Source organism: Cyprinus carpio, chromosome A5 (genome assembly GCF_018340385.1).
Source record: "Cyprinus carpio isolate SPL01 chromosome A5, ASM1834038v1, whole genome shotgun sequence".
In the NCBI taxonomy this organism is placed as follows: Eukaryota; Metazoa; Chordata; class Actinopteri; order Cypriniformes; family Cyprinidae; genus Cyprinus; species Cyprinus carpio.
Genome location: NC_056576.1, coordinates 39,189,012 through 39,261,100, shown reverse-complemented (window position 1 = coordinate 39,261,100; position 72,089 = coordinate 39,189,012). Strand labels below are relative to the sequence as shown.

The 72,089-nt window shown below is 37.9% G+C and overlaps 1 protein-coding gene and 3 pseudogenes across 4 annotated transcripts; 3 read left to right on the top strand and 1 right to left on the bottom strand.

The window, feature by feature from the left end:
* The first annotated feature begins 88 nt into the window (after positions 1-88).
* On the top strand, positions 89-2,646 carry LOC122145196 (annotated as a pseudogene).
* Positions 2,647-17,250: 14,604 nt separating this feature from the next.
* On the top strand, positions 17,251-44,999 carry LOC109079925 (nuclear pore complex protein Nup214-like). 4 transcript variants are annotated; one of them, XM_042757185.1, is made up of 17 exons: positions 17,251-17,356; positions 18,213-18,296; positions 19,236-19,508; positions 19,587-19,748; positions 21,024-21,126; positions 25,424-25,490; positions 25,675-25,753; positions 25,912-25,990; positions 27,369-27,421; positions 28,138-29,691; positions 36,356-36,426; positions 36,946-37,105; positions 37,468-37,620; positions 38,408-38,579; positions 42,187-42,338; positions 44,738-44,770; positions 44,843-44,999. In XM_042757185.1, the coding sequence occupies exons 2-17, from the start codon at positions 18,218-18,220 to the stop codon at positions 44,896-44,898; spliced, it is 3,246 nt and encodes a 1,081-aa protein (XP_042613119.1). In that variant the 5' UTR covers positions 17,251-17,356; positions 18,213-18,217; the 3' UTR covers positions 44,899-44,999. The 4 variants fall into 4 exon arrangements, with proteins under 4 accessions (XP_042613119.1, XP_042613118.1, XP_042613117.1 ...); XM_042757184.1 differs by having other exon boundaries at positions 44,738-44,981; XM_042757183.1 differs by lacking the exons at positions 44,738-44,770; positions 44,843-44,999 and having other exon boundaries at positions 25,675-25,738; positions 42,187-43,146.
* A 4,067-nt stretch (positions 45,000-49,066) lies between these two features.
* On the bottom strand, positions 49,067-55,913 carry LOC122145195 (annotated as a pseudogene).
* Positions 55,914-57,293: 1,380 nt separating this feature from the next.
* LOC122145194 lies at positions 57,294-61,942 on the top strand (annotated as a pseudogene).
* Positions 61,943-72,089: the final 10,147 nt, after the last annotated feature.

The following is a 72,089-nucleotide window of genomic DNA, read 5'->3' as shown; positions in this document are numbered from 1 at the left end:
ATTCATTAGTTCGCCAATAATAACGTTATTAGCTACACATTAACTTGTTATTGTACTTGGACGGCGCTCGAGTGAAGCTTTGCAAAAGATGGGAGACGATCCGGACTCTATTTCCAGAGAGAGAGATGAAGGTGAGACATTTACCCGCTAGTAATACTCCTTTTCTTATTATTTTTATTATTATTATTAATATTATTATAGTTATTAGAGTAAAGGCGTCCTGTGGCAGGTAAAGGTGATGTATGTTTATGGCGGTATGAATTCCTGTGGCTTGTGCCTTAGTTTAGTGTTTCTTATTCTTACGAATTGGTGTAGTTTTTAACTTTTGTAAAATAGTACTAGTCCGCATTAAATGATTAAATATGCAGGTGTATTGGAAAACTCTTGTGAGTTAAGCACACGAACTGATAACATAAACAAATTCTGGAGGTTATTAAGTGTCATATATGTCTGTTAATACATACTTCATACGAGTCTCAGCTTGACAGCATAATTAAGCAAAATATAGTTTCCCTTTCCCATACAGGACTCTTTACATACTATTTGTTCATATTTGAGACTCCGGTTTGGGGTGTTTGGGATTTTAAACAAGTCGGATCACTATAGACTTATTTTAGGTTTAATGTCACTCTGCTGTGAAACGAATGTGAAACCTGAAACTGAATACATTTTTATTTTTTTTTTTTTTTTTTTTTTGTGGTTGTATTTTAAATCACATTTAAACATTCATGAATTTAAGACTTCCCTTTTAAATTAAAGTAAAAGTTCATCCAAAAATATACAATTTGTGTTATTTTACTAAATGTTAATATACTCACCCTCAGGTCATCCCACGACGTAGGAAAGTTTGTTTTTTTTCTTTCTTTTTTTTTTTAGTAGTCGAACATTAAAGAAAGCATTTTTTAGCTAGAAATTTCTGGTCCTTGGTCATCATATAATGCAAATCAATGGCTACTGCCACTCTGAGAGTCAAAACAGCAGCATGTCAGGCAACACAAAATTAATATCCATGGCGCTTCCTGGCGATTATATTGAGGTTTGAAGTGAAACTATTGGTCTGTGCAAAAAACTCAACATTATTTAAAGCTACTTACTCTACATCCCAAAATGAAAATTTTGTCATTAATCACTTACCCCCATGTCGTTCCAAACCCTTAAGGGCTTCATTCGTTTTTTTGAACACAATTTAAGATATTTTGGATCAAAACTGGGAGGCTTGTGACTGTCCCCATTAACTGCCAAGTAAAATACACTGTCGAGGTCCAGAAAAGTAAGAAAGTTCTACATCGTCAGAATAGTCCATTCTGTCATCAGTGGTTCATTATGAATTTTAGGAAGCGATTTTTTTTTTTATGCAAAGAAAACAAAAATTAATGGCTTTATTCAACATTGTGTCTCCTCTGTGTCTCTCTCCTCCGCATCCACCGTAGCACCATTTTGGACGAGGAAAAAGAAAAAATTATATCTGCAATGAATGCAGGCCAGCTTACCACGCTCTTCTTCTGTCAGCACACGCTGCACGGATGTGCTGTTTTTGTTCAAATCAAAGCGTAGTTCAAATCCTTGTGTCAGGGCTGACACAGAAGAACATACGCAGTTTGCGTGCAGCTCATATTCTCCAAACACAGAGGACACAGAGGAGAAAAATTGTTGAATAAAGTCATTATTTATGTTTTCTTGGTGTACAAAAAGTATTCTCATCGCTCAATAAAATTCAGTTTGAACCACTGATGGCAGATGGACTATTCTGATATGTCTTTTTTTTTTTACACTTTTCTGGACCTAAATAGTGCAGTTTAACTTGGCAGACAATGGGGACAGTCACAGGCCTCCCAGTTTTCATCCAAATATCTTAAATTGTGTTCCGAAGACGAACAAAGCTTTTTACGGGTGTGGAACGACATGGGGTAAGTGATTATAACAAAATTTTAATTTGGGGATGGAGTATCCCCTTTAAGGCAGTATTACGTGCAATCCAGAGCCTTTGGCAAATGGTCTTTTCTTTTGAAAACCAGACATTTAACACCATATTCCACACATATTGTGTTCCATTCAGTATGCTCCTTTATTTTTCTTTTTTTTTAAAAGGCCTTAAATGTACCTTCATAAACCTGCAGAAAGCCTGTTATTGCACGGCAGTAATAGGCACTGACATAAGATGTGCACTACTGTGCTCCTCAGGACTTTCAGTTCCGTCAGATGAAGAAGATCCGTGTGTTCGAGTCGTCTGCGGATCTTCCTAAGGAGCGCTCCAGTCTCCTCGCCATCTCCAACAAATATGGCCTGACTTTCGCTGGCAAAGACGAGATGCTGAAAGTGTTCTGGACGAGAGATGTGATTGCAGCTGGCCGTCTGGAGGGAAACCCCAATGACACAGGTATGAACGCTCACGGCGAACTCTACTCTGTTCTGCTGTGGACTGAGCTCAGAACTCACGTGTGTTTCATGTGTGTCTCATCAGTGGAGTGCTCCTCTGTCACGGTGACCGTCGGTGTGGCGATGCATCAAATAACCACAAACCTAAGAACCGATGACACAACACCTTCTTTTTGTACGACGGACACCGCTGAGCTCACGATGGACTTCTACGATGTCTCTACGATCCGCACTTTTCCTCAACAAGGTCATTCAACTCTCCTAAACTGACTACTTCAAATCTGATTTCATTTTGTTTCCCTCTTCAAGCAGCTCCTCATGTTTAGTCTACATACGTATCTGCAGCAGAAGCGGTGGAATGATGTGGTGTACTTTAGTTCATAATAAAGTCAAGTCACATTTATTTCTGAAGCAGCTTCAAAAGAAATAAACACAAAAATAAACAGAATCAATAATGCAGACTTAAAGCTATTATACTCAAATTTTGGACCAAAAGATTTCATGTTTAACTTCACAAAGCAGTTGTGAAAACTGAATGATTTTGGACCTTTATACCTGCACATGCTGCCATTGTAAGAAATGTAAGTCTGTCCTTCTCAGGCTCACATTCATCCATGTTAATTTCAAACTTACAGGCAACTATTAGTTGAACCACACTAGCATGTAGAATGCCTTTATTTTCTCCCACCAGATGGCATTAGTTTGCTTTCCATCTACTGAAATTCAAATACATTTGCTTTTTATTTTTTATACTTAAACACTGAATTAATTTGAAATGCACATTTTTTATTCTAATTTTGTATTACTGTATATAGAAATAAATTATGCTTAATTTAAAAGGTGTGAATTTTGTTTAGTTCAGTCAAATACAGAATATTTAAAGAATAAATATAGTATGTTCATGGATCAAGAATGTGAAGAATACCAAAGTGTTAATGTGTGTGTGTGTGTGTGTGTTTGCTCAAGCAGGGCAGACAGGAGAAGCGTCCCTTCACCTCTTTCAAACCCGCGGCTGCTGTAGACACGCTGATCCAGGATCTGAAGTGGAGTCCAGTGGACGCGTTCCGTCTGGCCGTGTGTCTGTCTGATGGCAGTATGATGGTGCTGGATGTTCATGACTCTGTCAGCGTGGTCGCTCAGCTTTCCTGCCTCTGAGGGAATCACCTGCGCGTCAGTGTTCACTGTGTGCTGTCTTTATTCTCCACAGTGCTAATCTTGAATAAAAGCCATCAGTGTCCAATGTCTCACACCACTGGGTTTTCAGTGTCTTTGGCCTTATTTGAAACATGTTAATTCGTTCCCTCTCTCTCTCATTGTAGGTTTGCTGGAGTCCCAAAGGGCGCCCTGCAGGTACACTGTCTGCTGTTGGAAAAGAGGACGCCACAGTGGTTCAGTACACTCCTGTACGTCTGAACATGACAATTTATGACGGAAATATCCTCAGATCTTCACTTTACCCCAAGCATGATAACTATTTCCACACCATAACTGCTTCAATACGAACACACAATATTGTTCTGTTCATTCTAAACATGCTGCAGTTTTTGTTGTCTGCCAGTTTAAATGCTTAAGCTCTTTAAAGGAGGATGGATTAATATTATTATTTATTGTTTCTGAAAATGATTCCACTGATATTGTTCCCTCTCTGTTGTTATTGTTAGGTTGTGGTGTGGACTTGCTACTCTCATAGAGTTAGAGTGACTATTATAAACTTTATAGTTTAGTCCAGTGTGTAAATGTCATGCTGTGTGTTTGTGTCTCAGACCTTACAGGCAAAGAAAGTGCTCCCCTGTCCCAGCTTCTACAGTCAGGATCACCCTGTCAAAAGGTACAAACGGCTCAGATTTACGGTGTTCATGTATAGATGTGATGTCAGTGCTAAGTCAGCCTCACTGATGCTTTCATGTCATGCCATGTGATTTATATTTACGAGATGAGTGTTCACCACAACTTTAAACCCAGACTTTGGCTTCTGATTTGGTATTGATCATAATGAGACTGTGCTTTCATTATTATGACCCAATCAACAATATAATTGCAATCTAAAATGTGTATTTTGCTGCAGATGCATATTTTTTTAGTACGCGTGCACAACTTTGGTGAATATTGTTGCTGTTATTATTATTTAATCGATATATTAAAAACAGTGAATATTATACTGTACTGTATATATATTCTGCTATGAATATTAAGTAAAACAGAACTAACGTGCAGCCCTATCCCATCCGCTTCTCTGATGGTGTGAGAATGGAATAACACTTAGATAAACATACAACACAAAAAACATTCTCTCTCTATAAAAAATTTTGATCGCATTATAAGTGGACCTCAGAGTACAGTACAAAAAAAAACGACGGCAGTTCATGACCCTGAAATCATGCCTTCCACTCTCATAATTAAGGATGTGAGCACTGGAGTCTGTGCTTATATGTGTGTGTGTGTGTGTTGTGTGTGTGTTTGTGTGTGTTCGTTCTCCTCCGCAGGTGCTGGATGTGTTGTGGTTAAGCAAGTATAACTTTGCGGTGGCTGCAGCGGCTGATGGCTCTTTGGAGACCCCACCAGAGCTGGGTGGTCGTGTCATTGCCCGTGAGTTTATTCTAACCAATGATACATTGTAAAACTTTTCAGACACGACTACTAACAATGTGTCAACTGTGTGGCTGTGTGTTCAGAAAAAGGACGAAAAAGAGAGAGATTGAGCGCTATCTGAACTTCAAATGACCTTGTGTACGGCACTTGCACCGAGAGGCAGCATCACTACTACCTGGGCCATATCGAGGACTGGTGAGACTCGTCTGCATGTCCTGGTGCTCTGGCATGAGCTTTGTTCGTCCAGGAGTGAGGACATAAATTGTCATAAATCAAATGAAACCGATTTCTCTTGTGTAGGGATTTTGGTTTTGGCTTCATCAGCAGCTGCCATTGAAGTCAACGCATCATCGCGTGAAACAAGAGGACACAGGTCAGCACATCAGAAACAATTATGTTATGTATTGTTAACTAAAACTAAAAAAAAAGATTTGAACACTTGATAATTAAAAGGATAGTTCACCAAAAGGAAAAGTGTCATTGTTTGTTCAACCCTCAATTTGTTCTAAACCTGTAAAAGTTTCTTTCAGCTTCTGAACACAAAAGAAGATATTTTGAAGAATGTTGGGAGTCAGTCAGTTGACGGTAGCCATTGACTTCTGTAGAATTGAAGAAAGAAAGTTATAAGTTACTATGGAAGTTAATGGGGACCAGAAACTATTTGTTTGCCAGCATTCTTCAAAATATCATCATCTGTGATCAGCAGCTGAAAGAAACTTGTACAGGTTTAGAACAACATTAGGACCATTAAAGTTAAATGGATTTTATTGCAGCTAGGTATCAAGGCAACTATTTTCTTTTTCTATTTCCTTTTTTAAGTTAAAGTTATAGAATAACAGAACTAAAAAATAAGTATATAGCCATTTAATTTTTTTAAATAAAAATAACAAATGCTAAAAATTACTGTACGAACGTAAAATGAAAACGTAGTATAAAAATAAAAACTTTTTATAGCTAAACTATACTAGTCCCAACTCAAGGACCTTTCCCGATCCTGCCCCCCATCTCTCTCCCACTTCGCTTCCTGTCAGTTTTGATCTTTTCTATCGTGATAAAGTCGAAAATGGCAAAAATAAATCTTAAAAAAAATAAATAAATAAAAACAAGTGTTAGTCACAGAGGTCTGATGTACAGGTGAACTGGGAGCTGTGGCTGCTGGAAGATGCCAGTCGTGCGGAGCTTCCCGTCACAGAGAACAGCGAGGACACACTTCCTGTCGGCATGGCCATCGATTACACCAGCCAAGAGGACATACAACTGTGTAAGAGCTAATAAACTTCTAATGTCTGTTTAAACTGTGATTTGACAAAATGTTTCCTATTGCTGCTGACGCATCCATACACAAAGAACAAAGACTCTACTGCTAATGGAAACAGCTACTTTTATGGGCGTTTGCACTTGTGTTCATGCTTTACAAGAACCAACTAACAGTACAAGTATTTATGTCTTAAATTCTTTTGTTCAAAAGTTCAAATGCGGAAACATTTATTGTCAGATTCTCAAGCTTTTATTCGGCTGAATGTTGGTGAAATGCTGGAAAGTCCCAGCACAAAATTGTTGGAAATGATGTGAATGTAAATAAAGTGAACCTAGCAAAAATTGTATTCCCAAGTGCACAATAAACTCACAACGCTTGCAGAGGTGGAGTTTGTGAAAAGCATTATTTTCTGTGCACTGAGCCACTTTGAAATCTCGCTGTTTCAGTTTTGTTGTTTAATTGTTCATCCTCATTTGTTTGTATTAAAGTAGCACTAAATCAAAATTCTTAGCTTTTCATGCACTCATGAACCCTGTTTTGTAAACATGGTCACTGTTTTCTTGCATCCTCAGCTGATGAGAAGAGAGATGCCTCCAGCACCAACGGCTGATGCTGCTGTCTACAGATGGAGTCCTGTGTCCCTTTTCTCTACTGAACCTCAACCCAGGGGTCAAGCAGCTGACCGTGGCTGCTGTCCCGCTGCCTGAGGTTGGAGAGAGAGCACTCTCTGCCGCCAGTAAGACCGCAATCATTGTTTAAGGGACCCCAATATACTCACGGCATGTTTTGTTCTTCGCAAAAAAGTTTGAGATACCTTTGCAGCAATATAAAAATGAAACATGACGCAATCGCATCATTATTTTCTCTTAACTGTTTCTCTTAAACAATCATTCGCATGATATCAAACATCTCTAATTCCAAACGTTTGGTCACAATTCCTTGGATTTCTAAAAAATAAAATTGTGTTGTTCTCTTAACAATCATTCGCATGATATCAACATCTCTAATTCCAACGTTTGGTCACAATTCCTGGATTTATAAAAAAAAAACTGTGGCAAAATATTACATTCAAATAAAATTGGAAAAATTGCCTTGGCCTACCTTAATACAGCAAGCTGCTTTATACTATTGAACATGAAAAAAAAGTGTCAGTATTTACTTTCAATCAGAAATTACACTTTCTACTACTATTAAAAGCAGCTCTTCAGTGTGTTTTTTTACTTGTGTCTGAACAGACCAAATGAACCAGAGAAGACTTCAACATCATCTGTTTTCTACCCATTACGTAATTGCCACAGACCAAATAGTTTACCAAGGTGTTAACCAGTCAGACTGACTTCTCTGGAAAGTTTCAAATTTTTTTGGCCTTGTTTCATTCAAAGTTATTCAGATCAGTTCATTTAGTCCTTTGAAGTGTTTCTGGTCTTTACTGTGACAGGCAAACCTACATGTGCTTTGAAGTTAGTTTAATTAATTTTTAATTCACGAGCACTTTAAATCTATTATTGATTAACGCAGACAAACCTGATTTAGAAGTGATTTAAGATGCAGCGTTTGCTGTCCAGCACCAATCCAGTGACTTTGTTGTGCTCTAACACACTTTGTTTCAGAGTCGTCGTCGTCCTCTGTTGCTCCCGCCTCTGCAGCATCCTCCATCTTCCCATCTTTCCCAGCATCTTCTGGCATGGCTCTGCCCTCCAGCCACCTTATCCTTCACAGCCTCTGCAGCATCCTCCATCTTCCCATCTTTCCCGCATCTTCTGGCACAGCCCCGCCTCCAGCCACCTTATCCTTCACAGCCCCACCACCAGCAGCCACTGCTGCCACCTCCTTGGCTCCGCCCTCCTCTGCGTCATCCACTGGATTCTCCTTCTCTCTTCCTGCTCCGGGTTCTCCCACTACCTCCTCCTCAGGCTTCTCGCTGGGGCTCTGCCACAGGAGGTTTCCTCTCCTTCAGCGCTCCCAAACCCTCATCCGATGCTCCTGCCTTCTCCTTTGCTTCCTCATTGGCTCCGAAGGAGGTCAGCAATGCTCTGGTGGCCACTCCTCCTCAGCGTCCACCAGCGATGTCCCCCATCATCAGCGGCCCCAAAGTGCCAGCAGAGCCTGCAACGCCTGCCATCAGGATGAACCTCGCTGACAGGTAAGCGCGTGATTTCAGATATTACATAAAATAGATAATCCTGAAGGATCAGCTGAGAGTTTGCTGTGTTTTTCTTCAGGTTTCTGGGAGTGGACTCTTTGGGGTCAGTCACATCTGCTCCCCCGTTTTCTTTGACCTCCACACCCAAAACCCACTGCAGTGGGAAGGTCAGCGGTCCAACGACAGCGGCACTTAAACCCGCTGCCTCCCCTGCAGGTACAAGCGCACCTCACGCCCTTCACCCCTTTAGCTTATTCCTAGGGCCTCGTTTACAAAACGCAAATCCTAAGTTCCATTGATTTTGTCCTACATCAGAAATAAAGAACAAATTTGGCATTTATAAATGCAAAAACTGACATTAATGCGTATGCCAGCTGAAGAGCATGTGTATAAACTTTTTGCACTAATATACCAGTAATTAAGCCTCAAATATTTGTTAATATAAAGATATTTAGATGTCAAACAGACATAGTATTATATGCAAATGAGCAACTACTTTGTAATGATAATCAGGGCTCTGAGTGTTGACGTGGTCGCATTTGTGCGAGAGTTAAAATTTGACGTGGTCGCATTTGTGCGAGTGCATGATCTGCGCTGCTCCAAAGCGTCTGCTAAATTCAGTGCGCATTGCAGAGCCCTTGACGCATTGAAGCAGGAGTCAGAATTCACTGATCATGTGAACAGAGGCACTTTCAACGTGAGGGCTTCAGGTGTAGACCCTGGTTTATAATCACCGCGTCAGCAGAAGTGCAAAGGTTTGCGCTGCACGTGCCAAAAATGCTATGAATACTGAGGAAATGATGGGAGACGGAGGATTTGGTTTTCAAGTAAAGTAAAAGGCTGCTTCTTAAACCATAGCTGGTGAACATGTTGGCATTCTTGTGGGAAAAAAACATGCAATTTCTGTTACCCGACAGCCAGTTTAGTTTTACTTTTCTTTTTGTTTTTGTTTTGAAAAGCTTGTTATCTTTACTGATTGCCTTACGTTACGCTATGGAGGCTTTCTTTAATTTTTTATTTGGTTCCTCAGTGTTTTCTAAACATTCTATAATTTATTAGTGGTTATATAATATAGCATGTGGTGTATGTCATGCCTCGTCTTATTCGTTTTTGTTAATAAATGTTATGTAAGCTAGTTTATTTAAATATAGCCTACTGTTTTATTGTTGTTGTGCTTTTTAATTAAGAATAACAATGAATCCATCTTTTGATTTAGTCTTAAAAAGTGAAAGGCGTGTAGATATAACTATATAAAAAAATATATAATATTGTTATTATTATAAAATAAAACAGACAATTATCTTTTCTTGTAAAACGTGACACTAAGATCACAAATTCATTTTCGATATTTGAGACATTTATAATGTTACAAAAGATTTCTATTTCAAATAAATGCTCTACTTTTTACTTTTCCATTCATCTGTGAATCCGGAAAGATAAAATGTATCGCTAAAATATTTTGCAGCACAAAACATTGTCAACATGATGATAAGCTGAAATGTTTCTTGAGCACAAATCCCAGCAGATTAGAATGATTTCTGAAGGATCATGTGACACTGAAGACTGGATGCTGAAATTGTAGCTTTGGTCATAGCAATAAGTTGTTTCACCAATATATTCACATAGAAACAATATTTTACAATATTACTGTTTTTACTGTATTTTTAATGACATAAATGCAGCATTGGTGAGCAAAAGAGACTTCTTTCAAAAACGTTCCCAAACTTTCGACTGGTCGTGTATATTACGGGATTTTACACAATATATGCAATTAATAAATAAAGCAAATATATTATTCCAAACTTTTGAACCTTGCCTCCACATGATGATATTTCTTCTGAACCACAAAAGGGTATCTGTAAACATTCTGTAGGTGATGCCAGTTACTCATGTGAACACAAGATGAACATTTCGTAAATTGTGTGTTTTTGACATTTAGTCATCTCTACACCATCTTTAGGCCCCTACAGTCATCAGAGAGAGACATTGAGGTGTGAAATCTGTTGGTGTTTGTAGTGTTGTCTCGAGCAGCTCAGAGCATGCTTCTCCAGCTCAGCCGAAACACAGCCGCCGTCGCTCCGTCTGCACAGGTACTGCACAGAAGACCTGATGAACCAGGACCAGACATATCCAGACTCATGTGTCTTGCACAGACTGATTTGAAGTGTGTATGCTTGTGTTTTCTAGCAGGTTTGTGTCTGTGAAAGCACTGGAGAAACACCTGCAGCAGAAGAAAGACTCAGACCCCGTCATGACCTGGAAATACTGGAGGAGGTAGAGTCCGATAATCACGTTCACACAGTCATTTCTGATTGCCTGTCATATTGATGCTGACTTAGCGGCTGCTTTGTTCTCTTAGAGCGCACACTTTTGAGAAGGAGCGGACCGTGCTGAAGGCTCGCTGCAAGAATATGCTGATTTCAGGTTGGGCAGCACAGATGACATGAGAGACCTGAGGAAAGACTGTGCCGAGAACTGCACGCCTTCACACTGGAGATCAAAGAGGGCCACAGAGGTTGTGACATGCACATTTAACCAGGGATGATCACCATGTGCTCCTAGGGCTGATATTACATTTTTGAGGGTTTTTTTTTTTTCTTCTTCTTCTTTTCAGGAATTTCAAAGAGAAAATGTAAAAGTTTTGATATCAATTAATGTCCCTGTTTTTGATAATCCAGGAATTTAAAGTTGAGTTGCCCCTCATAAGGAAAACATCATAAAATATTAGTTGAGCACAAATCAAACAATGAGAATTATTCGTGTGTAAAGACAGCCTCACATCATGAAACACCTTAGTTACAAAACAGCTCCGATTCAGATCAGTAAAGCGGCTCTTCTCATTCCTTTCTAGATTGTCCGTGGCCCACCATAAGTCTAATGCGGTCCCGCCACAGTTTCATAAGGTATCGGAATATATTTTTACACTTATCGTAACGTTACATATAAAGGTTTGGATAAGCCATTTAGCAGTAGCCTAACTAAAAGCAAAAATCACATTATGGCTTATTGTGCTCTTAACAGATTGCATAACTGTGTTTTTGGTGCCTGTTTTGGCTGGTTTTAGGCCTCTGTTATGTCAGCCGACTTCCAGCGGCTTTTTCATATTCTTCATATTCTGTGCCAGAAGTTAGTTCACAGCAGTGACAGAAACGTATTGATCCCCTAAGGGGCAATGTTTCCCCTCTTAAATCTATTTTCCAGGTGTGTGTTTAACTAACTAAAGCACCATAGGAGGCAGGTAAGCGTCACTGTGTTTAATGAGGGAGCCTATGGAAATATTCACTCAACTGAATAGTTAAAAAAATGCAGATTCATTCCATTACCAAACACAGCCTCGGAATGAGAATTTTTGCTAAGGCTATGTTTGGACACAATATTTCTTGGCAAGATTTAAACAAAAACAACATTGTCTAAAACTGCATCTCTCAATATCAACTAAATGTTTATTAACTCTTTTATGAAATCTGTCACACTTGCAATTGTGCTGATAGTCAGGAAAAAACAAGCCTTGCTCATGTGGTATTGCTAAACTATGTCATGATGATAAATATAAGACAAACCCAATACAGGGCATTTTTGTCTCCATATATTAAATTTTGTGTGCTATTTTATTTTTTAAAGCTACGCATTCTCTACGGCAACATCACAAAGTTGAAAGCGTGCTCTCAAGACATATTTTTTCTTTTTGTGTAATGATTAATGTACTCAAATATCAGCTCCAGTGTTACTAAATGACCTAAACTACATGCACCTTTTTAAAATAAATAGTTATAAATGGTCATGATCAGTGGTTATTTAAACATTTTTAAACCCAAAAACATGCCAATGACAAACAAGAGTTTCGTCAGTTTCGGTTGATCATGAACCATAGATGTGATGGTAGTTTTGAGTTTGTATGAATGCATGACTGACTGACTCAAATGTTGGACTCAGTCTCTTCACGGGGACATCAGTGTACGGTACTGAAGTACCAGCCTGCTGGAGGGTTTCGCTGGAGCAGAGGAGGCACGAGCAGGCGAGCTCCAACCGAGACAAAGACTACCTCCAGCTGCTCTACAGAAGACCAATGGACCCTCGGCGAGAAGAACAGCTCCAGGTCTCGTCACCACCACGCCTCGGACAACTAGCCTAGAATCATCATTTAAACATGATAATGTGTGCTGAAAGTGTGTATTTTGCCACAGGAAATTCGCCGCTATGTACCAGTACGTGAAGTTTGCCATGGAAGACGTGGATGCCGTTTTGGACGTGGAGTGGGAGAAGCACTTAGAGAAGAAGAAAAAGCAGAGGTAAGCAGCTGTGATATTGTGTTTTATTAGCGCAACCTCTGTTCGTTGAGTTCGTCCGTACCCCTGAGTGTCAGTGTTTGCTCCTGAAGGCACCTGATCATCCCGGGAGAGAGAGTCTCTGTTTTTGCAGCATTGGCCAATAACCTGGATATCTCAACACGCAGAAGCAACGTCTTGCACAGCTGGGAGAGTGACCTGCACAATCTGAGGCTCTACAGAGGGAAGTCTGTGTGGACTTCACCATCCAGGACACCCTCTAACCCCCCCTCAGGACAGAGGTGAGGAGTGCATGTCTGCCGCAAACAAGGCATCATGGTCACCCATAGTGGATTTTGCTGATGGAAAACTATGGCCTATAACCAGTTAACAGAGTTGGGTAGATTACTTATGAATTGTAGTCTGTTACTGAATCTGATCTGCGTAACAACAAATTGTAGTTAATAAAGTAATCCATTACATTGCACATTTTAGGTAATATAATCAGACTACTTTTTTAGATTACTTTTAACCTAACTCGTTTATTACACTGATTTTAAAAAAGGGTCATTTTGTACCATATTGATATAAAATACAAAGAGTAAGAAAATGTATTCCATTCATTGTAATTAAAAACATGAAGTGCATTAAACATACATTAAGTCAAGGTTTTTTCCAAACTGGGGTTCGTGGTTAGGAACTGCAAGGGGATTTGTGAGTTTAAATGAAAAGCTAAGCATACAGTCAAATAATAAAAATGTAAAGTAAGTTATTTGAAAAATAAAATGAAAAGTAAAAATGTTTATAAATATTTACACAAAATATATATATATTTGTTTACCTACATGTCATTGTTCTGAGAACCTTGACACAGATGCAAATTGTGACACATCAATTATTAAAATCTTTATTAAAACATCCATGTGTAACGTCCAGCAAATAAATTACGATTGAAAGAGGTTCAAATGACAAGTTTACAAATCCTTACCGTGCATTTTTAATTCTTGCCAGCTGAAAGACAAAATCATTCCAAAGAGGCAGTAATACATAGTTAACATATTGCAACAGACCCGAAGAGAAGAAAAAGTCATGTAATTTTTGTTATTTTTGGAGCAAAATGTATTGACGCCAATAAATTTAACTGACCCTGATGTCACATGACTACTTACGATGTTTCTATTACCTTTCTGGACGGACAGTATACCGTACATACATTCTCACGGAGGGACGAAAGCTCTCGGACTAAATCTAAAATATCTTAAACCAGGCACCAAGATAACGAGGCCCACGGTTTGGAACGGCATGAGGGTGAGTCACACGATAATTTTGATTTTTGGCTGAATTACATTAAGTCAGGTTTTCCAAACTGGGGTTTCGTGTAGGAACTGCAAGGGATTTGTGAGTTTTAAATGAAAAGCTAAGAATACAATAAATAATAAAAATGTAAAAGTAAGTTATTGAAAATAAAAACTGAAATAAAAAATGTTTATAAATTATACAAAAAAATATATATATTTTTTTTTTGTTTACCTACATGTCCTGTCTGAGAACCTTGAACATGCAAATGTGACACATAATTAATTAAAATATTTATTTTAAAACATCCATGGGTACTATCCCAGTCAAATAAAGTTAGATGAAAAGAGGTTCAAATGACAAAGTTTACAAATCCTTACATAACATGTAAATAAGAAATAACGTGAATTTGTGCATTTTAATTCTTTGAAAGACAAAATCATTCCAAATTGTAGTAATACATGGTTAACACGATTGAATGATATTAAAAAAAAAAAAAAAAAAAATGTATGTGTCATTAGTTGTTGATGCAAAGTTGAAACACTTCTTAAACTTGAAATGCCTTTTGTAAATCCAGTGGTCAAAATGCTGTGTAGCCACCTGACTAGTGACCAAGCTGGGTAGTAACGGATTACATTAATCTGGATTACGTATCATATCCCAAAACTCAAGTACTTGTAATTAGAGTAAACATACTTTTTAAAATACTCGTAATCAGACTAAAAACAGTTACTTTTTTATGGATTACATGATTACATATTATTTACACAATGGTCTTTTTTAACTTTACAAATCATTGGATTTCTCCTAAATTTCCTTATTTTTAAAACGTTTATATTTTTTCATAATAAACCTGCCGTTTTATATACGTTCATGATTTCTTCAAGTTTTTCTGGCGGAGAGGGGAGGGGTGCCAAATCGCGCCTTTAATCACTGGATGTACTGACATCATTTCATAAAAAAAAAAAAAAAAAAAAAATAGGAAAAATGTCAGTGTTCAGTGTAAGCTCTGCTCTGCCTACCAAGGATGAATTTGCTGTCCCACTGAAATCTTTGACCTAGCAAGTTATTGCTGGGAATTTCATTGTTCTTTAATATTTTTTTTATAATGTTGATTTTTCTTAATTGTTACTACCTTAGCACTTCAGGTGTTTTGAGATGAAATATTGGACTTAGAAATTGTCTTTAAATAATATATATATATGATATATATATATATACTATATATATTATATATATATATATATATTATATATAATATATATATATATATATATATATATATATATATATATATATATATATATGATGTTTTTTCATTGATATAGTCATATACACTTTTAGCTGTTTTTTTTTTTTTAATTAAATATTTGACCTAGCAATTATTTGTTGTGAATTTCATGTTTTTTTAAATATTGGTTTTTGTAATGTAGCTGTTTTCTAAATTTACGTAATTATACGTAAATATGCTTTTAAAATCATAAGATGTGATTTTGTTTTATTCAGTGTTACTAGCAAACCTAACAGCAAGGTACATTAGTGTTTGTATTTTTGTAAGTATTAACTGTCCATACCATTGCACTTTAAAAAGAAGCTATTGTGTGGCTCTTGTTGGTGAATTAAATATATTTTTTGTGGACTATATTTTTTTCTTTGTATCTGTCAAAATAGTACGAGATTAGGCCTAATTCAATTTATGTGATATTCAAATAAGGGTTCTTAAGCACAAATGTAATCTAAATGTAATCCAAAAGTAATCAGAATGACGTTACCAGAAATGTGTAAATCTAAGAGATTATATTACTGACTACAAATTTTCCCAAGCAATCACTAAACAGTGATCCAGATCTGTGTTTTATATCAGTTAGGATACTGTCAAGTGACTTATCTCTGTGTCAATGATTCCCTGAATATATATAAGCAGTAGGCTATTATAGAAAGCATCATTTAAAAAAAACGAAAGAGGAATTAGGGGGAATCAATAATATTAATAACTCATTGCTACTGTGTGAATAATATGCTATCATGTAATCAATAAAAAAGTAACTGTATTCTGATTACAAGAATTTTATAATTGTTTTAATTTTATAATTATATTAATTTAAGTTTATTGTCAGGATGACAAAATGCTTTAAAAATAAAAAAACTTTTTGGCTGGTCTGCCTCGGTGGTCTAACACATATGGCCAATCAAATCAAAGTAGGTGGGGTTTACTGTTCACAGAAGCAGAGCGTAAGATGGAGGCAGGGGGCAGTGGAGGCAAGTGTTTAATGACAGAAATGTTAAAGGGCTAACAAGTAATATCCAGCAATGCAAATTACTCTACTTTTTCTCAAAAATGGTATCAAGATTAATGTAATCTGCAACTAAATGGAACAAGACAAGAAAACTTTTAGAATTTGCGATGTATTTAGGCATGCCAATAAGATTGAATGTATGCATATTTCAAAATACTATTTCAAAATGACTTATAAATAAATAATAGGTCAACTAAATGTCAACGACATTGTATTAACATGATGATATACATATTAGGGCTGTTGATTTGATGCATTCATTTGGTGTATTTCAGTTGCAATTAATTTGCAATGAATTAGATTTAATTAATTGGCTCATGTAATTAATTAATTAATTAAATAGATTGCATGACCGGCATAATTTTAATTTATTTTCACAGAACAGGCTATGGTTTTATATCCACTGTGTGTTGAGTCTTAATCTGAATTGTGTTTCTATTGTTTGATATAGTTAAGCAATATAAGCCAGAAAAGAAACAAAAAATTCAAACATCCAGCAGGCAGCAAAGGTCCGTTAGGGTACTGCTCAAATCACAAAAATCAATCACAACAAGAACAAGTTGGCACACTAGAGCTCCAGAAATAGAAAGAATAATTTAAATGCATGTTCTCATCATCAGTGATTGTTCTCGAGTCGAGACATATGGCTCTTCATCAGACACGTGCACCAGCACTCATTCATTGACATCTGTGAAGTTAAATGTAGATTCGGTGGGGTAATTATTTATGATTCTTGCTCTCAGGAGACTCATTTATTCACAGTGGTAATACTTTTTTGTAAAATTTACTGATGAGTATAACACTGTAAGATGTAAAACATGTCTCCAATGCACTGAATATCACACGCATCTGACAGCAGAAAAAGCCACATAGGTTTATGATTTAGTTTGAAGCATTTCGTGAATAACATGTTTAATACAACTTGGATTGTGCACTTATCCAGCACCAGCTCACTTTGTGTCCTTCGTTATATTTCACATGCGTTTGCAGCATCATCCTGGGGGGAAACTGGAAGCATCCATATTCACGTGTTCTGTGTGTTTTACAGTCTGGACAGTGCTGGAGAGTTTGAAGGATGCTCTTCTGAAGGCCAGCCTTGAAACGACAGCTAAAGCTCCTGCCAAATCACCATGTAAGATCTGCTTGTGTTCACCTCAGATCATCATCTCATGTTCAACAGTACAGTCGGAATTGTTCATGCCCATTTTCCTCAAGATGAGTCTGCTCACAGATAGGGGTGCTCCGATCAGGATTATTGAGGCCATCACCCGATCGTCAATCACAGGAAGCAGTATCTGCCGATACACATCTTTTTAAAGCCTTCTTTTCATCATATAAAATTAGTGATGATCCAATCAAGATTTTTTAAAATATATACATATATTGAAATTCATTTTTAAAAAAAAATTTAACAAAAACAAGATATTTATTTAAGGGGATTTTTAATTTGGGGGGTGGGGGGCAGCATTTTTTAGACATTTTTCAAAAAAAAAAATTTTTTATATTTATTTTTATATATTTATTAATTTATATTTATAGTGAAGATGTGATTTGAAGCCATTTGTGTATTTTGAGAAAGAGAATGCGCGCGGTGATTCACTCACGCTGTTTGTGAAATTATGCCTCACAGAAAGTTTTCAAATTACTTTAAAAGTTATTTAATGAAGAAATACGAATTGTACCTCACCTTCAGCATTATAATTATTTCACCTGCGCCGGACAGACTGAGACAGTGCTGCTGCATGTCATGCCAAACCTCTCACGGCAGGCACGTCATCAGCCTGAGATAGGTCTTTTGAGATCGGCCTTTATAAAGACAGCCGATCAAACACCCCAAAGCGATTATCCATCGATAGCGATCACTAGCTGATTAATCGGAGCACCCCTACTCACAGATGAGTTGCAGTGCGATGATTTTGTTCTAATTTGACCTTCCTGATGTCACTGTGTGTGTGTGTGTGTGTGTGTGTGTGTGTGTGTGTGTGCAGCTAAAATGACCCCGGCCAAACAGTCTCAGCTGAGGAACTTCCTGTCAAAGCGACAGACCCCACCGGTTCGCTCCACAGCTCCAGGTACATCAACTGTGTGTGCTTGTGATGTGATTGTGCATCTAGGGGTGTTACACTAATAAAAAGTAATTGATATCTCAATATTTTTAGTGATTTTGTTGATAGCTGTAAGGCAGTGTTTGCTGGGTGTTTTGGTGCTGGTTCTTGGCTGCTTTATTGTGTACAATAAACATTGTCATTAAAGGGTGACCTTTGCCATCTTAAATTGATTTACAGGGAATTTTTTTCTTTTTAAAAAAGGCTTTTTATTCTAACCTTTTTAGTTTTGGTTCCAACAAAGTGTTTGCCGAGCAGCACACAGAAGTAAACAAAGGTGTATGTTTGTAGTGTAATTTACAACAGCTTTGAACACGGCTCAACCAATCAAGGACCGGAACTCTCCGTTTTATAAAACAGTGCTTGGATATATTTACACTGAAATTACATTTGCATAAATAATGCTATGAGATTAATGTTTCCAAAATATTTTGATATTGAACAATTTGTTTTATGTAACAATGCCTTGATGTCTTAATGCGTGAGTCATTCAGGAACGAAGCAAATGAATAATTGATTTATTCAAAAAGACTGATTAATTCAAGAATGAAACACTTCTGTGTGTTACTCTGAGATGTTTACTCGGACAGTTTTGGCTTTGTTTGGTATTGTTTTTCATAGAGTAAAAAACAGACAATACTGTCTAAAATGTAACAATATTAACTTATAAAATCCCAATCGTACTGATACTCGCTCATGTGACATAAGACAAAAACTTAAAGGGGCCCATTCTAACTGCTAGTCTGCATCATGCAGCTAAAGCCTGGACTATCAAGGTGTTTCTTATTTTTAATTATTTATTTATATATTTTTCCTGCAAAAACAACCTGTGTGAGATATTGTATTGTGCACAATACATGCCAGACACCCCTGTGTTTGTCTCATATATCTCTCTCTGTTTCTCAGCCAACCTGTCACGGTCAGCCTTCCTGACTCCTCAGTTCTACGAAGATCTGGACGAGGTGAGCTCCAGTTCGTCTCTGTCTCAGCCTCTGGAGCCCGAGGACTCACTGGCAGTGGCAGAGGAAGAGGACGAGCCGGCACCCATCCCGGTGCTGACGCCCTCCGTCCCGAGACACCCCACGGTGGTCCGTACACCCTCCATACAGCCAGGCTTCAGTATGCAGTCCAGTCCATTCAGCAGAGTCCAGAATGTCCCCATACCTGTCTTTAGCCCCGGTGAGGTTCAAACCGTACCTCAACACATGATTCTGGTCTTGTTTATGGTCTTTACAACATCTCTTGCATGTGTTGCAGCACCAAAGATAAACATGGACAGTGCTGATAGCACAGCATTAGCCACAAAAACAGTTAAGCATGGAGCTCCGCCCACAGAAAAGATCACGCCCACCACAATCCCCGCCCCCCAGGCTGCAGGAAGAGCCGCCCTCAGCAGACACATGACCAGCCAGAAACCAGGTACAAACATACTGTCCTTCACAGATCTGTTATAATCCACTTTTACACAACATACACACGTTTTCATCATTTCAGACAGTGATTGATTTTAAACTCTTTGGAACTGATCTTTTATAGTCTTTATAATTATTAGTTATCAGTAAGTATCCATCAGTCTTATCTGTACACTAGGGGGCGACACTGTATAACAGACCTACAGCATATTTGGACTATTTTAAACAGACTTAATTGTTGTTGTAGATGTATGATGTAGATGTACCTTACGGTTTATAATGTAACAAAATATTTATAATGTTATAATGTAACAATATATATATATATATATATATCTATATATATATATATATATATATATATATATATATATAATAATATATATATATATATATAATATATATATATATATATATATATATATATAATATATATATTTCAAATAAATGCTGTTCTTTTGAAATTTCTATTCATCAAAAAAATCTTGAAAAATAAAATGCATCACAGTTTCCACTAAATGTTAGGCAGTACAACAGATAATAATCAGAAATGTTTTTTGAAGGATCATGTGACACTGAAGACTGGAGTAATGATGCTAAAAAAAATCAACTTTGATCACAGCAATAAAATACATTTTAACATATTCACATAGAAAACCATTATTTTAAACTAATAATGCTTTTTTTTGTTCAAATAAATGCAGCCTTGGTGAGCAGAAAAGACTTTTCTAGAACTTAAATGTTTTATATAAATAAACATGCTCATGAAAGTTTTTTGGGGGGTTTTTTTACAAGATGAATGTACAAGCCTGCAGTATGAGTGAAAGTGTGTATTGTTGGTTATGTCTCTTTACCATTTCTATTTATAATTTAATCACCTGTTAGGTTTTTTACGTTCCATGTACATTTCTAAGAAAACAAACTCATAAAAGCCACATTTATTAGTTGTATAAGAATAGAGTTTTTAAGAATTGTTCACTTTTTTGTGATATTGTGTAGTGTTTAAAACATTGTTCACTTCAAATGGAAAATAGTGAATGCTTCTTTGTAGTGTGACATGTCAACCACCCGAAAGCATTATATAATGGTGTAATAAAGTAATTATTGACTTTTCCTGGTGCTCATATTGAAGGCTGTGAAACACGTGGATGTGCAGATGACATGTGTACTAAATGAATTTGATGTCAGAAGATCCCTTCTGTTGCTGTGGGCTATACATGCTCATTATTATTGTTTGCTAGTTATATTGTTTATTACAGTCTGTCTCTGTCATTTTCTTCAGGAGCGTCTCTGACAGAGTCCACGCTCAAGACAGTTCCTCAGGTGGTGAACGTACAGGAACTGAAGGATAAAGGTCCGCCCATACCTGTGTCCACTGTCATCAGGTGAGAGAACCACAGCAGGGGGATTATGGGCCATTTTTATGATTTTTATTTTTATTTTTTTGTTCACACTGAATACAGCAGCTGGTTGCTCTTCTTCAGTACAGATTGAAAATGCATGCAGAATGCCTCACACTGGGTTGCTTTGTCTTTTTAACCACAGTAGTTCATTTGCTGTGACAGAGAGCTCACGGCACATAACACACACTCGTTATGCACAACAGAAGCATGTGCTCAGAACAAATCTGATGTTCATTCGCTGTGCTGTGTGTGTGTGTGTGTGTGTGTGTGTGTGTGTGTGTGTGTGTGTGTGTGTGTGTGTGTGTGTGTGTGTGTGTGAAATCCTCTCTGTGCGTCTAAAATGAGGTCGTCGTCACGGTCAGATTGAGTCTGTGTTTATTATGGGCTCTGTGTGTGTACGGCGTCCTGTTTTAACCTTACACATGAGCTCATCTGCCCTAAGGGGAGCATTTAGACCACATTGTGAGCGCGCTCAGACCCTCTTATCTGCAGCGCTGTGTGGTGAACAACAGCAGCTGGATGCGTGACACATGTGCTGACCTGTGAGACCGGCATCAGCTCTCTGTTAAACATAGAAATGCATGTTAAAGGATTAAAGCTTGAAGAGCTTTGAATATTCATAATCCAGCATTTGACATTTACTGGACTGGACGGTCACATGACCACACATCTGTCCATCACAGCACATTAGTGTTTGGTTTTTCTATCAGGTGACTGATTTGCAGTCGGTTGAAGGTTTCAAACTGTCATCACCTGATATGAATCATTTGCTGCCTGTTAGTGTGTTTATTATATGGATTTTACAAGATCATTGTTACATGTACTTTACTCAACCTTTAACAAAAAACTAACCCTATAGTCGGTATATGTTGTTAATAACTATTACTTTGTGTTATTTGTGTTATTACACTGTGACAAGGACACCTTAAAATGAAGTGTAACTTGTTGTCAGTGTTATAATTATCATTATTGATTGACAATAACAATCATTATAGTTATTGTTATAGTTATTACAGTCATTAGTGTTTTAGTGTTCGTTATAAATATCAGTATATACATGTCAATAACTATAAATGTCAATATAGTTATTGTCACTAATTGTTAATATAGTTATCATTAGTTGTAACAATAACCGTAATGTAAATAAGTTATCAAAGGTATCGTTAACATTTTACTGATAAACGCCAGTGTTGTTGATATTATTATAGTTGTTATGGTTATTATTGGTTATCGTAAACATAGTTGCCATTTTAGTTACCATTTTATCGCTATAGTCGTGAGTATTAAGTTATTATTATAATTTTATTATAGTTTTACAGCTGTAGTTGTTAACATTAACAATAACATCACCATAATAATATAATCACAGGCATCATTGTTACAGTTATCATTAAGGTTGCAGTTATCATTATAGTTAGCATTAACATTGATGATGTTGTGAAGGTGTGTGTTTTGTCCAGTGTTGTGCACTGACACACATCAGGATGTAAGCGTTTGCAGTCAGCATTGTGAGCAACATGATTTGACATCATTTCCTGCAATGACGACCTGACTCATGCTGTCCGAGCTCAGCAGAGGTGTATCTGATGTCTAAGCGTTGTGTTACATGCGAGCAGCGAGACGCCTTATCTGTGTGTGAATGCACAAGACCATGTGTCCCATGCAACTTTAACCCAGACACATGTATTATTAACGCTTGAGCTGCTCGGCCTGAGGCAGCGGCTGCACACAGGCACACAAACACACACACCCACACACACACACGCATGCGTCTGTGGCTGTGTTCAGAGCTGCAGACCACTACAGTAGTCACACTGTTTTTGCAGTATGTCACTGATCAAATGCATCTGACAGAATCACAATGCAACACACTCTTTGAACTGAGAAGTGATATTAACCGCAATCTCTTTCTTGACTAATTATTTGATCAGACTGCTAGAAGATACTCATTTTTACACTTGGTTTAATTCAAACTTCAAACACGTTTATTTCCTGCATAGTGAGGTATTACAACACGTGTAGTGAGGACACAAATAGCATGTAGTATACTAGCATTTCAAACATTAACTGTTCTCTGATGCATTCAAAATGTAATGCATTTGCGTTGAATTCAAACATTATCACACTATTATTTAATTTATAAATTTTTATTTGAATTTCTGTACAAATTAAGACCCGTTCACATCAAGATCGATAACTTATATTAGCATCCACACCAGCAGACAATAAGGTTCTATTTATTATAACCATGCTCTGCAGTTTTGTCATGTGATGCTTTTAAAAGTCGGTCAATATTGTCAAATAATTAGAAGGATTATTAAAACTTTATAGATAATCATTATAGTTATTGTCCTTGAAGTCAATGGGCTTTTATGCCTTTCCTAATAAATAGTTACTCAAAGCAGGACTTCAGACAAAAAGCCATTGGCTCGTATAAGAAACAAAATTAAGTGGCAAATTATTTTTGGGTGCCACAGAATAAACACTTTAACTTTTCAGTCATACTGTCAAGTGTTTGTCTCATCTTTTCTTGTCTTTTGTTTGAAACACTAAATGAGTGATTGTGACACATTTTTGATGTCCATTCATGTTTGTTTTGTACTATAGTACTAAAGAGAAAGACATGATGGGTTCACGTGCGGCTTGAACTGAGGTGCTAAAACAATTGCTCGTGTCGCATTAAAGAGTGCCAAAACGGTATTTATTGTTTGAATTTCATTATGAATTTGGCAGAATTTTAAAACTGATACTTTATTAAGAGGTGATGAAGCACAAAAATTATAGTGATTATTGGACGGCAAGTGTGCTAAAAATAAAATGAAGTTAATGCATTAAGAGAACACATATTGACTAAAGATCTTGATAAAAGGAGCCATTTTAGTATCAATTCTAAATGAGAATTGTTAACGATATTGTTAATGTCCACACAGCTGACAGCTTTTCCTGTTGTAGTTTATGCATGAAATAGACATTGATTTTCTGCACTTTTACTTTGCACGTCTCCATCATTTTCGATCTCTCTCATGCTGCACAACTGGAGCTGCCCATAGAAGGTGAGCACTCAACGAAACTCTTCTTCAAATAAAAATACTATTTGAAACACCTCATTTTTCATTAAAACTGCACATCGTCTTGGGTTATTATGTCAACAAAAGATGTGATCGCAAAACAAACAGGAAAAAGGCATTACGTGCAAATGTTTAAGTCGTAACATGTAAATTTATATAGTCGCCAAAGGCGACCTCAGCAAAAACTTCTCTCCCAAATTAATATCTTTGGTCACAAATGCAACTGTTTTAGTTGCAGTCTGGAGCCCTGCAGAGATTGATACTGTCCTCCTCAGTATGTACTGCGCAGTATGCACTAAACTGCTGTCTCTGCCTCTGTGTGTGTCTCTCGTCCTGTCTGTATTGATCTCTCATACTGATGCAGAAAGATAGATGGGAAACATCCTCACACACACACACTTGTTCATTAGGTTTGTTCGCCGTGTAGAGGTCAGGTGACCGCTGTAATGAGGTCATCGTGATTCAAGTGCTTGGGCTGTTTATCAGAGCACATCTCTACTCTTCCTCTGCTCCAGTTACTGCTCTTCATCATTATCATCATTGTGGTCACATGAGCGTCGGCCGTTCTGCATGCTCACTCTGTCTGTCTGACCAGTGCTGCGGTGGCTATTTGTCCTGAACAGCCGCAGGACACTTTCCACGTGAACTTCCTGTGCTGTATGAGCATCACGCTCACAGACTCAGACAGGAAAAACAAACGTGAACACGGAGCATCGGACCTCTTTTGTTCAAATACTCAGGATGTTTCTCAGATGCATCCCAGCATCCCTGAACACAAAGGCATTCATCTGTAAATATGAGCTTTTCACACACATTAGCCTATTTCCATCCAGCCAAAAGCAAGCAAGCATGCTTGTGCCTGCAAAACACATTAGGACACCAGCGAGTAGAGCTGCTCAATTTGGGTAAAAAATTTTACTTGGCCACAGTTTTGCCCAAAATTGTGCTTATATTACTATGGCTAATAATAATTTATTATGATTATTATTGCAAAATAAAAATATTAAACCCCTTATGGAGTTGTTTTGTGCAGTTTTTTTTATCACAAATAAATGAGGCAGATGCAAATCATGATTTGCACTTTTTACAAAATTGCCTGTAAATGTTTCCATAAAAACACTCACGTTCTTAAGTCCCTGTGCTGTTTGATTACTATAAGTTGTCCCCTGAGTTGTCTGAATGACTCAGTCATGTTTTATGTGTGTCTGTAGCGCGTCTGTTCCAGCACCAGCGGCTCAGGTGGTTCAGCAGGTTCTGGCGACAGCGGGGGCCAATAAAGTAAGTCGCACATGAGCTGCTCCAAAACACCAATCACAACATTACAGTTACACTGAAACTCCAAACTGCTTTTTGACAGAATTCAGTGTTTGTAACAATGATTTCCTCTTACAAATCACACACACAACATCTCCAGAGTGAGCAAACGTCTGTTGTTTGGTGTAACCATTGTTTTTACTTGCAGAATTCCTTTCAAGGTGCGTTAAGCGTCTCATCGCCGCTGGCAGGTACGGCGCAGACCACATCAGGTAGTTTTGTGTTTGGTGAGTGTGACTGAGTTCCCACAGTAGTACAGATTGTTCAGTATAAAGTAGAATAAATGCTAAATAGATTAGCGCTGCACTACTTTGTACTCCATTACCTGTGGAGTAATGCTGCTTTGAGTGTCGTAATGAGCTTGTTTCTGTGTGGGCTGCTACAGGTGGAGCTGCTAAAATTGACGCAGGAGCATCTTCATCCATCAGTGAGAAGAACTCAAAGGGCTTTTCATTTACTGCTCAGTGAGTTACTAAACCTCATTACAGTGACCACCTTCATCTCAATACAGGTTTTCATGGTTGTTATTGACTTATGAGACTATTATGAGTTATCTAGTTATGGGTTATCTTTGATCTAGTCTGTTATTTATACGGATTTGTGCACTTACTGATCCTACTCCATATGTTAGTGGCTCTTAAGCAGCACTTCTGATTAGGGATGCACCGATACTGGTATTGGTATCAGGCGCGATACTGCACTCCTGTACTCGTACTCGTAAAAATGCTGCGATACCAAAAGCTGATATTACACAGCGTGTGAACAGAGCTGTGTCCAGAAAAAAAACACTGACAACAGAACAACAGAGTTGAATGGAGTTATTAGAGATTAAGGATGTCTATGAAGTACATGTTATTAATATAGGCTAATGTTAAACATTCAGTATTCACGCCTGTATAGCTGATGTGCAAGAGCTTGTTGAGTGAATATCTCACAGACATCACTGGAAAGTTTGAAGTTCAGTCAGATGTCAAAAGCAAGCAAGCAAAACAGTGCACAAGTTATTAAAGTTATCTGACAGTAAGGAGAATGAGAGCGAGTCAGAGCAAGCACTTCTGTTGCATGATCTTGATTGCTGTTCGCTCCTAGCACATGCATTTGTATTAAAAATAAATTGTAAATATAAAACAAACAAAAATTACAGGGGCATTCACTATAAACAACATTTATTTTAAACGTCAAGCATACACAATTAAAGCACAAGTGAAACCAGCAGACTGTGTGAAATGCGCTAGGGTAGAAGTGTCTCCTGTACCAATGTAAACGTGTGCGCACTGCGCATGTTTAGGTTGCTCTAAAATTATGTTTTTTATTCGTACGTGAGGGTCTGCGTACGTTGCGCAAATTACATCACCAAAATAGTACGGGCGTACTTGTATAATGTATAACGAGTGGTTCCCTGTATTATTTTAGGAAAATATTTTATGATTACAGTATTGAGCTGCTGCAATGGAGCAGCTCTAATGCGCCATTAAAATGAACAGTGAAAGTAACAAAAGCCTAAACAATACATTTTAACAGGTATAATTAAGTGTGGAAATAACTGAAGGAAATATCTGTTTGCTTAATGAAGCCAACTAACATAATTCTTCTTCTTATAATTATTATTATTTTGTCTTTGTACCCAATATTTGTAAAAATGACAAATGCTGTGAAAATACAGGTATCGGTATCGGCGAATACCAAAAATGAAAGCATTGGTATCGGACTCGTTCTGAAAAAAGTGGTATCGGTGCATCCCTACTTTTGATCTACTGGAATATTAAGCATGTCTTTTATATTGTTTGCATATGAATATGAACACCAGTATGTGGTTTAGAGACAGAATCTGCTGTTTCACAGGTCATCAGGGTTCAGTTTCGCCCCTCCATCACAGGACACCAGCAACACTCAAGGTATGATCTCCATGTGTCTCCGGTCATTTAGAAAGGCAAATATTTAATGTTACTTACTATTTTAGTTTTTAACACTGCTTGTGGTTAGAAAATGTCAAAGTTTTAAGTGCCATTCCAGTGGCCAGGAGGGCCTGAAAGAATCTGCAGAAATGTCCACATAATTTAGAGCAGTGGTTCTCAACCGAGGGCTTTAGCAAGCTTCCGAATAGGCCTCAAAATAACCTGAAATTTTTTAAATGAAGACAAAACAATCTTTTAAATAACATAAAACTAAAAATCAAGAAAACTTATGGAATTCTAAAATTAAGTTTTTTATTTATATTAATTATTATTACTTTAGTTCCTTATGTTAATCTTTGAATTGTCTGAATAATTTGAAATTGAATATTAAATCATTGAAAAAATTGATTAATTTCTGTAAATTAAATAAGGGCCAGTCAGGTTTGGACTATTGTTTTGGCCAATGGGGGCCCTAGGAGTCAAAAAGGTTGAGAACCACAGATTTAGACTGCTGTCATCCTCTGCACCTTTTGCTAATTTGATGATACCCATGCTAAAATCCACTTAGCACAATTCCCCCAGATATCCCTCAAATCCAGTGCAGAATATGTAAAATTCTGCAGGTTCTGGACCTTCCAGTGGCTTATTGGTCACATTGGCTTATTGGTATTGGGCTCTCTTAGTAATTTTTTTTTTTTTCCTCCTTTTGCAAATAGCAAAGAGTTCTGGCCTACCAGGCAAGTTCTCTTTTGCAAGCAGCACGGGAACAAATATGACGTTTGGTCCTGTGGGGTCTGAGGAGCCGTTTTCCTTTGCTTCAAAACTGTCATCTCCCGCACAGAGCGTGAGCTCCTCTACACCACCTCCTGAACCATCTAAACTCCCTCAAGCTCCCAAACCCCAGGGCAATGCTGGAGAAACTCTCGGCTCCTTTTCTGGCTTAAGAGTGGGCCAAAGTGAGGAAGGAAAGGAAGCCCTCAAGACCACCTTGGGTTTCACTTTTGGACAACCTGGCAATGGATCTACAGGATTTGGTTTCGGTTCTGCACAAATCAAGCTTGCAGAAACTGGAAATTCATCAGAATTAACAGGCACTGCAGCAGAGGCTCCTAAGATTACTACGGCACAAGGATTTGGCTCATCTACGTTCTCCTTTAAACCACAGGAGGGAACTGCTCCAAGTTTCACCATTCCCTCGACATCTTCCTTTCCAACAGCTGCCACTTCTTTCGGCAGTCTATTGCGAGCACCTCTATCAGAGACGCAAACTCTTCCAACAAAGTCCCTCCAGCCAGAAACGATGACTTCAGCTGAGCCGGCTCCCTCCGCTGATACTGAATCTAAGGAACCTCCAGCAGAACCCAGTCCTAAACCACCAACCTTAAGTGCTCCATCAGCCATACCGGTCACTGAAGCCGCTGCTCCCACCAGTACTGAGCCCACTACAGCACCTTCCAACAACCCCCCAACTCCTCCAACTCTTGAGGTCTCTTCCACACCATCTCCATCAGTTACCCCACCATCCGAGACACCAGCGCCTGTCTCCGAGCCTCCTGCAGCAGAACCAGTCTTTGATCCTGCCCCTGAGACCACCAGCACTTCCATAACAACTCCTGCACCCCAAGAGACACCAGCAACCACCCCATCCTCAGCTCCAACATCCGAGAAACCAGGTTCAATCTTCGCCCCACCTTCGGGTGGCACAGACAGTCTGACTGTTGGAGCCATAAATCTCACCAGTGTCGTCACTTCAGCAGCCTCCTCTGCCCCATCTGCAGCCATCACCACAAGTGCAGCTCCAACCCCAGTCTTCGGACAGCCCACTTCTGCCGCTCCGACCACAGTGTTTGGGTCTACTGTCTTTGGTGCCAATTCTACCACCTCTGGCTTTGGAAAGCCTGCCTTCGGACAGAGTCCCAGTACAGGTTTCGGCCAGCCTGCGGCCTCTGGTTCTGCTAGCAGCTTTACTTTTGGTCAGCCGGCGTTTAGCGCAAGTTCTGGGTTTGGGCAGCCGGTGGCAGCCACCACCACATCAGTCACAAACAGCGGAGGAGGAGGACTGTTTGGATCCTCTAGCACAAACAGTGCCAGCTCCTTCTCTTTCGGAGCCAGTGCCACCAGCTCCGCAGCCAGTACTGGCACTGGGCTCTTTGGCCAGAGCAGCGCTCCTGTTTTTGGACAGTCCAGCTCAGGCTTTGGCCAGGGATCCATGTTTGGCAGCAACACCACCACAGCATCCTCCTCTGGTTTCGGCTTTGGACAACAGCCAGGTGAGTTTTTAGGAAGCGCACTATACATTATGGCCCATTTATAGAAATTCCAACAGGGAAGAGTAGGATGTTGAAATTGAAAGGCTCAGGGCTGGTGCTAACTGAGAAGTTGCTGGATTGATCCCAACCAAGGGTGACGCTAGACCCTTTTTTTACTGTGGTATGAACCCCAACAAAATACTACTTCTAAATCCTCATCTTACACCATGTCCTAATTGCACATTATACAACGTGGCACAAAATTTTTATTTTAGAAATGGTTTCTATTTCTGCGACATTGTGGCTGGAGCAACAACATACAAACTATGACAATGATAATCTCAGGTACTAATTATGCACTTTATTCAATGCTATAGCCATACTGAAAGCAATAACAGACAGCTTACCTCAGATCTTGAAAATAAATTAAAGCAAAGATGTACGTTAAAACTGTGAACTCAATGCGAAACAACAAACATATTCCATGACAAAGATGGTATCAATCACAAAAAATTTAAAAATAATAAAATAAAAAATAATTAAAATATAAAAATCCAATTATAAACTAAAACAGATCTTTTCCAGAGAGAGACCGCCCCTCACATACTTTTGATTGGCTGTGATATTTGATCGATTCTGTCACGTTGTGTTGTCTTGTCATGTCACCTCTACTGTGGACAGCCAGAATGTTTGTTGCTGGAGTCTTGTCGTAATGTGTGTTGTCAGGACACGGTGTAATGGTGGAGATTAGGGGTGCACGATTAATCGTATTTTAATCTCGATAACGATATCCAACTTTCTCGATTAATTAAAAATAATTGTCACAATATTGGCCGGCTCGTTATTTATCCTGAAAACGTGTTTTTAATTTGGCATTTGCGTTATCTTGCAATGCTAACAAGTCTTCACTAGCGTTCATGGTTGTGGTTGCCAGATGTGAAGAGCTTTAATCCCCAAAACAGAGCTTTTATCCTTTAAGGATACATTTTCTGCCTGGGGTTTTATTTAATTTGTGCAATCTGGCAACCCTGTGCGAGCTCACTGATGGTGGAACAAGCACTGATATGAAAAAATACATGTGCTGGAGTTTAGCGATCTCTCCACAGCGATTTCTGCTTACATAAAAGTGTCATACAGCTAGTGTGTGTTTTTTCACAAGCCATTTGTTCTGTTTGTGTTACCAAATGTGCCATGATCAAACTTTCACAGAGTTTCAGTAATGGATCTATTGTGGGGTGACCAAACATGACACGTCCTGGCCAGGATTTCTATATTGCCTAAAATATCCATGTTTTGGCTTTGTTTGCACTGCGCAGACCAGTTGTTGTATGACAAAGTATCTTGAGAGCTCTAGAGAGCAGATGGCTTCTTGTGCTTTTGAATTGCTCTCACGATACTTTGATGTCATACACCGATCATAACGCTCAGTGCTGCTTCAAGTCCAACACTAATATGTACACCTATTTGCATCGCTTTGACCGTTCTCTTTAGATCCCACCTTCTCACGCACCACGGTTGGTCGATTACGTACAATGTCTGCATGTTACTGGTCAAACAATCATTACCTTTATTAAGTATGAAAATTGGAAACCAAAGCCAAAACCTGGATATTTTAGGCAATATAGAAATCCTGGCCAGCACATGTCCTGGGAAAATGGCATGTTTGGTCACCCTAATCTATTGTGTTTGAGGAATAAAATGTGCTTTTCCTACCTGTGGCAATACAATGGAGAAAAATTTACATAAATTGGAATTGTCTGAATTTCTATTTAGATTTTCTAAATTTTTTACCAGTTTTTGTATTGAAAATGGCATGGCAATGTTAGTTTTCAGTGTGTATTAACGATCATTAAGCAAATTTACTGTGCGATCTGAGTGGCTTTTTCTCATTTGTGAACAAATTGTCACTTGGAAAATCTAATGTGAATACAGATTACATAACACTATCCAAAACCATGACTTTTGTATTATCATAGTTGGTTAAATAAAGTCAGTATATAGTCAGTGGAGGTTGGTAAAGGACACATGAAATGTTATTGTATTTCCCTCCTGGAAAAAAAAAACCCTAGTGGAGATTACCATTTACCAACCAATTTTAGAAATAACATTGTGTTTCCTGTCAGCTGTTTAAAAGCAGAAATAGTTATTCAAATTAATGGCTATTGGTCAAAGTGGTTTGCAAAAAAAGTGTCAAATCGTGTTATTGAGTTTGATTCAGTCCAACAATTAATGTACCGAAGCTTATTGTAGTATTATTTTATCTCTTATTGTAACTGGATGCTTTATAATGTAAAATAATAAGTGCTTGATAAGGTTATATTTACAGTCCGCTGTATGAAATAGAACTCGCAAATGTATTTTATCATGTGTCAGCGATGAAGCAGCTCTTTATTGCAAGGGCAAGTTGGGTACAAGCAACATTCTGTACTAAAGAGTAATGCAATTTATATCCATAACAGTACTAATAAAAGGCTAGAAATGCTTTAGGAGCGAGACATGAGCCTTCAACAGATCAGTACTCTTAACCCCAGAGGGATTGTCCCACATTTATACAGAGCATCTTGATGTTACGCCACCCGCTCACTGTGAAGCCCACAGCACATCCACTAGGCTGTGTATTCAATTAATTCAGTTGAAGCTTTTTGCAGTTTAATTATCACACTGGGCCATATTGTGAATATAAAATTGTTGTGCAGCCAAGTTTGTGATGTTGCTTTTCCACTATTGTGCCGAATAGCTGTTATTGTTATGGTTTGCTGTGCTGTGAAATCAGTAAGAATTTGGACCACAAATACATTTATCCATTTGGCAGACGTTTTTATCCATAGCCACTTACATTTCATTCAAGTTACCCATTTTATCAGTTATTGCTTTCCGTAGGAATTGAACCCATGACCTTGCTAGTGCTATGCTCTACTGTTTGCGCTACAGGAATGCATCAGTTGTTAACCTGATGATGCCTTGATACTGTATGTAAACTATGCAAGGAATCACAGGCAATGAAATAAGAACCACAGCTTATGAATTGCTAAAAAAAGCAAAACAAAAGAGCTCCTGGCTTAAGTGTTTGAAACGCAGCACTGTTCATTTACACGTGAGCAACTCATAATCCAGTGTTTTCAGTATCTCAGAACTGTTTACAGTAAATTCTGCTCCATGTGAACTCATATCTTGGTCACTTATAATGTGCATTTGAAGATGCAACATGTGCCAACATTTTCCCTAATTTGTAATGAAAATCAATTATGTTGTAAACAGAGATCTCAACCGGGTCAAATCCAGTTCTCAACTGAGGGGGCGGTGCGAGATAACTAATGTTATGACTGTTAAATGTAAAAATATAAATTGATAACAACAACACCTCTCTATGTATTTTGTGATGTTCTCTGTTTCGGAGCAGCAAGCCGTTTCGTTATAATTGATGTGCAAATGAACCGTGTATATGTGCACTCTCAGCATACTGATCACTATAACATCATATTCCTGCTTGAACACGGCTTAGTATATACACGTAGTTGAATACAGCGAGTGTTTTATAATGGATTCTCATGTTGTTTGGAGAAGTTTGTGAGGATCAGTGGTGTTTATGTACATATGGCCATCAGATGCTCCAAACAGCTTGTTCTGACAGAGGAGCTGTTCACTTCAGATCGCTGAGTTCAGAATGGTTTAATTTTTCATTTGCATTTTGCTGTGTTTAGTGATACTGAATGGACCTGTATAGTAGTTTATATGCAGTCCTTTGGCATCTCCCTGTGATATTGTTTGGTATGGCACGTTGTCTTATACTTTTATGTTAAAATTACTGTATAATTGAGCGTTACATACTTTTAAGTTGTGTAGAATATCTGCGGTGACATTTTTGCAAAGTATGTTTGCAAAAAAGAACATGGAATGTTTAAATCTATCTTGAAATTTTTTTTGTTTAAGAAAATTACATGTAATTAAAAAATACAAAGGTTTTAGTGAATAGAAAAGTTTGGGCTTGCAGTATTGATTTGGAGAGGAGGGGTTCTTGGAGTAAAAAAGGTTGAGAACCACTGCTTTAGATAAACTCAGGCGCAGTTATACGGGGGTACTAAGAATTGAACATTATTATTATTATTATTATTATTATTTTAATTAAAATTTAAAGTAATGCAATATAAAGATAAATCCCAACAAGCTTTTTTATATATTTATTTTATATGTATTTAATTGTTTATTTATTTTTCACTTGGTAGATCTTGGTCAGTTTCTCATTTAAAAGTAGATCCCCACACAAAAAGTGTGGGCACCCCTGCTCTAGACGCATTAAGCGTGTTGACATCTAATGTGTGTGTTTACAGGAGTAGTTGGGTGTTGTTCATGAGCGTGTCAGGGCCGTGGATGTGATTGTCCAGCACTGGAATGTGCAGCAGTCTCAGGCGTGTCCTTGGGTCAGGATTTCTCCCATTCCTATGAATTCTCTGAGATCCTGAGACATCCACATTATAAGCAGCTGAGTCTCTGACCTCTGACCCCTGAGCTTCATTGACACTGTAGGATGCCCGGTTCACACCTGTTTATGCTCTGCTTATTTAGATCACACTAAACTAAAGAATGTGCTGATTGAAATGATGCAAATGTATGTGTCTGGTTGACCTTAGCCTGCATATTATGTTCTGATTTTCTGTATAATCAGTGACATTTGAGATGAACTGTACATTACCGAATCAGTCAAACAGATAGAGCAGCACAAAGAGAGCATTGAAATCAAGCAACAACCTTCCGGTCTCTCTCGTGAAACCAACACAGAAGTGACTAAAACTGCAATTCATCTACTGGCCGCTAGAGGCTGCCTCCAAAAGGGAGTCTGTCCCATAGACTCCCCATGTTAAAATTGTAAACTTTACTGCAGAAAAAAATGTTTACAGCCTGGTACAAAAAGTGGTTTTAATCTATATAGCTAATTTTACCCTTCATGACTGTTAGGGGGGTGATTTTTTTTTTTATAACTCATTCAATTAAATTATATTAAGCCTTAAAGTTCTGCATAATTAAGGGTGTGGCCACTTGAGTAACAGGTGGATTGCCACTGCTGTTATTAACGTCGAACTAGGTGGGCGTGGTTTCATCAAACAGATCCCACCTCTTGGCCATTTTCAAATATCCGGAAGTGATGTGCGATGATGTGCTGCCAAGATGGCGATGGCTGGCTCCGCCCACTTTGAGTTTCAAAAACGCTCTTCAGAAACCTGCGGGTGACGTCACGGACACTACATCCATGTTTTTATACAATCTATGGTTAAAATCAATGTTTCAGTGGCAAAATGCAAATAAAGCAAATGCTCACTCCCTTGTTGCTTGCAAAAAATTTGAAACATGATAAAAAAAATACAATACAAAAAAAAACATTTGTATTCACAAATGTCTCTGTGAACAACATTTGTTTGCGGATAGTAAGATAGTAGCTGCGTTTACATGGACCCTGCTAATCTGATCGTAATAGGACTAGAAGCACAATCAGAATAAAAAAGTCACATGTAAACATGTCAATCGGATTGAATTGGCTAGATCCGACTAAAATTTCGATCGGATTGTAAGGGGTGGTTTATTCCTTTTGTAATCCGAGCGAGAGGACATGTTAACACTTGATCGGATTGAAAACCGAAACTGGAATGTACTGCGCATGCGCAGTGACATAGAAATAGTGTATTGACACACCACACGCGGAACGAGCTACTCTTCCAGGTGAATAAATTGTCATAAGTAAGTGTCCTGTCATTATAAAACTCCCCTTTCACTCAGCGTATGTGAAGTGGAACAAGACCACATCCCACCAGTCCTTGTTTAAGACTCTCATCAACAGATGACTAGTTTTGTGTATGGGAAGGGGCACTTTTACACCTTTTTTATTTTTGAAGTAAAGTTAAGCAGCACAACAGTTCATGTGCTGGGCGTCACCTAATTAGGACCGAAATAGATAAATATCACACGTACTTTTTAAACCGGTATGCGACAGCAGCGGGAAACTCTGTATATTCATGCAGCGCATGTCAAAAGAGCAAATCCGATCAGAAGCTTGTGACATATAAACTTGCATATCAACCCGATCACTTTATTTAGCGTTCATGTAAACACTACGTTCGGATTCGTCAATCAGAATGAATTCATTCCGATGGAAGCAAAAAGTATCCATGTAAACGCACCTAGTGTTTATCGTTTCATATATGATTTTGCAGTTTCATAGATGATTGTACGTTAATTTATTAATATTTGAGAGTGATCCTGCAGTGTAAACGCACATTGTTGTGATGTTTTGCATAATCAGTGACATTTGAGATCAGCTGCTGTTTATTTTTCACTTGTGCATTACTGAATCAGTCAGTCAGATAGAGGAGCATGTTGAAAGCCAATAGTTCAGTCAGACAATCAAGCCTCAAAATCCAAGTAAATAGGATTGTCAATACATGCATGCCACTCGATCCACAAATATGCATCGTCCTTATTGCATGATGCACTATCACCAAAAAAACACTATTGGTGCAATTTACTGTACATTTAGTTTAATTCTGCATTTCTTTGAAAGGTCTGTGGTTGTGGATAGAAAGATAATTGTGCATGCATTTAATACTTTTAGCCTGATTTCATCCAGTGCTAAAGAATAGGCACACAGTTTCATGTTTGTTCTCTTAATAACTTTTTTTTTTTTTTTTTGGCTCAGTGTTTGGCAGCAACCCCTCCAACTCATCAGTGTTTGGACAGCAGGCTAGTGGAGCCGGCGGGTTTGGCCAGGTACAGTCCTTATAAAACATCTTCATCTGCTAAAGCAGGCGGGTTATTCAGCTGGAGGTGTGTGTTTGAGTCTCAGATGCAGTGATGGTATTTCATCAGCATGCGGTGGAGGCTGGAGCTGCCATGTATCAGATAAAAGTTTCAGCGTTTCTCTCTGCCGCATGCTTCTGAAACAAGACGAGCTGTCAGTCTGCTGAAGGACTGCTTTGAGTCACCAGAATTACATATTGCTTCTATATTTCCATTTTTTAGAATCAAATTTCAGGTTTTCACTCTTGGTTTGCCTTCATCGCCAGCCAGTGAGACGTGAAAACCTGTTCAAATACAGCAGACTGGTTTTGCTATGGTCTAAAAATCCCTTAACCGAAGCAATATTATATTTAATAGTTTAACACATTCTGAATTAGATTAAACCGTTCTTCCACCCAGTAATGTAGTTGATTGTACTAATTGCAGGTTTTTGTAGTTGAAAGTGTGAATCTCAAGTACGGATGTGATGTGATGTGATTTTGCGATCAGGCTCAGTCTGGTGGAAGTCTGTTCGGGTCGAACACTGGAAACACTTCATCAGGATCAGGGTTTTTCAGTGGCCTTGGAGGAAAACCCAGTGAAGACGCTGCCAACAAAAACCCGTTTGGAATGCCAGCCGCAGGTGGATTCGGCCAACCCATTAATACAGGTGCACACACCGATATTTACTCTTACCAGGGCTATTGTATTAACCTGAAACCATAAAAAATCGAATAAATGTAAACTGAAATAAGAAAAAGCTTGTACTTAATTTGTTTCAGCTATTTGCCAGGCCAGTTTCATTTTAGTGTAACTTGTACTAAAACTGAAAAAATGTATATACACATTTTAAAAAATAAATAAAAAAAAAAAAATTACAAAGACTAAAATGAAAGGAAAACGTAGTAATAAAAACAATTCAAAATGTGAATAAAATTGATTCTAGTATCTAATTGATGGCCCTGTGTATTGTGCAACAGAGAGTCTCATATGCATTAGTGCTAAGGTTCTTGTGTGGATTGTTTCTGTTAGGTCCATCTAACCTGTTTGGGAACAGCGGAGCAAAGGGATTTAGTTTCGGCAGCAGTTCGTTTGGTGAACAGAAACCCAGCGGCTCATTCAGCTCCGGCGCGGGGTCCGTAGCCACACAAGGATTCGGATCGTTCTCTACACCCACCAAATCAAGTCAGTCACACTCCACACAGTGTGATGCAGTCTTACACATAAATGAGGAAGGGACATTGTAATGCCAAGGATTACTATTATTGTTTTTATTATTTAGAATATTTAATTTTTATAATTATGATATTGTTTATTTTTTATTTTATTTCAGTTGAATTATATTGTTTTGTCATTTTGTTGCTATTGTTGTTCTTTTATTATTTTTATTATTTTTGTAATTATTATTTTGTTGTTTTTCTTGTTTATTTATTTTAATTTAATTCTATAATTATTATTTAGTTTGATTATTTATTATATCATTATAATAATTATATACACACAATAGCATTAATAAAGCTAAATAATTTTTTATTTAGTTTTATTACTGTTGTTATTTAATTCTTTATTTGTTTTTTATTTATTTTCTATTTCTGTTGCTATTATTTTCATTATTTATTTATATATTTATATATATTTTTTATATAAAATTTTATATATATTATATATTATTTTTATTGGTGTTTTTGTTTATTTATTGTTTTGTTTATTTATTTTTTTGATTAATGAAAATGAGTTAGTCACAGTTGTCTTCTACATTCAGCGTGAATCTTTTCTGAAACCAAACAAGCATTTACTTCAGTGTCGGTGGTCCAGGAAATGTAATTCAATGACATGACTCACTGAATTATTCAGATGACTGTAATTTCAGACCGCTCAGTGAGCAACTCTTTCCTGAACAATGGCGGTGTGTTTCCTGTTCTCCTGTCTGAATTGATGCTGATGTGTGTGCTTCTGCTCTGATGTTCTGCAGCTGGTTTCGGAAGTGCGCCAGCCTTCGGCAGTCCTCCAAGTTTTGGCGGATCTCCAGCGTTTGGTGGGTCAGCGGGCTTTGGCTCCGCCCCTTCCTTCAGCAGTCCACTGGGCTCCTCCTCAGGGAAGGTGTTCGGTGAGGGAACCACAGCCGCCAACGTCGGCGGATTCGGGTGAGTCTCTGCTGCCTCGTCCAGCGCAATACAGTGAATTTAATATGAATTTGTGTTAAATCGACACATTTTCACCATGTTTTCTGGAGTGAAATGTTGTATAAATCAGTGTGAATGATATATGAACAAGCCTTCTTAATATAGAGGATAGGAATAAAACTTTACGTTTTGGAGCATGTCAGTTCTGCTGAAGTGGAGAAACAAACTCACCACCTTTAAAGGGGTCATCAGATGCGACATGTACTTTTACAAGTAGTTTGAGCTGAAATGTGTGTTGGCAGTGTGTGTGTACACAACCCCCCTCTAATGATTAAAATCCACCCAGTGGGTTTTTTTTTTTTTTTTTTTTTTTTTGATCTCGTTAAATAATTTCCCCTTTCTTAAATTGAGCCGATCTCAGATGCCTGTCTGTGTGACATCATAAAAAACAGGCCCCTCCCACAGTAGTTTGATTGACAGTAGCGTTTCATCACAGACTGGACATCTTACCTTAGACCCGCCCTGAGTGAGCTGTCATCAGTCCGCTATTGTTTCGACGCTGGAGCAGGTGTAGACAAGAATGAATCCGAAGCGATTGAGGTGATTTGTTGCTGGATTGTAATAATGAACATAGCAGTCATCATTTACTCCCGACATATGAGCCGCTGAAGACACAGTGGATTACTTTAATTTTTGAAAGAAAAGCACCCCCGATCTACCTTAATGCGTCTGTTTATACGAATCATCCGTGGTCCAGCTTCACCTACAGAAAAATTGAGTGTAAGCTTTTTTTAATAAATCTTTACAAATCCACTTTCCTAATAATGTGCTAATTAGCAAGTTTCACGATGAATGCGGCTAAAGTTTACCATCTCTCAGAGAGCGGCCCAGAAGAGAGGGGGGGGGTTAGCAGAGCTCATTTGCATTTAAAGCGACATGCAGTAAAACAGCTTGCTGTGCAGCTGTTTTTGACAGGGTAAATATTGAGAGATGAACTAAAAACTTAATTTTCGTTAAGACCCTTAATAAAAAAATCAAATCCTATAAAACTGTAAACATATAACCCACAAAACACAAAATCTACACATTTCTATATTTTTCCTTTCACTATTCTTAAATACCACTAGTCTGAAAGAAGACATGTTCCGAAAGCAATATAGTAGGGTGTGCACATAATCATTGGCTGATAATTATGCGCATTCAGGTCAGTAAAGCCAGTTTCAATCAGCGTTAACCATCAGGTGCGTGATTTCACATAGACAGCTGTTAGTACACAGAGCCATTGTTAACTGACAAGATGCGCAAATCCATGCTGATAAGGAACGACTGATATTTATCGTGCACCCCTAAATATAGACCAGATTCGCCCAGTGCATGTTAAACATACTGGATGAAAGTGTGACAGTGCAGTGAAGCTGGTGCTTGCTTTACTTTGTGATGAATGGGATCAGAGCTGTGCTTTATTGTTCATGTTAGACAGCAGAATAGATGGATGTGCATGCATTTTGTGTCTCGAGTTGATCAGATGAAGTTGTTGAATGGTTTGTCGTGACATCTGTGTGCAGACGCTCAGAATGAGGAAATTAAATGCTGGATATTGTCATTTTCATCTCCAGCAGTGGCTCACATGAGCGTGTTTGTCAGAAATGATGCAGGATGTAGGTTATGCAGAGATTATGTGTGTGTGTGTTAGAGATTACAGGCTGTGAGAGATCAGGAGTCTCCCGTCACAGACCAGCACTGGCTGCTGTATGTTCAGCTTCTCAACACCATTATTAACATGTGATTGCATGGAGATAAAGTGAAACATATACATGATTGTATTTCTGCTGGACTAAAGTGGATATATGTGGTTTTGGCAGACTATGGTTAGGGCAGCTTATATAAGACACACACAAAATGACCATTTTTACAATATTGACTCAATTCACTAAAGGCAATGAAAACGGAAATGTTTCTAATCTCTTGACAAGAGCATCTGTAGATTTGGTGAACAAACAGGTCTAATACTTGATAGAAATTATATAAAATTGATCATGTCTGCTCATTTTTGTCCATCCATTGAAAGTCTGCACAGCCAAAACTTTCACGCCCCAAAAAGTTTCAGGTCAGTAACAGGGTCCCTGCAGATCCTTAAAATCTCTTAAGTCAGTTTTGATCCCAATTTAAGATCATCAGATGTCTTTAATATATTAAATGCTATAACAAAATTCTTAATGATCATTTTGGTGGTGATTTATCCTAATATGGTAATTTAACTTCTATAGGTGAGAATTTCATTAAATATTTCAAAAATATTTTACTGTTACATGGTATTTAGGAAGCATAAAATAATTTTCTTTTAAACTGCAACTGAACAATCAAATTTACATTTTAGGATCTTTTAACCCTTCACTCTGAATTTTTCCATCATTTAACGAGTTTTAAACACACTGACAGATAATTACTTTGGAAAACGAAGACACAAGTTATCTGGCCTGTTGTAGAAGTGAAGAAAATGCATTTTGAAGTGTTGCTCTGAAACTAGACAAGACACTGTGAGTCCAGTGGAATAATTGATGGATATTGATCATCAGTCATGAGCAGAATGAAATGAAGAAAACACGCCAACACAGCTCTCAATAAAAAACAGCTCATTTGTGATGGAAAAAATAAAACCAAGAACAAAAAACTGATCATGAGCAACAGAACAGATGTAAGCTTGCAAAAGAAGTTGAACAGATCATGATACAAGACACATCGAGTTACTTACTAAAAGAAAGAGAAAATAACAGGTTAAAGGGATAATTCACCCAAAATACAAATCCTGTCATTCATTACTCACCCTCATGTTGTTCCAAACCTGTAAGACCTTCGTTCATCTTCGGAAAACAAATTAAGATATTGTTGATGAAATCCAAAAGCTTTCTGACCCTGCATAGACAGCAACACAACTGACATCTTCAAGGCCCAGAAACACAGTAAGGACATCATTAAAGTAGTCCATGTGTCATCAGTGGTTCAACCTCAAGGGCACCTCAATACCATGACTGAGGTGCCCTTGAGCAAGGCACTGAACTCCCAACTGCTCCCCGGGCGCCGCAACATAAATGGCTGCCCACTGCTCCGAGTGTGTGTGTGTGTTCACTGCTGTGTGTGTGCACTTTGGAATATAACACAAATTCTGAATATGGGTCACCATACTTGGCTGTATGTCACGTTACTTTCACTTTTTCACTTTTAATTTTATTAAGCTACGAGAATAGTTTGTGTGTGCAAAGAAAACAAAAATTATTACGTTTTCATTCAACAATTTATTTAACAATTTCTTCCGTGTCAGTCATTCCTTGTCTGTAATTAATAATAAGAGTTTTTTGGGTGAACTAACCCTTTAATTTTGAAACGACTATAGCTATATTTACACATACAGGGTCTCCTGCTAATAAAAGCATCTAGTAGATGAGTAAATCGGAGTCGTTATGACGGATGAGGTCAGAGGTGTGGGTTATTTTAGTGATATGTGCTGTGATCTAATCCTGTGTGGGTCGCACCTGTGCTGCACCACATAACTCACCCAAATATACCCGCTGCCATCTGTGTCACAAGTTCATGCTCTGATGCAATGCATGCTTGTGATTGTGTGTTTCAGGTTCGCGTCTCCTCAGAGCGCGCCGTCCTTCGGCTCTCTGGCGGGTTCAAGCGCAGCGCCGTCATTCGGCAGTCTGGTGCAGCAGCAGCAGCAGCAGCCGCCGGGCTTCGGCGCTCAGAGCGGTGCTTTCTCTGGCTTCGGCTCATCTGGAGGTAAGTTCACAGCTTCCAAATGCTTCTGTTATTGTGCTTCCTCTTATGGCCACAGCAGGACCAGCATTAGAACATACATTTTAGCATTTTATCTGATAATTCCATTACCACAATACACAAAAGTTTGAGAATTTAAAAATTCATTCAGAGTGATTTGAACCAAACCAAAATCTGAAGTCAGATTTCATTGTTAAATAATACTCATAATGAACAAATAAACATTATTTAAATTCACCCCAAAATGAAAATTGTCATTAATTACTAACCCTCACGTCGTTCCAAACCTCCAAACGGGTCAACCGTAATTTTACGAATCTACGAGAATACTTTTTATGCGCAAAGAAATAATACTAACACAATTTATTCAACAATTCTTCTCACCTAGTTACCATCTTCCGCCATTTTGGAGAGTACCCCAGAACGTAATCTATGTAATCAGCGTTGTTTATGTTCAGCATGTGCTGATTGTGTTGATTACATTCTGGGGAAAGCACACACATGCATCATGGTACTCTTCAAAATGGTGGTAGACAGTGACTCTGTGAGAAGAATTGTTGAATAAATTATTTTAGTTTTCTTTGCGCTCAAAAAGTATTCTCATAGCTTGGCAAAATTGAAGTTGAGCCACTGATGTCACATCATGGACTGTTTTACCAATGTCTTTACTACGTTTTCTGGACGTTCTGGGAACATTTCAGTTTTGTTGCTGTCTATGCAGGGTCAGAGAGCTTTTAAATTTCATCAAAAACACCTTAATTTGTGTTCCAAAGATGAATGAATATCTTACGGGTTGGAACGACATGAGGGTGACCAGATATTTTATATTAATTAGTTTATATATATATATATATATATATATATATATATATATATATAGATATATCAGTTTTCATTTTAGGGTGTTCATTCCACGAGTTTTACTTGCTTTGGTCCAGCCCAAATACAATGTTGATTTTTTTTTTTTTTTTTTTTTTTTTTTTTTTTCTTGGTGCGGTTCGCTTACACACTGCCCTTTTTTGCAAGTGGACCAGAAATAGTAAACAAAACCACACAAGGTCATCCATTCATTGGACAGAAGTTCTCAAGCAGGGAAAAACAGGAAGTACAAAAACAGGCTAATCAGGGAGATCTTTCGCAGTGCAATTTTTAATCTTTTACTGATTTAGTGTTATCAGACACTAACGCAATATGAAGAAACTTATAAGCATCATGAGACAATGTCATACGATGTTATAATTATATATCCAATCATTTGTGTGGAGAATGGAAGCTGAAGCGCGCTTCAGGACATCAGTGGAAACAAATTAAATACGCCATCATTTTTGCTCATAAAGGTAAGAATAATACATCGTACTTCTTTCTAAAGGCGCGTCCAGTGATGAGATGGCGAGTCAGGATCATCAACTTCATTGTGACACTGACTCATAAAGCACTAGTTTATTAGTAAATAATTCAAATATCTCCTTACTACTATTTTCTCCCAACATAGTCATGGTAATTTTTGCATCAAGCTTTAGCCTATTTAGCACGCTTGCGTCACGTTGCTGTGCAAACTCATCATTTGCAGTGTTTTTAAGCGTTGTGGTTTAAAAACAAGTGATTTAAGCCATTGAAACACAAATAACTGCACTATATGCATGAGCTGTCTCGTTCTGAGCGTGATTTCTGCAATTGGGTCGGATCGAGGTCGGGTCATATTCACACCATAAACGATCCGTACCAGAGTTCATTTGGAAGCAGACCGACACCACCCAAGTGTGACTGCTGTATTCACATCTGCCAAAAAGGTCCGCACCAAGAGGGGAAGAGAACATGAGTTTGATTCAATCGAACCAAACAAGATGGGTGTGAATACACCCTTAATTTTGTTGTCAATATAATTTTTTAACTTAAAGTCAACATTATAAAAGTCAACATTTCTAATTTTAGTTTGTGCTTTTGTCAGTTTATTTCAGTTAGCAAGACAGTTTCTAATTTTAGTTTTTCTAGTTTTGTGCTTTTGTAAATAAATATGGATTTTTTATTTTCAGTAATTGTAGTACTTCAGCCTAAACCTAATTTTGTTAATTTTTTTTAATTTGTGTTTTTTTAGCAATTTTAGTACTTTAACCTAAACTTATTAATTTAATTCAGCTTTATTTAGTGATTCAATTCTAATTTTAATTTGAGTTACCAATAACAGCCCTGGTTTTGAGTTTTATGAAGTTCAGTCGCAGCTCTGTCTCCCATGAGCTCTTATCTCTGCTGTGATATATACAGACTCGAGTGCTGCTCACAGAGTGTCACACGTTACCTAGTTACAGTGATAAACCCACTCCAGACCTCTTTACTGCTTCACTTTCAACCCGTCGTTACTGATGAAGTTGGACTCTCTCATTGTGTCTTGTTTGTGTCTGTAGGTTTTGGAGGTTTGGGAACACCAGCACCAACCAGTAAGTGTTGTGTCATTCACACACATCCATCAGTGCTCTGCTCACACATTCACATCTGATGATGTGTTCCAGGCCGTCGTCTCAGACGTTCAGCAGTTGGAGGAGTTGATCGGCGGATGCTGATGTAATCTGGTCTGCAGTTGTTTTATAGTGTGTGCACAAGATTGAATGTGCCGTGACCACTCGTGTTCTTAGCGTGTGCTAATGTCCTCCTGTTTTATGTTCGGTGCAGTTTTCTTCTGTTTTAACTGCACAATGAAAAATAAACACGTGATGTTGACCATACGCCCCGTTTCTGTCCTTTATGTCACACTTTAAAGCGCATACTGTATAAAATTTGGACTATAGTTTTATCATAAACTAATACATTTAATGAGATGCATGTTGTCAGTCATACATCAAAGAAACATTTATCAGCTGTTTGCATTTATTTCATTTTATTGAAATAATCATTTCTCCAGAATGCAATTATTTTACTTGCTCAGAATCAAGGTAACTTTTTCATTGGAGAAACAATCGAATTGGATTTATTGATGATAAATACATAAAACTGGTTGTGTATGTAAAACACACTGAGTTTATTAGAACTATTTAAGACATCTGACTTTTGTTTCATTTGTTTGTGACTGACTGACAAATATATGTCACATTAAGTTTATTAGTTTGTTAAAACCATGAAATCCAAATGCATGGACATTTCTGCATGCAATTCAAATACATAAAACTTATATTTAGGCCTTAATATTAATTGTTAAATCTTAACATATGATTAATTCCTGACCTGATAAATACCGTGTGTGTGTGTGTCAGTCACTCAGGAGCTTATCATCACAGCAGTGTCTCTTCACATGCCTGTGAAAGTACATCCAGATTGAGATTCTTCTAGAAGAGAGTCTGAGCACGACAGAATCACTTCATCTGTCGTTTATGACTGACTTTGCTTTTATTCAAAAAGCACAAAGCTGCAGGTTGATTGTGATGTTTGACTGAGGACAGGAGGATCCTGCAGCAGATTCCACTGAAGATGATGATGATGATGTTAAAGCACCTCAGTAATCCTGCCCTTGTTTTCCCAATCATATCTGTAAATCCTCCCCGGATAATGAGAGTCAGATTCAGGAAAGCAAGATCAGCCGTGTGTGTTTTATTAATGTCAGGCTGTTCTTGATGGGAGTTTATTACAGTCCAACTTTATGGTTTCCTCAAAGAGAATCAGTCACGACACCGAAGAACAATATCAGTGGAATCACTCAAGGTGGGGCGAAACTCTGAGTAACTACTACATGTAAATGAGGTTTAGTTCGTGACTTAAAAAAAAAAAAAAAAAAAAAAAAAAAAACTAGGTGCTAGTGTCGGGCGCGTTGCTTCACTTCTATTCATAAATGCTCTCCCGTGGGCTCAAGGGATAGTAGGTCATCCGGGGACTTTTTGCCTACCCTCTCTCCATGAGCATCTGGCGTCTGTATGTAGTATTATCTTATAGATTATACGTGTTTATAGAATGGGACAGGTGCAGGAGAGAAGCGTGTAAATATAGCAGTGAATGCAGACGAATGTGAATGCAGCTCTGTGAGCGTCTGCTCTTTAGTCACTGTCTAGTTTGTATTTTCATCTTGCAGATGATCAGATAGAGATCTATCCCATCATGCCGCTGTATTGTTTGCGTCTGGGATTGAGTCTGTTAATCTCTCAGTCTCTCTCTAGTTTTAAAGCCCCGTCTTCATCCACGGATAACAGTATAATACGCTCCATTATCGAGCGTGCTTAAAACCGCTGGAGACTGTGATGAAACCGTCTGCAGATCATCTGCTTACAGTGAGAATACGACTGATAAATTACTACAAAAGTTTGGGCTAAATATGTTGTTTCAACGTTTCTGAAAGAATTCTCTTCTGCTTACCAAGGTTTGTAGCCAGAACAATGTGGGTTTTTAAATAAAAATATAATAATCTGTATATAATCTGATAACAAGGTTGAATTTTTGAGCTTGATGGGACTAATAATAAAATACCTTAATAAATCTGTAATAATACAGTCTCTCGTTCTTCAGTCATGCTCTTATGTTCTTTACTAATCCTGCAGCTCTTGTATCTCTCACTAGTTTCATCAGAGTATTAATATTTGATCTTTAAGCCCATAAAGATGCAAAACAAACAAAATGCTGCGATGCCACATTCATACTGAATCAAGACAAAAGCCTGTGCTGAATCTCACAGTTTAATTATATTCTTCATGAAAAATCCAGCTGTCTTTGAACGTTTTGTTCTCAATGTGCATTTTTCACAGTTTGAAATGTTTCCCACTTATGTTTTTCAAGTATTGTCAAGCTATAAAATGGCCCAAAATCCCATTGTTCCTTCTGAAAAGAGAGAGCACACGCGCACACACCATCCACACCTTGCATTATAAATATGTGCTGCAATGGAGCTGCTGAAGGGATTCAGTGTTACTATTTCATATCCAAACACTAAATATGATGAAGGAATTATTGTCTGTCAGATGTCATATTTTGTATGTCATACCAGTGTTCCAAGGCAAACAGCATGAATCGTGTGTGTGAATGAGGAGTCTTGACATTATACCACAAACATTTAATAGTGGAATGTATTTGATCATGATGATGAATAAAACTCTGCTGGAAGTACAAATATCAGAAATCTGAACTAAAAATCTTTAGTCATGTTGTGTATAAGCATCCAAACACACAACACCTGCAGACTCACGTCATGTGAACAGATCAAAACACACAAGATTGGACTCATCATCTCCAAAAGCGATTTGATGAAATGAAACACACATGACCCCCTTTCGGTCTCGGAACTGATTGTATTGCATGGACTGAGCATCGGGCCTGGATGAAAGGATGGACGTAAAGCTCAATGTCTGTGATGCCGCTGGATCCGGGTGTGTGCATATAAATGCCTGTTCACGCGTTTTGACTGCAGCTGGACTGGCAATCACATCATCCACACCTATCTGTCCATCAACACAATCACATCTCAGTGCATAAGGCCTTCAATGGGGATCAATAATACATGGCATCAGGAAGCGCTGAAGTGCATTTTGTCTTGAGTTGCAGAATGGATCAAAATTGTGTGCTTAATTGTCATTTTTCATGAATATCAAGCAGATTTCCTCGTGAAATTTTCAACACTGCAATGCAAAAAAATATATTATAAAAATGCTGAAAGTATTTACACACTACTGGTCAAAAGTTCGGAATATAGTGAGAATTTTTAATGTTTTTGAAAGAAGTGTCTTCTGCTCACCAAGGCTACTTTTATTTGAAAAAATACAGTAAACAGTGAAATATGAAGATATACACAGATGAATAGGAAGTTCAGAAGAACAGCATTTATTTGAAAATAGAAATCTTTTTTTAGCTGATCATACAATGTATTCATTTCTTTTTTTATTGAAAGGGTATCACACTTTCCATAAAAATGAAAGTATTTTACAATATTTGCACATAGAAAAAAGTCATTCTAAAATTTTAATAATACTGGGGTCACTGGTTTTTACGGCATCAAATAACATGCAGGCCTTGTTGGGGGGGGGAGGAGGGGCAGAAGACACTTCTTTAAAAAACTGAAATTACTTCAAACTTTTGAGGTACATTATGATCATATCTGTAGTACTACTGCCTTAAAAATATTGTCTAGTTCTTGTAGGTGAATTGTGGCAACAAATGGCACATGACATAATGGAATTTCTAAGCGCATTCAGGTCGGGCACAACCCGTTTCTCCCTTAGCCCTTTCTGCTGATGGAGTTTGATTTGAGGAGCAGATCGATGACGAGTAGCAGATGCAGCCTTTCCACACGCATCTCATTCAAACACCAGGAGAACGGATGTTTGCGTATTCGCTGTATGGATGGGCCATGACTGTCTTGACACCTTGATCTTATACACAGCAAACTCGGCATTTAGTAGAAAAAGAATACATAATTTTTTTTTCTTGTATAAACAACACTGGAACGTGGCCACATCCCCACCGTATGACAGAAAACGTATAAAACACTGAAGCTCCTGCTGAAACATCTGAAATGCATAATGACTGTCCTCATTTGGTTGGGCGCGTGGCGGTCATCGCAGTCCCGTTAGACCACGACTAACTGGGTCACATCCAGTGCAAATCTACGGACAGGTAGGATGTGCGAGGTTTACTGCATTGCACACCACCATTCGGTTTTTAAGGCAAACGTTTTGCAGTGAAAGCATGGTAAACGTAAGGCAGGCGTGGAATCGACGCTCTTTCGGTCCCTCGGAAGACTAAATATTCCCAATTTTGTCTTTTTAGGCAGTGGCATTTAGCAACAGGGGTTTTCCCGACCGCATTTTTGGTCTCAGGTGTTTGGGAGGGATGACCACCACTGGCTCGCCCGTCATCCGCGGCCGCCACACTCAGCACCTGAGCGTCGTTGGCATTGGGTTTTGACCATGGCGTTGGGCGGATGGCTTCGTTCTTCCCCAGCACCTGCGGCTGCTCCTGAGCGATGGGCTCGCACAGCTTGGCTCTCTGTCCCAGCGGCTGGTCGGGATCCACCTCGATGTGCAGACGCATGCGCCATCGCACCGTCTGCAGCACCACAGGATTTCGCCCGACCCGACTTGGTTGATGGCCACTAGCCAGGTGGTGAAGCTCTGGTCCCTCCAGATGCTGCTGAGCATGGGTACATTGCTGTCGCTCACCGGGACGCCCCACGTCACGCTGGGGTAGAAGTTGTCGTTCATCATGCTGACGGTGGACTTGGTGTCCTTCTTGGTGGGACCCACGATGGTGCAGGTTTCGGTGGTGTTGCCGTACCAGGGGTAGTTGACGCCGTCTGAGTCGCTGATGGCTTGGATTTTTCCATCTCGGAGATCCGGCAGCTCCCAGCTGGACCTGCAGGAGACACCGGAAGGATGAGGGAGCGTGAAAACGCGAGGGACTTGGGTCGAATGAAGAGCATTGGACTCTAGAGAAACCAGAACACTGGTTGCCAAAGGCAAGAGATGCTTTTATTCCAGCACTTAGAGGAAGTTAAACATAGAACGGGGATGTGAGTCTGAGCGTCCATCAAAGAGACCTTTGATAAAGAACAAACACACACACATCTCTTTCAGCTCCAGTGACCACCAGTATCATCATCTGACTCACACAGGCAAAATCTCTCTGCCCCTCGGGAAAATGAAGTGCACTCCACTGTATTGAATGTGCACTTGTAGTGTACTTCAAATCTGAAAGCTATATTTATACCAAATCTGTATTTGCATTTAGTATAATAATAATGAAATAAAAGACCACTTAAAGAAAGGCCACTTTTCTTTTAGAAAAACTTTTAAAAAAGTTATACATTATAATAATGGAAAATTAAAGTTTTGAAATATATTTTAAAAACAGTGTTGTTTTAGTGTGTCGAGATCAAATTAGATTCTATTTTTTGCTTCCATGTTCATTTTTGTTAGTCTTAGTAATTTTGTTGTTTTTGTCATATTTATTCGTTTTTGTTGTTTTTAAAAGTAGTTTTTCATTTTTTATTTCAGTTTTAGTTTAGCACATCAATTTAAACTAAATGAAACATTTTTACATTTATTTTATTTCAGTTAACAATTTGTTTTTAAGGTTTTTAGTTGTAATTTTACTTATTCCAAATAGTGTTTGAACTATAGTTTGTTAGTCAATATTACATTTAATATAATTTAAACATGTAAGACTTAACGTTAGTGTCCTTGTTATACACCTTACATGTGCTTCCCTATAGTAATAACAGTAAACCTTAACCCTAATCTTAAGTATTCCAATGTTCATTAATATTACTCGATACAGGTGCAGTAGGAGATCTTGGAAAATGCTAACTTTAGCCTGATAGCACTGAAAGCGAACGTCCCACCCTCCCTGCAAATCGCCTTCCAAAGCCACGCCCCCCGAAGGCAAATACGCACACATCCCAGAGACAACATTACTACATGTCATTCACACATGGTGAGAAAACTTTACAGTACAGTTAGTAAAGTACTACAATACCAGGAAGGAAGGTCAGGTTCTCGCTCGGTTTGCATAGCGTAACGTGAATGCGCTGAGACGTATCCTGTCTGCGCGAACAGGTGCGCAGAGGTATGCAAATACACGTTGACACACAGGTAGGAAAGCCTCTCATAATGTTCGGACCAAACATTCTGATTGGACGAACATTTCTTGGTGCTACGCCTTCCACAGGATACATAAATAAAAATGAAAATTAAAGTATGTTTTAGGTTTTCATAAATGCTTGTCTGTACATTCACAGTAGTTTAACCATATTTCAAAGACAATAGCTTATCCATATGTATCTCCGCCCCTTTTCAGGACCTTGCTTGTTATCTTCCCAGTCTGCTGACATTTATGACATCTGCTTCAAACATTACAATGCACGTGATAACGTTTGCTACTTATTTGTTCTACAAAAAGTAAATCCACTTCACAAGATAATTACTCTGCTACAGCGATGCTATTGAGCTACCACAAAAAAAAAAAACATAAGTTCAAAGAGAATTCTAAAGATGGCTGCATGCTTGTTTGCTCTGACGCTTAAAGTCTACAGAAGTAATTATGAAATTACACATCAAGCTGTACTTAAGTCGTACTTAAGTGGGTCTGTCTGCGTACAGCTCAGAATTGCCAAAATGGGTCTACGCTGAATTGTAGAGACACAGAGGAGAGGAATTGTTGAATAAAGTCGTTATTTTTGTTTTCTTCGTGTACAAAAAGTATTCTCGTCGTTTCATAACGTTACGGTTGAATCACTGATGGCAGATGGAGTATTCTGATGATGCTTTTCATACTTTTCTGGACCTTGACACTGTTATTTACTTGGCAGTCTATGGGACAATCTTAAGCCTACCGGTTTTCATCCAAAATATCTCAAATTGTGTTCCGAAGACGAATGAAGCTTTTACAGGTTTGGAACGACATGGAGGTAAGTGATTAATGACAAAATTTTCATTTTGGGACATAGCACCACTTAAACAGCCTGAATACATTACATTCATTTAGCACTTAAGTGTATTGTTTTTGGAAGTTCTCTTTTTAAAAGTGTGCTACAGTGTACTCCTTTTTTCACAAGGGTATAGTTAGTATATAATTAGTTCACCTAAAAAAACGAAAGCTCTGTCATCATTTACTCCATCATTTGTTCCAAGGCTGTTATGTGGCTGTTTGGATGAGATTTGGCTTCAGTAATAATAATGACATAATGTGCATGTGTTCCACACACAAAGCATGATATGACATGTCATGTGAACTACATTTATGATCTTCAGTGTTTGTTTCAGCAGTTTTTAGAACTTAGCAGAATTCATGCTTTGTGAAAAAGAGCAGCGTGACATTCTGCTAAACATCTTCTTGTGCATGTTTTACAAACGAGTGGACAAATCACACGTATCTAAAGTGTCATGGCGGTGAGCTAATGATCACAGATGTCTGATTGGTGTGATCTGCGCCTTTTAAGCAGTGAAAGGCAGCGATGCTGAGAGCACAGCCGCTCTCAATGACCTTCACCGTACAGCAGAATCAGCACAGACGCAGGTGACGGCGGGACAAACCGCAGAGCTGTCGGCCTATCGATTCCCTGATGCAGGAAAACCGGTGACCTTTCTCCCAGAACCTCACGCCTCAGCAGCAGAGCATCATGGGAAAGAACCACATGACATCAACACACGAGGGCCTTTGATTATCATCAGGAGAATAAGAATAGAAACCCTTTCGAGTATGTGAGTGTGAGTGAGTGTGTTTATGCTGTATGCACCCAAATGCCCTCATGAAAAACTGCTCAATATTCATATTAAGTAATGTCTAATGTGAGATATGGTTGGGTTTTTTGGAAAGGTTTATTGTGTTTACATGTCCTCAAAAGCTTTAATATAATGAATATAATAACCAGTATACTCAACTTTTATTGAATGATACATTTGTTTGGTGTGTAAAGCTTTTATGTTTCATTGGAATATCACTCAATTTGCATGTTTTCATGCATCAGCTTTTCCATTCTATGGCTTGTAAAGATCAAAACATAAATGTTTACTCAGTTATCTACTTGAAATACATGTATATGAATCTCAAACTTACTATGATGGGTTACAATTATGTAGTAATAATCATACATAACTGTTGGTATTTTACACAGCCTTATAGTTATGTTAGATGTAGGCAAAAATTTATGTTAACAGGACGATTTACTGACAACATCAGATTGATCTCTGACACATCAACTGATGTTCTCTGGGAATGGAATGAAACGATGCACTTTAACACCAATGGAAAGAACCACTGTTGAGTAACACGTGGTTTCCATCTCAAACCACCATCAGTTCAGCTCAATGCATGACAGGAAACATCTCAAACAATACAAACCTGCATCTTTCAGTTCACCTCTGAAAATCAACCATTTAAGGCAAAAAAAAACACGTCCAAATCATGTATTCTTTCAGGCTAGTCGAAAAGAAAACATCCAAAATACACAAGTCTTTATTTTATTGCACTTTATCTCTTTTGCATAATTCAGCTTCAATCCATGTCTTTAAGGAGTTTTTCTCTTACATACACCAAACTTTATTCTGAAGGGTTTTATTGAGGGGTTTGTTACTATATCATTCATGCTGATTTATACAATATTTTACTCCTAACAACATGGTGAAAATTTTATTTGTTTTCTGTCTGTTGACAGTATTTTCTGATTTATAGAGTGATAAAAAAGAGATCAATTATGAAAATGTATGTTTTGGAAATTATGCAAATTAGTGCATATTTCATGGACAATGCCTCATTTACATATATTTATAGGATAAATATAATATATATATATATATATATATATATATATAGTATATATATATTATAATATATATATATATATATATATCTATATATATATAATCTGGAATAAAAGCTTAATGTTGCCGACATTCATATAATCATGCGTTATGAGCAGAACAGACGCACTTCAGATGGTTAGAGAGAGATGTGACTCAAAAAATACTTGATATGGAAACTGTTTTCTTGTTTCCTGAGTGTGTAAATGTTCGATAGGACCAGCGTTATCAGGCCAGAACAGCAGCTGAAATATCAATCGAGAGCATTACCACGCAATTCTCTGAGTGTGCTTGAAAGATCCTTTGGACTCGGGTTTGCTGAAATGTCCCTAGTGTAGAAACAATTTTTACTCAGAAATTGCAAGTAAATTTCACAAAATAATTACCAAAATTTTGAAGGGTAAAGACTGGAATGGTATTTTCCTGTACAATTGGTCTACTCCAATAACCTTTGTTTTTTTTTTTACAGCTTATAATTTTTTATATTGCAATAGGAACAACTGGAAAATTGCAGAGCAAACTGTCCCAATGCTGATATCTGCAGTAAAAGTCTGCATGTCTCTTTACCGTCTCTGCAGTAAAACGCTATTTTCAAATACATTCTTGCAGTTGTAAGTAAAATGCAAAGACCTGTTATAAAGGATATGATGTCATCAACTTACAAAGGAAGCGGAACTACTGATTAAAAAATTAAGTATTAATGTTGAACGGCTGCTTTCGCAAGTTAAAAATCAGTCGTTTCCATCATTTATTTTAAATGCAAGATCATTTCTGTGATCTTGTTCCAGGAATATGCGGAGGCTGAGCATGTGCAGTCTCCAGATATCAATAAGGACACCGAAGGGTTTATTTTTTGTTTCATACAGGAAATAGGGCAAAGTGTAGTCTCTTCAACAGGAAGTAGGACAAGTGAAACCTCAAACGGCATGCAGGCTATGTAATGTCACCTCAAGCACATAAATGATCAAATGATCGAGCTTTACACTGCACACGGTCAAAACGACGAGTTTAAGATTATCCTACATGCACATGTGTCTGACTAACGTTTAGACACTGAGACTTTAGATTGTGTTCTACATATTTGAGCTTCTCAAATGATGTTCATCTAAATAGGTGGCAATTTGTGCAAGAGCATGTGCAATACACAAATAATCCTGAACATCTGAAGACAGGACGCTTTCTGACTGTGTAATTACTGAAAATAAACTGTGTTATTGTTAATATCATTTCTGGTAACACTGTCCTTGTTACAGTGAAATTATATAATTAAGTACTGAAGTACAATTATACACTTAGGGTTTGGTTTAGGGTTAGTTGCATGCCATTATGCGTTATTTACTGTTGTTAGTATAGCAAGAGCATGTAATGTGTTACATGAACAATAAAAACATGTATTTTTTGTCATTTCTCTTAACTAAAACCCATTTACTATGGCAAACAAAAGCTTCAGCTAAAAGTGGCTACAGCTGTGTTTTTTCTGCAGTACACATGTAGTAAATTGTTATTATCCCAATTTCTCTGTCATTATAACATAAATGTATAAATACATACAGTCCAGTACAATACATGCATAAATTTCATGTCACGTTGGCTTTAAAAGGCAGAGGGTGTGATGTGAAGCCTTTGTGTTGAGCGTCAGATACACTTACATCCCTTTGGATCCGTATTTGTTGTTGTAAAACTCCATGTGGTTGCACGCCTGGATCCAGCCGACCGTCCCAGCTCTCCTTTTACCGGCCACCGGCGGCACCAGGGGACCTGGCGGACGCGCGGAAATGCGGGCGTACGGGCGTAGCGCAGCACCACGCCAGAGGACTCGTCGATGCTGGTGGGGTTCGAGTCGATGGAGGAGTTCACCTCCAGAACCACGATGCTGTCCCGGAAACTCTTGGGTTTGCATCTGATGCTCTGAATACAGCCCATCACAAGCAGCACGAGCGGCCAGCAGAACATCAACCTTAAGAAGAACACACACTACACACGCTGATCCTCAGAAGAACGCACACTATACCCACTGTGTCCCTCAAAAGAAACGCACACTACCCCACTAACCCTCAGAGGAACGCACACCAGACGCTGTCTCTCAGAAAACACTAAACGAGGCGTCGCGGTGTCGCGTCAGGACTAGAAAAAGCATTTATTATTAACAAAAGCATCACGTTATTCTGTTGAATAATAAAAGAAAACAAAAGTAAGTAAATAAAAACAATGTTCGTCAACTTTCCGTCATTGGCGGACCGTTACAACGCTCCGCTCACACATAACGTTCTCCAGTCGTCGTCAAACGGGGATTTCCGCGTCACAACTCGCACAACATTGCCTTTAGATTAAAATAAATAGGTTAAATCATCCGCTCAGAATACTGCTGGCATTCTGTACGCAAAAAAAAAAAATATATCTTCAACTACAAGCGCGCAAAATTGCTATAGACGGTTTGGGTATCAAAGTAACGCTGGAAAAGTGATTTTTTTGCAATTAATATTTACATCCCGTGAGTTTGTCCTTGAGGTTCAGTTGGAGGAAGCTCACTTTCTTGTGCACTTATGAGTGAACGATCCGTCTCAGCATCAGGTGAACTTCACCAGCCCACATGAATGAACATGAGAGGTCTATAAACAGTCCGGCTGTCACGAACACACATATTGTGATGAACAGCCCATCATTGCGCGTCTCTCTTCATCAGTTATATATCCATCCTCATCCTCGCGCCGCCGCTGCGCTCAGCCTCCGTCCCGCAGCACTGTGCGCGTCACCGCATCAGCCGCAGCTGCTCTACTGCGAGCGCCCGTGGCGTCACTTCCGCTCCACAGAGCGCGCATTATGGGGCGTGTAGTTCTGCTGAGAGAGGTGCGCGTGCAGTTTGTTGGCGCGAAACGATGTGATATATCCAGTGTTGGGAAGGTTACTTTGGAAATGTAATAGGTTTAATAAAGATTATAATAATTAAATTTAAAGCACAGCCACCACAATATCAGGCTTTAGCACCTTTTTTACTTTGAGATCTTCTTGAGGTTAAATACAGATTTAAAATCATAACAAGATACAATTTAATAGCTAGGATACTGCCTTGGAAATCAAATCTTTGCATAGCTATGAAACACTGGCATGATCTGAACAGTTCATCTTAAAAAATAAAACATATACAGAAAACCCAAAAAAAAGAAAAAAAAAAAAAAAAAACAGTTACTGAATAAAAACATGTGTCCTGTTCTGTGTCCTAAACTCCTTAAAAATTGGGTGTTTCATAATTTAGAGCAGTCAGTGCAATTTATGAGAGAAATCGATTACATCTGTATGTTACAATTACATTTATTTTGTAATTAAATTACGTAATTCCGTTACATGTAACTAGTTACTCCCCAACACTGGATATAGCCATATATTTTGAAGAGGTTTCAGGCAGAATCAAATGTTTCAGAAATTGCCAACTAACATGGAAAATGCTGATTTTAAACATTCGCGTCAGAAAGATGATAAAAGTGCGCGTTCGTTTAAGCACCTTGGAGAACGCCACGGCTGCGATTCCGACAGAGCTATTAATATTTAGAGACATGTAAGGTTACGCTGCTCTTATTGAAGCGTCTCGTCCACGTGATGAAATTAATATTCATGAGCCAAACCTTCATTCGTCAGCTCTCTGCCTTGCAGCCAATCAGTAGGGCGTTCGTTCTTGTACGTAATTAATATTCAAAAAGCACACCTTTACCATAGTAGTATTCCTAATTTTGTTATGGAGCGGACCGCGATGGATGCTTACTAAAACAGTGGACATGTTTTCAAAAACCAAGGTGTCTTACAGCTATCTGTGCTTGTGAATTGATCGGTACTCCGTCTGTGGACCGCGGCGGCTGTGAGCGGGATCATAACAGAGCTGATCTTCTCCAGCCGCGATTGATCTGAGGTAGGCCAGATGATGCTTCACATGTGGTTTAGGATTAAAGATAAATCTGTCAAAACCGCCTTTCTGGGATGTTCTCATTTGTAAAAACTATTTAAAAATCGGGTAAATAAAGTATTTTTAGAATTGTAAAAATGCAGAAGGTTTTTTAGGGCTAAGGTGTGGGTTAGTTGTAGTATTAATAGCTAACGTTAGCTGTATATAAAACAATAGAAGTCTGTGGAATGATAGCTAAGATAGCTAAATAAACGTATTTCTGTGTGTCATTTTTCAGTAAAATGTGAAAACTGACATGAATTTATGCAAACAAATCTATACTATATATTGTGTTGCCAGTTATTGAATTCTGGGATGACTCACAACATTTCTAATTTTACTAATCAATATACGACAGACATAATTATAGCTGCTGGAAAGCGTGAATCAAAATACCTTGAGATGTGACAATTTTCTTATTGTCAGTGACTTTTTCCGCAGGTTAAACCAGTAGGGGGCAAAAGGTGGTGATTGTCTTTATGATTTGTCGAATTATTCACTTTGCCATTATATCAAAAAACACTGATTTATTCAGGAACCAAACAATAGTGAATGGATCCCTCCAAAAGTTGAATCAGCTGCTTTGTTGCCTCGCTTGCCTATAAGACAGAAGTCTGAGACAGAAGAATCCTCACAAAAATAGAGAGATCTTGCTGATAAACATTATTTAATTTCTATATAATTTTTACATTTATGTTGTGCAAGTAGTTTCCCTGAGGTCATATTAATTGAGAGACTACATCAGATTTTTGTGGATTTTTTGTGGTTGGTCACAAGGCCAGTTAAAGGGATACTCCACCCCAAAATGAAAATTTTGTCATTAATCACTTACCCCCATATCTTTCCAACCGGTAAAAGCTCTGTTCGTCTTCAGAACACAATTTAAGATATTTTGTGGATGAAAACCTGGAGACTTGTGACTGTCCCATAGACTGCCAAGTAAATAGCAGTGTCAAGGTCCATAAAAGGTATGAAAGTCTTCGTCAGAATACTCCATCTGTCATCAGACGTGCAATCTGGGTTATATGAAGTGATGGGAAAAACAGTTTTTTTGTAAGCGAAGAAAACAAAAATAACGACTTTATTCAATAATTCCTTTGTCAGCGGTCTCCTCTGTGTCTCTCCATCCGTGCCACAAGGATGCGCTGTTTTATTTCAAATCAAAGCTAAATACACATAGAAACAGTGCATCCTTGTGGCACGGATGACACAGAAGAGCATACGGTGACATGGAGAGACACATGTAACTAGTTACTCCCCAACACTGGACATATATTTTGAAGGGGTTTCAGGCAGCATCAAATGGTTTCAGATGGAAATTGCCGACTAACATGGAAAACGCTGATTCTAAAACATTCGCGTCAGAAAGATGATAAAAGTGCGCGTCCGTTTCATAGAATGTATAAAAATAGGTCCGTTTAAGCACCTTGGAGAACGCCACGGCTGCGATTCCGACAGAGCTTATTAATATTTAGAGCCATGTAAGGTTACTCTGGTCTTATTGAAGCGTCCTGTCCCACGTGATGAAATTAATATTCATGAGCCAAACCTTCATTCGTCAGATCTCTGCCTTGCAGCCAATCAGTAGGGCGTTCGTTCTTGTACGTAATTAATATTAAAAAAGCACACCTTTACCATAATAGTATTCCTACACAGACACAGAGGAGGACTGTTGACAAAGGGAATTATTGAATAAAGTCATTATTTTTTATTTCTTTGCTTACAAAAAGTGTTCCCGTCGCTTCATATAAACCCAGATTTGCACGTCTGATGGCAGATGGAGTATTCTAATGATGACTTTCATACCTTTTATGGACCTTGAACCTGTTATTTATTTGGCAGTCAATGGGGACAGTTACAAGCCTCCAGGTGTTCCTCCAAAATATCTTTAAATTGTGTTCCAAAGAAGAACGAAGCTTTTACGGGTTTGGAAACGACATGGGGGTAAGTGATTAATGACAAAAATTTTCATTTTGGGGTGGAGTATCCCTTTAATTGAATCATGGAAGAAAAAAAGTGATCTAAACTGAAAAAAAAAATGGTTGTAAAATGAATAATGCACTGCTGTAAGTGGTCATCAAAAATAAACTGTCACCTAAAATCATGATGTTGGCAAAAAAGAAAAAAAGAAAATCAAGCCTATTTGTGAACAACTGCCCATTTATAACCCTAAATGAGCAAGCAAAATGCAGTTAGATATCCACACACACATACACTTTTGCATGTCTAAATATATCTGACACTGTTTTCACAGCCTACTTTAACCCTACATCTGAAGCTCACATTAGTTTCTCATCCTGCTTTACGATTAAACCACACAATGCCTTTGAACCCGAGTCGCTCCAGAGCGAAGGATCGCAGTGGCAGCGCCAGCGTTATGGGCTGGCCCGAGTTTCTGTCCCTGAACGTCCCGCCGCGAAACAACAGAGCGTGGAGAAGATCCGGCCAGTCCAGGTCCCAGCAGAACCAGCAGAGCGAGAAACCTGCCAGAGCCGGGTGAGAGCATGAAGGAGCGCAGAGAGGCGACCAGGCTGCCGGATGAAGACTGCATGCTGCTCAACCCGTCCTTCAGAGGCATCGCCATCAACTCACTGCTGGCCATCGACATCTGTCTGTCCAAGCGTTTCTGGGGCGTGTGCGTCCACACCACATCCTCATGGGGCAGCATGCGCTCGGCCGTCACTCTGCTGGCTCTGACGGGTCACGGCATCACATGGATCTGTGGGACTCTGGTGTGTCTCACTCAGAGTAACACCCTGGCTGGACAAGAGGTCCTGATCAACCTGCTGATAGGTGAGACGCTCTGCCAGTCTTATTTTAGGACTCTGATACTATTACACAGCACTGCATTTTGAAAAAAGGCCTAATATTACCTGATTTGAATATGACGTTATGAAAGTTTTTATATCAAGTTGTTTCATTATATATATTATATTATATATTATAATATTATATATATTATATTATATATTATATATATTATTATATATAAGTATATATAAAATCAGCACTACGCATCAAGTAATGTCATACATGTCAAAATGGTCTGAGAATTGATCAAACGGTTGTAATCTGGCTCCGAGGAAAAAAACAGGAATCTTGTGTTTGTGATGTTTGTCTGCTGATTAATGGAGAATACAAGGCTTCTTCACCCTGATGGATATCAAATGCAAAAATGTTACAAATGCAAAACATTTAGTGAGAAAGTGTGACGTTCTTGAGCAATCCAGATACTGTTTTTTTTTGGAACCAGCAGCCAAAATTAGTTTGAAGCGATTATTGGATTTCAGCAAATATGATGCAGGGCAGTGTTATAGTTTTTATTCATATTTTGAATTTAATTTTTATATTTTTTCTTATTTATTTCAGTTTTAGTAAATTTTGCTGTGTTTTGACATTTTTAATAGTTTTTCTATCTTTTTAAAATATATGTCTATAGGTTTTAATCATTTCAGTATTAGTTTATTTTAGTACATCAAGTTAAACTAAATGAAAACAAGATGCAGCCTTGGCAAAAAGCTGAGATTAAAAAAAAAAAAAAGTTTACTTTTTAATACTTTTTTAATATTTTAGTTGACGTTTATTTCAATTAACAAAAATGTTTTTTAATGGTTTAATTTTTAAGTTACACTTATGTTCACATTCAGTTCATTTTTAAAAAGTTCTCTTTTTCACAAGGGTCTACAGTCTTATGCAACATAAAATCGAAAATGTCCCTTCCGGAAATGGAAAAAAATCCTGGAAATGAATTAAAAACTTCAAATGTTATGGAAAATGGCATGGAAATTTTGGTCAAGAAATTTGCTGTTTTTGTTCATGGTGTACATGTGATGATGATTTTGTGTTGTTACTCATGAAGAACATCACATATGTGCTGCTGTGTGTATTTCAGTGTTTTTATAGACGTTCTGTAGGTCTAAATGTCCTGATGGAGACACACTCAACTCCTCTCTATCATTTATTTTACCTCTCTTTCAGCGCTGATTCTTGATGTCCTGACTGTGGCCGGGGTTCAGAAACTGGTCAGGCGCAAAGGACCATGGGACATAAGTCCCGGCTTTCTGGACTGTGTGGCTCTGGACACGTACTCGTTCCCGGCTGCACACGCCAGCAGAGCAGCCATGGTGTCCAAGTTCCTCTTGTCCCATCTGGTTCTGGCCGCCCCGCTGCGGGTCCTGCTGGTGCTGTGGGCCGTCCTTGTGGGCCTGTCACGCGTTCTGCTGGGCCAACACCACCTGACGGACATGGCGTGCGGCTTCGCTCTGGGCTTCCTTCACTTCAGTCTGATGGAGACGGTGTGGCTGTCGTCTGGAGCCTGTCAGACACTCATCTCCATCGGGACCTTCAGCTGGGGCTCCGTCACCGTTAGACTGCAAACACAGAAGATGTGTATGTTTACACCACGCTGACTCCGAATGCATAATCCAATATTTGTAGGATTAAACACACATATTGTGCCTCAGTCTTTCAGATCAGATGCACAATGTAAAGGACAAATGCAGTCCTGATTTTTACATGCTGGAAGAGACAAGCTCCAGTCACATTATCAGTTCTGTTAATTATGATTTCAGTCACTCTCTAGTGTTTACACGATGCTGAAAAGATGCATTTGTGCTTGAATATTTTTATATTGCATGCAAAAGCACTGAATTTGACTGTACAGTTGAGTTTGGACTCTTTTTCTGTCTCATTTTCACTTCTTAATTCTGCAGAACTGAGATTTAATAGGGGAAGTTGCTTGGAAAGGAAGTAATTGCTAAAAGTGTTTTTGTCCTGATAAACTACTGACATTTTAAGAATGTCATCAACATTTGAATATTAGTTAATTGCAGCACCAGTGTAATTTTAAAGAAAAAAGAAAACATTTGGGATTAATTATAAGAACATGCAAAGCGGATAGACCCATTTCTTTTTTGCTTCGTGATTTAATAGCTCTTGCATTTAATGGTAAATGTGTGTGTAAAGCACAGTTGTGTGATACCATGTCAAATTTGATCAGGACTTACAAACAAACAGTTTTCCATCAAGGTGTATTTATTTCAGGATGTTGCCTGTCTGGTTTTCTTTGTGTGCATGAATTAAGTTTGACATGTTTTGAATCAGTATTTTTTTGTGATATCAATCAAAGTACTGTAATGACTCCTGGCAATATTCAATTGATCTCTTGCTTTTGTATTTGACATAAAAAATGAACTAGTGAAATGATTCTGTACTGCACAATATTTGTACTATAAAATTAAATAACTGACTGTTACATGAGACTTGTGACACTCTTTGTTGACAAATTAAATGTGTTTGTGTGTTTCTGTGTATGTAATAATCTATAATAACGCTTCCTCTGGTGAAAAAGTGGTCTGAATCAGGAGAAAAATCTGCACAGATCAGGCAATGTTTACAAGCCAGCCAAAACAGTTCTAAACAAACACATGTGGGTGGATTTTGATGTGAGAGACAACAGGAGATGGAACTTTTTCACTGGAGGAAGCGTTATTATGGATTACGGATTTAAGAAGTTAGGAAAATCTTGATGGATTTGTTTTTTACAAACAGATTTTGGCTTCACAAGATGTTAATTGATGGACTGAAGTGGTGTGGATTACATTGTGATGTTTTATCAAGCTGTTTTGGACTCTCATTATAATGGCACACTTCATGCTGTCACTGTTTGACCACTAATCAACATAAAATAAATGATTTGTGTTTTTGTGAATACTGATGTTCAGCTGTGGTTTGTGTAGACCAGCCTCGTTCCTCCAGTGATGACAGATTATGTTTGGCGAGAACAGATGAAGTTTCTGCTGGTCTCTGTTAGATAGAGTATCAGTGAAGACAGATGATTCTGCAGCAACTCGTGAGCTTTAATCTCTCCTGCCGTCTGTGTTACGGGTGGAGACATGTACGGGAAAGTACGTCTACACAACACCGTGACATCACTTTTTGTGTCATTATTCATTTTCACACAAATCCTTAATCTTAGAGGTTTTGAACATTAGTAAAGCTGCTGTGTGAGGAATAGCATAGAATGAACTAAACTGTGCCATTAGAAGTAAGAAATGTGTGTCAAGCGTCTGAATCATTGAGGAAGTGAGGTGGTTTCCGGAGAGAACCATCAGTCTAACTGAATGAACTTCAACACATAAGAAAGAGGGCATTTGTTTTTAAATATCACACAAATAAAACCACCTGAACCCTTCTGAAAAAGAAGTGCACGTAACTGTACTGAATGTGCATTTGTAGTGTACTAAAATAGAGGGGACACTTTCATGACTGTTCTTGTTAACACAAGTGCACTTTTAAAAAGCACACTTTGTAGTAATGTCAAGAAAGTTATACTCTGAAGTACTTTTTAAATCATTAGTTAGTTTTAATCTTTTGTGGTGCTTTAAAAAAGTAAACTTGTGTGAACTAACATCTAAAGCATGTGTAAAGTACTACTTTTAGAAGTACTTCACACTTAAATATATTCTTTTAACAAATATTTTCTGTATTTCTGTATATATTATTTAAAAGTTCTATATTATTATATGTTAATATATATATATATATATATATATATATATATATATATATATAATATATATATATATAAATTACTATTATTTATAGTAATCCACATTTCATTGCGTAAATCAACAGGTCATATTGAGTAATATTCATCTATACATATTTTTCATGTAAATAGATGCTTACAGAACGTTACATTGTTTGAGAACAGCTGAGAAAGATCTCCACAGAGCTGCTGTTTGTGACGGTGAGGTCTGACCACATAAACTCAGTCAGCGGGGCGTCCAGATGTCCAGCAGCGCTTCTGACAGCAGCAGTCTGCTCACAGACAAGCGGTACAGATGAACCACGACAGAAACTGAAGATCGGCGCACTTTATAGAACTGAGAAACTGCTTAATGAACCACAAAAATAGAGCCGAAACACCATTAAATCATGCTCGGCTGACAAGTTCACATACACGCGCTCATGCTGTGGTTCTGACGGGTTTCCGCTCATTTGACTGATTCTTCTTGCCCTCTAGTGTCTCGCTCTAGTACAACATCCGACATGCACTAAGGACTCTTTGCAAAAGGTTTTTAAGCTTGGACCACTTTGAACATCCGATATTTTATCAGACAGTACGGCACTTTATAAGTAAAACAGCATGGCCAGATATGAACAACATACTATGTCTGAGGTCAGTTGGTACGAAACTTCCTCTCAGTGACACCGCATCCGATCACTGGAGCTGGGTAAATCACTTTTAAACAGTAATGCATTACCACATTGTTGCATAAGTCAACTAATGGCGTTACTTAAAGGCTTTTTAATGAAAATAATTAAGTATACATTACTTGTGCGTGATTCATTGTCACTGGTTTTTTGCTTGATTGTTTTTAAAATAAGTTATTTTTTAGCAAATGTTAAAGCCACTTTTCACACCAATAATTAAATTGAATAGTGGCCTCGACTGAAAGGGAAAGTAAATTCGAAGGTAATGTTTGCTTATTTAGTAATGGCTGAAGGGATCATTTGAAGGTCAGGCAGCAAATGGGATTTAAATACATAGTGGGGTCATTCTCGCATTGTTCGCCATTTGAGTCCGCACCTGACATATGTGGTATAGATTTGTGTGTACAAATTGGGGCATTCAAATGTGTTTCTGAATGGTGCTATTCGCATCTTACAAAAGTTGACTGCCCCCTCTACCACCCGAGAACACAATAACATAGTGGTACCCAAAATTAATGAATTAAAAAGAGTAATCCTAATTTTAGTGCAAGTAGAGCTAAACTGTGCTACATTGCCCCCAGTAAGCTTGCATAAGCCACAAATATACAGCAATAAAAATCAAACAAATTCCAAATTCCAATATTGTTGTGTAATTCTTATTTATAATATTCCTCAACAAAATATATTTTCGTTATTATTTATACATTTTTTAATGCTTAAAGCCTTTAAAACATGTTGTGTCCCTGAATTTAATGCCCCCCCCCTGTTACTCTCGGTAAAAAGTCCATCTGAACACAGCCCTTGGATGCTCCTTTCTAGAATAACATGACTCTCGGGAAGTATCTACAAGAAGCAAAGGTACAACCACTTAATTCACAATTTTTACAGAAGTGTTGTAGAATGATTCACCTATGGGGTTAAAGCATAACCATGTCCTCACCTGTTCTGCTTTATTTATAGTAGAAACTGATAATTTTTTGTCATTTGAAAATATGGTTAATAAACAGGTTTAAAATCTCCCTCAGTGAATCACTCTTGCGCACTAGCTTGCTGTTCATCAGATAAGTAGCAATGGCTGACTTAAAAGCATAAAATGTCCTCCTGTTACTGTTTTGCACTGTAACAGGTGGACCATATTGTAACAGTGGATGTAAAAATTAGATAAATTGGTGTTTAAAACATGTTTTGGTACTTATAATTAATTTATTATGCATTTAAAAGAAAGAGTTCCTTAAATGCTATGCATGTATTTGTCAGAAAAAGGCACTGTTGTCTGCTGCAGAAAGGCAGTAACGCTACAGGTCTCGTCATGATGCAGAACCCTGAAAGAAGACAGATGTACCTTAATAAAAAAGGAGGAAAAGATGGAGACAAGAAAGGACATAAAGAGGAAGAAAAAAAGAAAGTGTTAGATGTGTCAGCTTTCTTGAGTTAGGTAGAAAACTGTAATCAAATTATCTTGATTTGCCCATTCACAATGTGTGTGTCTATGTGTTGTGTGTGTACTGGTATTCCCTGCATTATGAGGGCCAAAAGTTTCAACAAGTATAGTAATAACCAGTCCATTTTGATCATTTGTATTTGGTCCCCATGAGGAAAAAACTTATAACATAAAGAATTACATATTTTTGAAAAATAACTGTAGTTTTGTGTGAGGGGAAGGTTTGGATGTAGGGTTAGTGTAAGGGGGTAAAAAATACAGTTTGTACAGTGGAAAAACCGATCTTGATCGATACCGGTGGAGCTGGGGAAGGTGGAGGGTTTCTGAAGCACACTGCAACTGCTACAGCAAGCACTAGCCAAATATTTGAATGCTGAGCAGCAAGCTCATTGGCCTGCTGATACAAAAGAACTAATCAACTGAGCCATGTGATATTGATGTCCATTATGTAAAGATTGAGTTTTACCTATCAGACTGCACACAATCTAGAGTTTCATTCCAGAATTTTTGGATGTATAAGAACAACTTAATTAAATGTGATAATAGGACTTAAATCCTATACATTTTAGATACAGAACCATTTATCTGTTGTAGTGATTGATATGCTACTTGTATTAGGCAATATGTTGACATAATACTATTGTTCAGTGGTGTGAATATCCACCCTGTCATGTCCTGTTCCACCCTGTTCATTTTCCCCTCTGTCCACTTCTGACCTCTCTCTTTTTCTTTTTTTATTAAGAAAATAAGTTAAACCAATGTTTATGCACATCTTTGTGTTGTACTTGTAGGGAAAGAACTGGCAAAATGGGGAAATTATTTAAAATGGTTCAAAATTCCCATTATCACTTATTCATTACTTATTTGAAAAAGAACCTTGGATATTTTTCTTGCAAATTAAAAAAAATAATGCATTAATTTACTAGCTACTTATTTTGGAAAAGTAATCTGAAGTAACTTGCATTACTTGTAATGCGTTACCCCCAACACTGACTGCTCCTCACTCTCTTATTTTATCTATAAAGAAGAAAGAGTCACTCAGGTTTGGAACAACAAACACTTTTTAATTACACTGTAAACTGTATGAAATACAAAAACAGCAGGCTACCTGTTACAGTTGGTGACTTTTGGACAAGGAAAATGTTACTCTGACAGTAAATGAAGCGCAACAATCACACAAATCTTACTGTGAGTGTAGCGAAGCGTTTTCTACCACGCACACGACATCTCAGACGCAGCATCACTGTTGCGTCTGGTGCGGACGGGAGACCAGCCGTACTCTGATTGGGCGTCATCGGTCCACATGAGAGCGGGCCCCAGCGGCCAGTGCTTCTGAGCCCTGCTGTTGACCCGAAAGCTGCGTGGCTTGGCATTCATCTATGAGAATAACACAGAAGAACCATCACTAGCAATTACAATACAAGACATTATTTTCCTGCTGCTCCTGAGTTATCAGTCACAATGACATTTGCAGCCAAGAACTTTATTGAACAGTAGAAATTAGAACGGAACAGTATGTACAATTTCTTAGCCAAACACACGGACAGGCACATCATAAAATAAAACCAAAAGTAAAGTGGGGGGTTCTTCTTAAAGTTCTATATCCTCAATTAAATTACAGAAATTAAAGGCATTCTTTCTCATTCATTTCAGTGATAAGAAATAATGACCCAGTTCCTTGTGAAATATTCAAACTATGTTATTTCCAAATCATAAAAAAAGGACATTTTCTTTTTTAAACTGAGCAAACTGGCATTGATCTTAACAGGAATGTTCATGGATTCTTTCTTCAAAACTGCTTTGAAGAATATTTATAAAAAAATACTATATATTTTTTTAAAGTGCTCTAAAAATTTATTGGAAATGTGCTTTACTGTATTTTTCATCTTGTTTTCCAGTACAGATATCTAAACTTGCTCAAACAAGATACATTTACTTAAGAAGCAAATTACTTGGATATTAAATCTTTTTAAGATTCTCTATAAAAAGGCATAAAACTCTGAATTAGATTCAGAAAAATTTATTGAATTCAAAGGGGGCCAAAAAATAAATTGACCCCACTAGTATACATTTATCTTGTGTTAAGCAAAAACAATTAAATAAATAATTTTTAAAACTAAATTTTAATGTATTTTTTTTTTAAGTTTAATATCTGCTTTCCATCAGACATATCTTGATTTAATAATTTTTAGATATTTGTCCGGGAAAACAAACAGGATAAAGATTCTCAATAGGGAAATTGCTACACATCTGCACACTTGCTATAGTTCACAGTGTGGACATTCTGTAGTAACGACCGTGTTCAATCAAGTTCTTTCCTGAGGCACTTGATTCATGACAGACCTGCACAAAGACAGTGGTGTTCATCTGTAGAGTCTCCACAACGATCGGTTCATCTGTGCGATCCACTCACTCCACGTGTTTCAGAGATACACTGCTGCATATCGTCATTATTCTGAGGATCAGAAACATGCTGCTCATCCACAAACACCACAAACACGACTGAGAAACACAGCAATGAGGAAGAGAGAAACACACCCCTGATAGAGCATCTCTCAGGTCCCATTGCAGATAGACGCACATGCTCCAGTTTATCAGTGTGGTTCCTTGAGTCGGCCTCCAGCTTCCTGCATCCACTCAGACCTTCATCTGTCTTCAGTGCGTCTCTGCCAGTCATGCCTCATGCAGACAGACCACACGGGTCAAAGGCCGTGGATGTGGAGGTGTAATATGAAAACTGCAGCCCAGATTTATGTGCTCAGTTTTTAAGTACTTGATTATGCTTTCAGCTGCCAGTCGTACCGGTGCACAACTGCGTGCAAAATGATAAGCTATAATGCTTCATCATCATCACCGTTTTATGGTTTTGTTATCCACTGCTGTCAGATTTTTGTACCATAAATGTCACGTAAAACTTACATCACGGCCTTTTCATTTACAGTTTTCACACACTAATGTTAGAACTGTACAAGCTGATTAAGTTATAAAGCAATTAACACAGGTGATGACTGCTGACATGTCAAAGATAAATGGCTAAATACAGTGTATTAATTACACTTCAAAAAAGGTTTGCTAACACTTAAAGCCTTTATGTAATATGCAATTAAGAGCTTTATAATATGAGGTTTACATTCTAATTCATTATATATTTTCCTAAATAATTGTAACCAAAGTTAAAAAGCATATTATTTAAGGGTTTGTTCCTTGTGTGTTTCAATGAGTAGGCTTAGTATTCTACAATACAGTGCATAAGGTGCATTAAAACACAATTAATGTATATAAAATACTTGTATAATGCATTTTTCTGACCAGATATTTCACAGATCGTGATTTAAGCCATAACAACCCTTTTCGGCTATGGATCCGGTAACACAGAGTGTGCAAACAATAAACGCATTTCTGCAAAATAAAGTAAACCCGAGCGTTTGTCTGTCGCTTTGTACAATCCAAAACACAAAGTTTCATTGTGAAGATCGCCAACAAACATAACTAAAATATAAGATACATGAAAAAAAAAACATCAAATCACGCAGTTAACGGGCTCAGACCTGCCCAAAACACACACACAAAGAAACTCGAGCCTGAAGAAAATAAAGTTCAAATAGGATCCAGAAATGTTAAAACAGCTCGTCAATATGCACGCTACTCACACTTTCAGACGGATCGACTAGTTTTCTATTCCGTGAATGTGCTGTAGATCCGGAGCTCACGGGAAAAAATGCACGGAATTCACTCACCAAGCCACGTCACCGGCCCACCGAACTACACACACACACACACTCCACCCCTCTCTGTGAAGACAAGATCTGTGTTTTTGTCTGGCATTAGAACGGCTGTATCTGAGGCAGCAATTGCACGCTTGACCTTTGTAAGTCTACCGCTTTCATCAATTTACAGCTATATGAGCGCTTCATTTTTCCTGTTGTTTATTCAAATTGACCACACTCTCATACTATAAACAATATGCCACTATATGCACAGATATGATATTTAAAACCAGAGGCGGACAGGAGTACACAGCTTCATTACTTGAGTAAAAGTACAGATACCCCTTGCTAAATTTACTCAAAAAAAGTACAAGTAAAGTACTACAGTCCTTATGTCTACTTACAGTAAAAGTCCTGAAGTACTTGTTTTTAAAGTACTTGAGTATCAAGAGTACATTTTCTAAATATTGCATTTACTACTGCCACAGTGGCTTACATTTATGTACAGAAAGACGTCCCTACATGGAATTATGAAAAATTTTTAATGTTATACCTTGGAGAATGTAAGAGGGAATTGAAAGTAAAATCAAGTAATTTTCAAGCTTTTTACCCATGTTGCTTTATTTATCATCATTTCGCACTTGCGCAACAATGGCACGCTCTGACAAACCTCTGCTAGAGTTTTAATGGAATTTTGCACCCACATTTGAACCTGACTGGTTTAAACACACCGCATCACTCAAGAACATCAAAGCAAATGCTCAGCTTACATTAATGTGTAAATATCAGAAGAATGAAATTCAGCTAGAATTGGTTGTGTAACATGTGAGTTCTCTGTTTTTTCATCAATCAAATCATAAACCTAAATCAGCAAAGAAGGCAATATAGCAATGTTCTGACACACCTCTGAACCTGACTGTGTTATACACGCAGCATAGAAGAGAAAATAAGTATGAGTAAAGAAATCAGTAATCAGCTGGTTTGGGTCAGTGTACAAAGAAGGAAAAATAAAATTCAGCTAATTTGAGTGACAGTATTAAGCCCCGTTCCTCTCACAGACATACAGGCAAAAGGCAGGAGCAAAAAATACTGTCAGCTGACTAACACCATTCTCACACACACATCTATGTGTGACAACTCTCTCTGTGTGTGTGGTACTGTCCTTCAATTCAATCAAAATGTCTTGAAGTCTTTGGCGGATAGCTGAATGTGATTTGCTGCTAGCAGTGTTTGCCAATCAATTTTCATGGGAAGTTTGCTAAAGGATAGGTCGATTTGTTGCTAAAAGTTGCCAAATGACGTTGTGATGTCATTGCACGATGACATCATCACATAATCACGACGCAAAATTGTCACTGCATCAAAATATCAGCAAAAAATATATTTTATAAATGTTAATTTCGATTTTTGTTCATAAAATGATATAAGCGCATAATATAATAATATAAAAAATAAATATACTGTATTTTTAAATACCATATTGAAGATTAGACCTATTGAACACCCCACACGTTTTTTTAACAATTACACATTTAAGTTTTTTTAATTAGCTAGTAAACTAGTAAATCTACACATTCTGAACAATTATAGTTTGTTAGTATGCTACACTCTACAGTCTAAGAAATATCTGTAAAAAAAAATAGTATACTATATGAAGGAATTTTCCATATTTTGTTCAACAGGTTTTTTACCTACATTTTAAATTACGCAATGTCTTTATGTTTTCGCGTTTATGTGGGTTACAACGGATAATGGATAACGTGAAAAGTCCTGGAAATGTACTATCTTTTCCATTTAACTAGATCATCAATCACAGGTACAAGCTACTAACTATCAAGGTGTATCATTATAAGTGTGTTCAACTTGAAGTAGCGCTGTGCAGGACCGAGTCGGTGTTTTGACATCAAAACACTGTGAAAGCTATTTGAAGTCATGCTGATCCGTCTGCAATCTAAAAAAATTAGCTCTCACGCTTCTTTGAATGTCATACACGATTGGTCTGCCAGCGCTGCTGCTTCAAGACGAACCACACCTAATTATGATTGAACAATGCATATAGCAGTTTGACCTTTAATTCACATGATTGGTGTTTGTACTGCTAGGCATCTTTGGTTTCCCGCTTTTTGTCTTAATTTAAATGGAAACATGTTGTGTCTGTTTATCGTTTTGAATCAATTATCAAAAGTTGCT

What these genes read in the sequence shown, in the direction of transcription:
- LOC109079925 (XM_042757182.1), top strand. Translation starts at nt 18,218, where the DNA reads ATGACCCCGGCCAAACAGTCTCAGCTGAGGAACTTCCTGTCAAAGCGA. An exon ending in GGCTTTTCATTTACTGCTCA is followed by an intron (nt 25,991 to 27,368) that starts GTGAGTTACTAA and finishes GCTGTTTCACAG; the next exon opens with GTCATCAGGGTTCAGTTTCG. An exon ending in GGACACCAGCAACACTCAAG is followed by an intron (nt 27,422 to 28,137) that starts GTATGATCTCCA and finishes TTTTGCAAATAG; the next exon opens with CAAAGAGTTCTGGCCTACCA.